At 45.4% G+C, this 71699-nt stretch overlaps 1 protein-coding gene across 4 annotated transcripts; it reads left to right on the top strand.

Moving 5' to 3' along the window:
• The first annotated feature begins 32733 nt into the window (after nucleotides 1-32733).
• Nucleotides 32734-63368, top strand: ATP1A1 (ATPase Na+/K+ transporting subunit alpha 1). Of its 4 annotated transcripts, XM_065587032.1 has the most exons (24): nucleotides 32767-32961; nucleotides 39284-39499; nucleotides 41333-41446; nucleotides 42388-42447; nucleotides 43972-44175; nucleotides 44568-44681; nucleotides 45274-45408; nucleotides 45626-45743; nucleotides 46990-47258; nucleotides 47863-48061; nucleotides 49727-49836; nucleotides 50938-51072; nucleotides 51601-51793; nucleotides 52348-52523; nucleotides 53396-53532; nucleotides 56256-56406; nucleotides 57143-57311; nucleotides 58270-58424; nucleotides 58809-58932; nucleotides 59783-59928; nucleotides 60065-60195; nucleotides 60671-60772; nucleotides 61962-62053; nucleotides 63043-63368. In XM_065587032.1, the coding sequence occupies exons 2-24, from the start codon at nucleotides 39497-39499 to the stop codon at nucleotides 63069-63071; spliced, it is 3066 nt and encodes a 1021-aa protein (XP_065443104.1). In that variant the 5' UTR covers nucleotides 32767-32961; nucleotides 39284-39496; the 3' UTR covers nucleotides 63072-63368. The 4 variants fall into 4 exon arrangements, with proteins under 4 accessions (XP_005292736.1, XP_065443104.1, XP_065443108.1 ...); XM_005292679.4 differs by lacking the exon at nucleotides 39284-39499 and having other exon boundaries at nucleotides 32734-32961; XM_065587036.1 differs by lacking the exon at nucleotides 32767-32961 and having other exon boundaries at nucleotides 39284-39679.
• Nucleotides 63369-71699: the final 8331 nt, after the last annotated feature.

Raw genomic sequence — 71699 nt, 5'->3', positions numbered from 1 at the left:
ACAAGGCCAGCTTATTCTCTGCATAGCAACATGCTAGACAGAGACAGCTGCAGAGCAGAGAATGCATTATCTTCCGTATGGTCAGTACTGAGCATGGGCAGATTAGTGGTGAGCCAGAGCGTGACCAATGTCCTCCCATCTCAGTGTCCACTGTGTATGGCCAATGCAGATGATGGGATGTATTATCACAGTCATTGTTGTTGGAGGGGAACTTCAAATAGCTCCTGTCCCCTTTGTTCCTTCACCTTCTCCCTCTCCCATTATCTGACAGTCAATGGAATTTACAGCCTAGCTCCCAGACAGCTACAGGGCTGATCTATTTTATCTCACATGCTTTGAACAGGATCCTAGCTGCATCAGCTGCCCATCCCTGCCCCAGCTGTGTTAGCAAAGCTGTCCCTCCATGTCCCTGTGAAGGACGATCCAGCGGGCCCTTTCCTCCTGCATGTGACTGACCCTTCTCCACCCTCTCCCCACCAAGTGGACTGTTGCCTCGTGCTGGCGTCGTGGGACTGTGCTTCCGGCTGCCATGTAGCGAGAGGCCAGAGTTTGTCAGACAAGCAAAGGTCAGACATTGTGATGGGCCTTGTCTCATGAGCCTTGTCTAGACTAGGAGAAGAAATGTTTTTTTAACCAAGTTAGCTACCAGGATTTGAAATACCCACTTAGCACCTAGTGTGAATATAGGTTAACACTTTTTAAATTGTGCCAGCTGGTTGTGGTTTAACAGAGTGGGCAAAAATGGAGCTTGATGCACATTACAAGCACTCATGTTAATAATACCCCAGGGAGGTACATGGTATCATTTTCCACATTTTACATCGGGGGAACCAAGACACAAGTAGATTAAAGGTACAGCTACACTGCAATAATAAACGCACAGCACCGAGTCTCAGAGCCTGGGTCAATTGACTTGGGCTCGCAGGACTCGGGCTGTGGGGCTAAAAATTGCAGTGTAGAAGTTCAGGCTCAGGCTGGAGCCCAGGGTCTCACCCTCCCCTCTTGCAGGGTCCCAGAGCCCAGGCTCCAGTCCGAGCCCAAATATCTACACTGCAATTTTGAACCCTGCAGCCTGAGACCCGCGAGCCTGAGTCAGCTAACCTGGGCCAGCCGTGGCCATGCTGTGGGTGTTTTATTGCAGTGTAGATGTATCCAATGTGTGTTGCCTGAGGTTGCACAGAAAATCTGTGGCAGAGCCAGGATCCACCCCACATCTCTTGATTTTCAGTCCCAGGTTTAACCACCAACCTCTCCTTAGAAGGATACTGCGTCTGAACCATTTCCCCCCAACACTGCTCACTATCTCCTGTAGAAAGGGCCCCACTGACTTGACACTACTTCCTTCAACAGCTCAGTTCCCCTAGGAGGTCTCCCACTGGGGCTAAACAGTACCAGTGCAAGTGATTTTTTACCCTGGTATATTGTGTCTACACTAGGGGTTTGCACCAGTGCATCTATGGTGGAGAAACAACAGTGGAGCAAAATTCCTCCGCAGTGTAGGCACGGCCTATGTAGACTCTTGTGACCTTTGGTCTTCTCTAGGCATGATGCAATGCAAGCCCTCCCCTCCCTTCTTCTCTTGCCTGGCATAAGCTGTGATTGTCTTCCCCCCCCCCCCCTTACTCTTTCCCACCAATTGTTGCCTCGGGGATGTTATTTTTCAGCAGAGTTAAAATCTAACATTCCAAGAAGCAATGACAGAGGGGAACACAGATCAGGGGAGCAGTGTCCGAGTGTTCAGGTATAGTGTGTCCCAGTCCAAAGTGCTTTGTTTCTTCAATGACATTGCTCAGTGCAGCACACAGGTGTCTGCCAAGCACATGTCTCACCATCAGCCATGAGTGATTTCCCTACCACCATCCCCACACCTCCAGTGCGGCTTTTTCTGATTCAATAGTCTTTAGTAGGGCTGTTAAACGATTAAATAAATGTATCGCAATTAATCGTGCGATTAAAAAATTTAATAGTGATTAATCGTGCGATTAATTGCACTGTTCAACAATAATAGAATACCATTTATTTAAATATTTTTGGATGTTTTCTACATTTTCAAATATATTGATTTCAATTACAACACAGAATACAAAGCGTACAGTGCTCACTTTATATTTATTTTTTATTACAAATATTTGCACTGTAAAAACAAAAGAAATAGTATTTTTCAATTCACCTAATACAAGTACTGTAGTGCAATCTCTTTATCATGAAAGTTGAAATTACAAATGTAGAATTATGTACAAAAAATAACTGTATTCAAAAATAAAACAATGTAAAACTTCAGAGCCTACAAGTCCACTCAGTCCTATTTCTTGTTCAACCAATCACTCAGACAAATAAGTTTGTTTACATTTGAAGGAGATAATGCTGCCTGCTTCTTATTCACAATTTCACCTGAAAGTGAGAACAGGCGTTCACATGGCACTATTGTAGCCGGCGTCGCAAGATATTTACGTGCCAGATGCACTAAAGATTCACATGTCTCTTCATGCTTCATCCACCATTCCAGAGGACATGCGTCCAGGCTGATGACAGGTTCTGCTCTATAACAATCCAAAGCAGAGCAGACCGATGCATGTTCATTTTCAGCATCTGAGTCAGATGCCACGAGCAGAAGGTTGATTTTTTTTTTTGGTGGTTCGAGTTCTGTAGTTTCTGCATCAGAGTGTTGCTCTTTTAAGACTTCTGAAAGCATGCTCCACACCTCATCGCTCGCAGATTTTGGAAAGCACTTCAGTTTCTTAAATCTTGGGTCGAGTTCTCTAGCTATTTTTAGAAAGCACACATTGGTACCTTCTTTGCGTTTTGTCAAATTTGCAGAGAAAGTGTTCTTAAAATGAACAACATGTGCTGAGTCATCAGCCGAGACTGCTATAACATGAAATATATGGCAGAATGCGGGTAAAACAGAGCAGAGGACATACAATTATCTCCCAAGGAGTTCAGTCACAAATTTAATTAACGAATTATTTTTTTAATGGGCATCATCATCATGGAAGCATGTGCTCTGAAATGGTGGCTGAAGCATGAAGGAGCATACAAATGTTTAGCATATCTGGCACATAAATACCTTGCAACGCTGGCTACAAAAGTGCCATGTGACCGACTGTTCTCACTTTCTGGTGACAGGTAAATAAGAAGTGGGCAGCATTATCTCCCGTAAATGTAAACAAACTTGTTTGTCTTAGCGATTGGCTGAAGAAGTAATAGGACTGAGTGGAGTTGTAAGCTCTAAAGTTTTACATTGTTTTGTTTTTGAGTGCAAATATGAGCTTTCCCACAGTTGTTCTCATCCAGGATTTTAGGTTGGCTCATTATAGAGGCAGAGTTCAGCCATGGAGTTTGGATCTAGATCTGAATGCTAAAGTTCAGGGTTGTTTGGATCCACTTGTTTTGTTCAGCCCGCATCTCTAGTGGTGTGGAGTACCTAATGGGAAGGGACTGAATCAAAGTTGAGTAAAGGAAAATATGTGGGATTCTGTTGGGAAATTCAATCTTGAGCCAGGTCTACAGCCTTGCAATGTTGGTTAGGGGCTAAGTTCACTGTAAGCTGCATGGCCGCGCAGCTGCCTATTAAGCGCCGCGTCGGCGCTCAGGGATGCCTCAGGGAGAAATGCCTCTCCTCAAGCCCCGGACCTGTCACAATGCCCCTCCTCTGATCCAGACCAGCCTCAGACCTGCTGCGGCTGGGGGACAGGCGCTCCAGCTCCAGCCCTGACCCAGCCCAGCCCGGACCTGCCGCAGTCGGGGGACAGGCGCCTGTCTGCCCCAGCCCAGGTGCTGCTGCGGGGAGAGAGAGCTGTCACACATCACCTCCATATTGGTGCACATAACAAAATTCATTCCGCACATGGGTGGGAAACATTAGAGGGAACACTGCGTAGGGGTGTGATTTTTTGCAACATTTCTGCACTGGGAAGAGCGCTAGTGTAAGACACAGTTATACAGGCATAAAAACTGTTTATGGCAGTATAGATTATTTCACTCATCAAACCTGTGCAAGGTATACTGGAAAAAGGATTTTTTATTTTATTTTATTTATTTATTTATTGCCAGTACAAGCTGCACCTACAAGAGCTTTTGTCGGTATGGCTATACCAGAATAGTTATACTAGCAAACTTTCTCTAGCATAGGCCTGGCCTGAGTCAGAAATGTTTGCAAAGAATTAGTGAAAAGATTATTGGGATAATAGTCCTAAACTGCTCTCTCTCATTCTTTCTCTTGCTTGCTCTGCTCCACACAGAGATATGATGAATCTTTGATCCCGACATGAGTGGTGCCAGCCATCTCTCTGGTGTTTGCACTCAGACAACCAGAAGACCAAAGAAAGGCAGGAATAATAAATAATGGTATTGTCTTCACTCTTTTTACAATGCAGTTTTTTGTTATTTTTGTTATTTTTACAGTTCAGAAACCTCTCCCAGGCACAGCTAAATTCAAACCTGTCTCCCCCAGGGATGTTCAGAATAGCAAAAGTGTTTCAAATCCTCTCCCCCATACATCTCTGAGGCCTGGTCTACACTACATGGTTAGGTCGAAGCAAGACAGCATAAATCAACCTAGCTCTGGAAGTATCTTCCCTTAAATTTGGCTCCTGCCGATGTAAGTGCCGCTCTACGCCTGTTTAGTAACACTACCTCCCCAAATGGCACTGAGTCATGGTTGATGTAGTTAGGTCCATGCAATGTCAGTGTAGACTCTTCATTGCTTACATTGCCTGTTGCTGGCTTTCAGGAGCCATCCCACAATGTCCCACACTGACAATACAAGCTATACAAGCGCTTCTGGTGAGTATGGACACCGCCAACCCAAGGAGCCAAGTGAGCACACACCCAAGCAATTTAATAATTGTGGTGGCCGTACGCCAACATAAGTTGACATAATTTTGTAGTGTAGACATGGCCTGACCTAGGCTGCAGGCTGCCATAAACCAGGACAACATTAAAGTCAGTGGGTCATCACTGCCTAGGCACTGTATAAACACATAAAAGACATTCCCCTCATCTGAAGAGCTTATGGTCAAGATAGATGAGACAAACAAAGGGTGAGGGGGAAACAGAAATCAGAGAGGTGAACTGGCTTGCCCAAGGTCACAGAACAAGTCAATGGCTGAGCCAGGAATAGAATCCAGGTCTCCTGAGTCTAGTCCTCTTTTACTTTGCTTTACTTCCTCGAGGTTGACCCTATGGTGGGGGAGAAAACAAGACTACAACAGAAGAGTGCTTCTGTTGACATAGCTAATGTTTGTGAAGATGGCTTAGCTTTGCTGGCAGAACTCCTGCTTCTCTTGACATATGCTACACGAGGGGACTATGTCGGCAGAACTGGCATAGGCTCTGTAGTGTAGACATGGCCTAAGGGTTACAAAGCTGGACATGCTGTGGAGCTGTTGCTGCCACGTCTTTCCTTTCTCCCCAAGTTACATGATTTTTCTTCCTAGCTTCACAGCTTGAGGAGCCACTTTTCTCCTGGTTCTTTGTATTTTGCACAGGATCTTGCAGTTTCACTTGTGTACTGTAGTCATGTAAACTCAAATACTGCTGCCTAGCGGGCCCCAGTGCAAGCTGAGAGCAGTAAGTTGGATGCTGACATTTCCAAAACAAGAGTGCACCAGGAGAAAGAATATACATTATGTCTTTCCAGTGAGCTGAGGCACAGAACGCAGAAGGCTCTGCAAATTTACTCAGTCAGATAAATCCTGGGGGAGCCAAGAGAGATGCCCCTACTGAGCCAGAGCACTGAATGTGAAAGCAATAAATTGAGGTGACTGTTAAGGGAGAAAAACCTATGAAGTCACTAACAATGTCTAAACCAGTTCAAAGGGAGGGGGCAGTATTTATTGTTGTAAATGGAGATAGTATCAATAAGAGGTTTGTATGTGTTTTGGGAGCTACAGAATGCACAGGGTTCTATGTCCAGTCCAGTTGAGAAATGGCTTTCGGCATGGCCTGGGTAGATGGCTGTCTACAGTACCACATTCATGAGGGCGCTGAGGCTCCGTGAGGAGTTCTACTGCAGGAAAGCTACATCTGGCTAGGAGACTGTGTGCTATGGGACCCCATCCCCAGATCCCCAGGGGGAGGGGAAGAGGGGAGGGGAAAAGAGAGAGAAAGAGAGAGGGAGAGTAGACAAGGTGGCCAGAAGGCACTTTCTTGGTTGAGAGGGAGAAAGGAATGGGGGAGTTTAAGGGGAAGAGAGAGAAGGAAAACCAGGAAAAGATAAGAAATGGGGAGCCTGCTTTACTGAATTCAGAAGTGTTCTGAAAACGTCATTTGCCTAGTCACCAACATACCTAGGGCCAGCCCTGCACAGCTGCCAGATTTTCCAGGATCACCCCAACAAAATAGGGTTTATCCTACAACCAGCAGTGACTGTCACGCTTGTCTGGAGCGGCTTATGACTGAGAGAGCCAACCGCAGGGCAGACTGTCAAAAGCAGGGCAAACACCCCAAACTGGTGGTATGTTCTATAATTAGGGTGGCCATGGCCAAGTTTCTAATTTGTGAAAACCGGACACTGAGCACCAGAACCTCCCCCGCCCCCTGCTCCACCTTTTCCCCCCAAGGCCCTGCCCCTGCTCTGCCTCTTCCCTTGAGGCTCTACCCCTACGCCTCTCCCCCTGCCTCCATTACTCCCTGCTCTCTCCACCTCCTTTCCCCTGTCAGCTGAGCAGAGCTAAAGGGGTGGTGAGGGGTGACTGGAGCAGGACGGGGGAGGGAGAGTCGCACTCCGGGGGGTGAGGGGTGACTGGGGCAGGATGGGGAGGGAGAGCTGTGCTCCCGTGGGGTGAGGGCTGACTGGGGCAGGAGGGGGGAGGAAGAGCTGTGCTCCCAGGAGGTGAGGGGCAAATGGGACAGGACAGGAGAGGGAGAGCTATGCTCCAGAGGTGGAGGGGTGACTGGGGCAGGACGGAGCCCCTCCACCAGCCCAGCCCAGCCCTGCCAGAGCTGCCACCGAGGGACGGGGAGAGGAGCCCCTCCCCCGGCCTGGCCTGGCCCGGCCCAGCCCAGCCCAGCCCCACCGGAACTGCCACAGCTGGGGAAAGGTGCCTTTCACCCAGTCCCGAGCTGCTGCGGTGAGAGAGGGCTGGAGAGAGTCCTCTCTCCCTGCCGTAGCCCTGGGGCAGCATGCACCCCAAACCCGTCATCCCCCGCCCCACCCCAGAGCCTGCATCCCCTCCACCTCTGCCCCAGCCCTGAGCTCCCTCCTGCACCCCAATCCCTTCATCCTGGGCCCCATCCCAGAGCCCTCACCCCCCACACACACCCCAACCCTTTGCTAGGGTTACCATACGTCCTCTTTTTCCCGGACATGTCCGGCTTTTCGGCAGTCAACCCCCCGTCCGGGGGGAATTGCCAAAAAGCCGAACATGTCCGGGAAAATGGCGGCTCTGCTCCTCCCCGACTCTTCGGCTCTGTTTAAGAGCCGGGCTGCCCGAGCGCTACCGGCTTCGGGCAGCCCCGTGCCTCCACACCCTGCGCCGCTGGAGCCCGGGAGGGGAAGTGCCCGGCTGGGGGCGCAGGGTCTGGAGGCATGGGGGCTGCCCGAAGCCGGTAACGCTCGGGCAGCCCGGCTCTTAAACAGAGCCGAAGAGTCGGGGAGGAGCAGAGCCGCCGCGGCTGGAGGCTCTGCTCCTCTTCGGCTCTGTTTAAGAGCCGGGCTGTCCGAGAGCTACCGGCTTCGGGCAGCCCCCGTGCCTCCAGACCCTGCGCCGCCGGAGCCTGGGAGGGGAAGTGCCCGGCTGGGGGCGCAGGGTCCGGAGGCATAGGGGCTGCCCAAAGCCCGAGCGCTACCGGCTTCACGGTTTGCTGGGCAGCCTCCAGACCCTGCGCCCCCGGCTGGGCGCTTCCCCTCCCGGGCTCCAGCTGCGCTGGGGAAGTGCCGGCTGGGGGTGCAGGGTCTGGGGGCTGCCCGGCAAACCCTGAAGCCGGTAGCACTGGGGCAGCCCTTTCCCCCTGGCTGGGAGTGGAAGGGAGGAGGGGGCGGAGTTAGGATGGGGAAGGGGTGGAGTTGGGGCGGGGCTAGGGTGGGGGAATGGGCGGGGCCAGGGCCCGTGGAGGGTCCTCTTTTTTTATTTATGAGATATGGTAACCCTACCTTTGCCCCAGGCCTAAGCTCCCTCCCACACCCCAAACCCCTCATCCCCACCCCCACCACACATCATATGGTGCACATATGGTGCATATAACAAAATTCATTCTGCACATGGATGTAAAAAATTAGAGGAAACACTGGTCACACATCAAAAATCACAAACTGTTCCGGTTGCTTCCAATGCCAAGAGACCTCACTAGTCACTTACCCCGGATCCATTTGTACTTTAGATCTCACACCAAAGACAATGCTGCTAGCCAATCCTATAGCAAGCTAATTAAGGTTTTATTTACTAAGAAAAAGAAATGAGAAATTTATTTACAGGTTAAAGCAGGTAACATATACATACTAATAAGTTCAGTCAGTGGTTCCAAAAGTTAACAGAAATGTAGTAATCTGTCAGCATTGAATGTCTTTTCAGGTCTAACCCAGGTTGAGCCTGGGAGTCTATGCTTTTGTTTCTTAGCTCCAGCCCTTGCAAGAGTCCAAACAGCAAAGAGCTGACATAAAGATTTTCCATCTGTCTTTATTTCCCTTTTCCAGCATTCAAACAGATGGGAGGAGGCCTTCTGCATGTTTTACTCCATGGGTGAATAGGTAATCAACACAGCTTTTTTCCTACAACTGCCCACTTAATTTTGATAGCCCTCTTGGATGGGTGGGGAGAGCAAGTTCAGAGCAGACATTTTTACAATTATAAAACAAACATATTTTATCTTGTAGCATGGAATACAGACGTTACATGTAAGATTAACACGCACAGCAACTTACAAGCATTTTATAGTCTAAACACTAAACACATCCTTATCAGTCTAACACCTATCTTAAACACTAATAACATATAGGTGAGCTGGTCTGGTTTCCAGCAATGAATTTAGTGGTGCTCAACTGATGCCTACAGATTTGGCAAGAGCTGGCACCAGGTTTACCAGCACCACAGTGACATCAGTGGATCCTGAAATCACTTTCTGGGCTCAGAAAAAGTAATCACAAGGGGACAACTTGATGTTTTGACCCGAGAGATGGGAATCCATGTGTGGTATCAGAAGGTAGCTAGCACAGCACCATGGTAGACTGGAAAGAGGGCAGTCCTCATCCCCTGTGGCCAGATCTCCATGACTGCAGGGGGACCCAGACATAGCTGGCACTGCCTCGTGTACCTTTCACTAGCCTTTCTTTTTTCTTCTGTTCCATTGCATGTGAGAAACCTCATTTTCCTGTTCTGCATTAGTTCAGCCCTTGCCCCAGGACACAAAAGGCCAGTTATAAATCCATGGCCACTACTAGCAAGTGTATTGTTCAGAGGGCTGTGGCAGAAAATGAAGTGTGTGTACTTAGCTGCAGTTTAAATGGATTGCTGTGACCAGACAGCGCTCAGATCTCTGCTGAATCAGGATCCTTCTGGTTTTATGTGGTTATAGCAAGTAAGCCAAGTCCCCTACTGCCAATCTACCCAAGGAGTGACAGGTTTCGGAGTGAGTTAATCAGCACGCACTACTATCAGATCTCTGTAAAAAAAGGAACGCCTTGAAGGGAAATAGAAGTGTAATAGCAAAGGTAATCTAACCAACCACCACATCCTTGGTGTACTCACTACATGGAAGAAGGCAAGGATGTGGGATATGTGTTTTAACCAGGCTGCAACTAGTCAAATTACATCCCAGGTTCTCGTTGGGGGGCACCCCAGCACAGTGACTCACACTCCATTGATCCTTTGCCAATTCTTGGTGGGCTCCCACCTCAAGGGGAGCCAGCCATCATATTAGAAAGGTCTATGGGCCCTTCCACTCACCCACAAGCATCCCTTCCCCCTTCTGGGGGTTGAGGCGAGAGGGGATCCCGACCCCCAGACAGCACCACCATCAAGAGCATTGGCGGACCGGTCCCCTGGGTAGTTCCTAAGGAGATGCCCTCAGGATGCCCACTATTTTACCTTTTTGGATCGGGATCCTAAATCAGCGAGTTCCTGACCTAGGCACCTGCCACAAGAAGGCACCAGCATCAGCTTGGCTGCCTCCACCCCACCCCATCCTACATGGGCTACCTAGAAGTTCGGCCAACCCACTACCAAGACCATCCAGGAACAAATCAGTGCCTATATCAGAGAGGCGCACTCCATCCTCTCTATAAAGCTCAGCTGCACTGTGGGCTATACAGCAATGTCTGATAACTCCAAATCAGTTTGAGGCTGGAGCACATTCTAAGGTCATCCTCCTCTAGGTAGATAACAATGATGCCCAGTGCGATCTCCTGGGGCACCAGCCCATGCAAGAGGGGAATGAGATGGTCCCAGCACATGCCCGCTCTGTCCTGCCAAGACAAAGTCACGTCCCTCTCAAGGCCAGCTGCAAGCCTCCCACCAAATCACATGCTCTTTTGTAAGCCCAGTGCACAATGCTGTGCCTGCAAAATGCAAGTCCATATCCTCAGCCCTGGGCGTGCTACAATACATTCTGTGTGATCGACAAGGGGAAGGAAACAGACATGGTTAGAACTTGTGGTCCTTACAGCCCACCCCCTGCACTGGCTTCCCCTCAGGCAGCCGCATATAGGACTCATAAGCCCTGGATCGCCAACATCCTATAGCCTAGATCTCTGATACACTCACACCCAACCGGGCATCTACTGCTGCGGCCCCTATATGGAATGAGTGGGAGCCATACTTTCCTGGTGGCAAGCCCAAGAATGACAACCCCCTGTAAATACTCCCACAAACTGATCTCAGTTACAGTGGTGTGAGTCCAGAGTCACTCAAGCAAAGTCAATGGAGCTCACTATGGATTTACACTGGTATAACTGAGAGGGCAGAAATTGCACTAAGTCAATAAAGAAAGAGTTAAAATCAGAGCTGAGCCAAGGATTGTGATTCAGAGTCTACTTAACCTGCAGTTTGGGTCTGGGGTGGAAGGGTTTGGGTATGTAGACTTGATAGCACCCAACTCATCCTCTCTTTCCATAGGATTTTAGTGCAAAACAGTGTGGCAGAAATCAGCTGAATTCATGAGATATCTGCCATCTTGAATGGCAAAAGTTCCATGAGAACCATTTCAGAACCGCGGGCTGAAATTCCATGAGAAGTGTCCAGGGCTGGTGCAAGGATATTTTGCGCCCCCCACAACCCCGCACATCGGTTCATTGAGGGGCAAATCCCAACAAGCCTTTATAGACCCCAGGGGCCAGCCTGCCCAGGGGCTGCTCCCCAGACCAGGTTCCCACCTCCCCGCCCCCTGAACTCCCCCATGTGAGCCGCCGCCGGGGCGCAGGCCCTGAGCCTGCTCCGGGAGGGGCAGCGGTGGTTCACACGCCCGGGAGCCACAGAACCCGAGCGCGATGAGGGGTAAGCCTGGGGGTGCACCTGCCCTGGCTGCAACACACCTGGCACCCCCCTGGGGGCTCCTGCAGTGGATGCATGTGGGCGGCAGCCCCCGTGTGCCTCCCAGCTCCCCCCTGCCACGCTTGGGGGGAGTGTGAGCCACCAATGCCGCTGCCCCTCCCAGAGTAGGCTCAGGGCCCTGCGCCCCGGTAGCTCACATGCCTGGGAGCCACAGAGCCCGAGCATGGCGAGGAGGGAGCCGGGGGGTGCACGGGGGCCGCCGACCACATGCAACTGCTGCAGCCTGCAGGAGCCCCCGGGGGGGGGGGGGCGCACCGGGCCACAGCCTGGGCAGAAGGTGCGGCTGCTCCCTGCTAGTGATGCCGCCGCCTTTGCAGAGCTGCTGTCCCCCTGTGCCACACTGGCTCCTCCATGGCTGGGGCTCGCCACCCCCGCAAGCCGGTGCTCTGGCTCTCTGGTGCCTCCGGAAGGCGGCTCCTCCCTGCCAAGCCAGGGCACCACTTTTTTAGGGTTACCATATTTCAACAATCAAAAAAGAGGACGGGGGGAGAGTCCCACTCACATCCACTCCCTCCCATTTCCCACCCCCCTCAGAATGTCCAACTCCCCCCTCCCCGCTCCTTGTCCCCTGGCTGCCCCCTCCTGGGGCCCCTGCCCCTACCTGCCCCCCAGGACCTCACCCCCTACCTAAGCCTCCCTACTCCTTGTCCCCTGACTGCCCCCTCCTGAGGACCCCCCCCACCCTATCTGCCCCCTTAGAACCCTACCCCCTACCTGTCCCCTGGCTGCCCCAACCCTTATCCACACCCCCCACCCCCAGACAGACCCCCAGGACTCCCACGCCCCATCCAACCACTCCCCGTCCCCTGAGAGACCCCCCCAGAACTGCCGATCCATCCAACCGTCCCCCTGCTCCCTGTCCCCTGACTGCTCAGATCCCTTTCCACACACCCGCGCCCTGACAGCCCCCCCCCAAACTCCCAACCCATCCAACCCTCCCCCCGCCCCCTGACAGCCCCCCCAGGACTCCCCTTACCACCATGCCGCTCCAGCCGCTGGCTGCACGTGGAGCCAAAACAAACAGGCTGCGGAGCCCACAGCCCCTCCCCAGCAGCGTGCTGGAGACGTAATGCTGGGACAAGGGGAGGGGGGAAGCGGGGGAGGGATTCTGCCTGCTGGAGGCCAATGGGAGCAGCTAAATCAGGCCCAGGCGCCCAATCAGCCGCGCCACACTCTGTGTGAGGGGAATGGAGGGGAGGGAGGAAAAATCTCGGACGCCCCCAACCACTTGGCGCCCTAGGCGACCGCCTAGTTCACCTAGTGGTTGCACTGGCCCTGGAAGTGTCTCTCATGGGATTTCAGCTTCATCCTGACTGGAAAATAGGTTCCTTCAGGTTATCGATCTAACCCAGAATCAACTCAATAGTGGCTGGATTCCAATCCAGGGATTCAAACCTGGAATTCAAAGGGATTTGGATTGGAGGTCTTTGTCCAGGGGACATGGCTGGTGAAATGGGGCATGGCCATGACACCTCTAGACTTCAGCTTTTCCTAGCTGCCAGAATGACCCTTGTGGCCATGCAGAGCCCAACATAAATTAGAGCGACCTTTGGACTACTCTGAGGGCTGGTCTACACTAGAAAATTAGATTCATCCAGCTACATCGCTTAGGGGTGTAAAAAATCAACACCCATGCATGATGTAGTTAAGACAACCTAAGTTCCCGTGTAACAGTGCTAGTTTGATGGAAGAATTCTTCTGTCAGTCTAGCTACCGACTCTTGGGGAGTTGGATTATCTGCACCAATGGGATAACCCCTCCCGTTGGCATAGGTAGTGTCGACCCTGAAGCGCTACTGCTGCACTGCTGTAGCATTTCAAGTGTAGACAAGCCCTCACTTTCAGTGGGAGTCAGCTCCCCAGAGGCCCCAGAATCTGGTGGTCACAAAAGTGGCATACAGCCATGTGTAGCTTGGGCACCACTCAGAATCCACGTCCTTGTTACGAGCCTGAACCAAAATCCCTGGGTCCAATTTGCCACCAACACAAACAAATTCCAGGGACATCAAGCGGAGCAATTTACATGTTGCAGGGAGACCATCAGTCGTCTGGATCTGAAAATCCCCAGACTTGGGGGAAGTTTGTATCTGAATCCCAGCTTCCTGGCTCACTGTAATGAGCTGTAACCCTGCTTCTGAACAATCCCAAACTTAGGATAAGCTCCAGTCTGAACTTGATGTCTCAGGCTCATGCACCTCCTATAACCACCGATAGACCCACAGAAAGAGCTGTATGAAACATTAATAAAGTGTGGTATTAGAGACCTGAAAGACTCATATCAGATTCGCTGAAACATTTGTGAACCTGGACTGGGTTGCAAGCAATATTGCTAAGAGGGGAGAAACCTTGTAATACAACTCCTTCAGAGATGGAATTCCTTCTCTCTCCCTCCAGAAAGATGAGCTAGGGAGGGCACAGCATTGGTAGTGATTTTGGTTTCAATGCCTTTACCTGCGTAACTAGAGGAGCCATAGCATGTAAAGTTGGAAGGTGGGCAGAAACTGATCTGGCCCGTACCTGGCCCATCTGCTTATCCTGTTGCAGATCCTGCTATGAGGATGTCAGTGCAGCAGTATCAGAGATTATTACAGAATGGGTCTTGACTCTATTATGTGTTATTAATTTTAAAAAATCCCATGGGCTGGTGTATCCCTGTTTCGGGTGCCCAGAATTTGAGTGCTTAAGTTAGCTCTGTAACAGAAAGGGAGAATGGGGGTGGGGTCATGAAAGGGAGAGTAAGAGATCTGAATCTCAGGGTTATCAGCTTGAGCTATGAAATTCAGTCTCCAGGAAAGTGCAATAGCTGGACTGTTAAATGATATATGGGATGGTGCTACTCTTGGCAGATACACAGGGCTTGGCTTGGTTCTCCATTGCGCCCCACCTCTGCATTGTGTGGCTGGATTTGTGTTCCATCCACAGCAAGGAGAGGAAGGAGTTAATAAGATTCCTGAGGGAGGAAAATTACCTGCCACAGCCTGAAGGCACAGTACCAGGTGTCAGTCCTGAAGGGAGGGGCTGACAAATGAATCTCAGTAAGAAACAGGCCAATAAAAGGAAGGTTTTGAAATGATGTGTGGGAGAGATCTTTGCTCCCGGAGTAGAGCATACTGGCCTGGATCCCAGGTCTCAGAGGAGCTAATCTGCAGAGCTTAGTACTGAACAACCAAGAGGGTGAGAGATTCTATGTCATATCCCCTCTCTAGAGAGGAGCCTCTGGGGGGGTAGAATGTGCTGTGATGTATTTTGTGCTCAGCACTTATGCACAACAATAATGAGGTGAGAAACCAATACAAGGAAACTCCCAGCTGCCCTAACTAACCTGCATTATGTAGGGGCTGTTAAGGGAATTATTCCTGCAGTGGACAAGGGAAGGTCTGAGCTGTTTTCCATTGCTGTCCCCACTTGATGCTCTTCCTAGGCAAATGCTTTACTCACCCTCTTTAAATGCCAAGTCTGAATATTCCCTTTGACAGTGGGGAGAGAGTTAGCTCACATAGGGGACCTTGCCTTTTCCAGCTGATGCTGACTAGATAACCAACTGAGTGGGGGCAGGGAGGAAAGATGATTCTGTGGTGAAAGCTTGAGGCAGGTAGAATCTGTATGCCTGGTTCTGTCATGGATTTGCTCTGTGACAGTGGGCAACTTGTTCTGTGTCTGTGCCTCTGTCTTCCCTATCTGTGAAACAGAGATAATCTTCCCAAGGCTGTTGTGGGGCTTAGATTGTGAAAGCCCCTGGAGGCTTTTAGAGAAAGGTGAGGTTGTAACTGATGGCATTTCTCTGGTTGAAATACAACAGCCCCTTCATCTGCCTGGGAGCTGAGCTGTACCCACCAACTCAGACACTGGGAGGGGAAAAGGATGAAGGAGCAAAGGGGGCTGCAGCCATTTAATGAGCCCCTTCCCCCTCAAGGTCAACTCTGCATTGGCCATACAGAGAGGATATGGGATGGATGCTGTTAGCCGCTATCCAGCCTGCTTTTGAATTGCCCATACTCAGTACTGACCATCCCAGTAAAATAACTGGATCACTGCTGTCTCTCTTTGGGGCACATATCAAAGTTGTTACAGGTACAAGCAACTGTGTCCAACAGTCTAACAAACCCCCTGAGCAGTGCCATCTGCAGATGGTGTAACTGGTATGTGGTGCCCCTTATGTCACAATAAGCAGCCATCTGTGGCATATGCTCAAAACACATAAAAGTGAAGTACACTCACACAACTTTACTGTAAAATGTTATGGGTTATCCTGGATTTATAGGATAGAGTTTGGGGAGGGGTTACTCTGCACTTTCATCTATCTAACAAAGAATAGACTGTATCCCTAAAAGTTGGATTTAAGTATAGAAAATACACTTACCATATTTTCAGGGTCTTTTATACAATAAATAAATAGGTAAATCAAACCTTTCTTTTAAGGGTCTGCAGCTATGTCACCTTTAGCTGTCATCTGAACTCCACTTGCACTTAGAATTGAATATGAGTGTCTTTTTCACTCCCCTTTCTTACCTGTTGGGTAATATTGTTGAGTCCTGTTCATCAGGTGCTGTGTTCTAGACCAGAAATGAGTGTATTTTCAGTGGAGAGTGAAGTGATCACTGTACACTTAAAGTTCTTTGGGTTGAAAGATGGTGTATAAATAAAATTATCATTGAACCTAAACCTCATCCTAAAACCCCTTCATAAATTAGGATTCAGATGTTTGAGAACAGGTCTACTACTGGTAGAGAAATTTGTTAGGATTGATTTGGCCCATTCTGGGATGTGTGCATTGCGAGAACACACAATATTTTCTAGGCTATAGTTTCTCCATTGGATACACTTCATCAGCAAAAGGTATGTTTATTATGCAGTGTTTTAGTGGGATAATCCACAGCTCAAAACTATGATGACAGGAATGTATTCAGAATATGAAATCAAACTCCTTATACCCATAGCTGTCTCATTTTATTCCCCTGTGTTTCTAGTACTTTTTATGGGAAGTGTATTTGTTAATGAGGCTTATTTTTTGTACATTCAGTTTTGGGGAGTGGAGGATTCTGTTGTGCTGTTTTTCTTTATTTTAATAGCATTTTAATTGTCATGTTTTCTATTAGTTCAGCTAAAAATAGCACCGTACAAAAATAAAACGTGCATGCACTGAAATCGGTTTCTTCATCATCACTATCATTCTTTCCATTACAGAAGCATCTGAAGGCCTCAGTCCTGACTGGGTCCCAATTGTGCAAGTCTCTGTACATACACATAGTGAGAGACTATGCCTCAATCTAGGGCAATGTCATCCATGCCAAAAAAACAAACAACTTTGGCATAGCTAACTCAATGGAAAATCCCAGTGAAGACAAGGTACTATAATGTTCTCTTCAGCGTAGCTATTTGAGATCAACTCCAAGTGGAATGTATAGGGTTGACCTTGACTAGCTGTAGCAAAGTTAAAAAATGACCGTGCCTTGTCTCCACATAAATCCTCACTGCAAAATTAACTTGGATTAACTTGGCGTGTGAGCAGCCACAGTGCAAAGCCCAACCTGAGTTACTGGGTCCTCACTGATGCTGCATTTACCCGTGTGTGTCACTAGGACTTCTGGGGGAAATCTGTGCTGCAGTGAGCTATGATGCTCTGTGAGTTCTCTCACAGTGAATTGTGGGAGATCTTGTCTGTGCACACAGGGGGGGAAAGGCACTGGAATACTATCTGCACCTGTGTGATTTAGCCTACATTTTCCCTGCAAAGTAGGTGGGTTACCAGCCTGTGTGAAAGTGTACTTCAGCCTATTAGCCCAGGCAAGCCAGCTAGCCCCAACTGAAAGCGCTGCTAAACTTGGTCGGTGATTTTTGTGTGTGTTTGTGGACGGGAGTGGGACTAAGAGCAACACCTGAGTTAGAACTTGGGTTGTCTCTGCCGTGAAGACACATCCTAGCATTTTATATCAAGAAAGCTATCTAGAGTTAGGCCTGATCTAGACTAGAAAATTAGGTCAGTCTAACTGCGTCAGTCAGGGGTGTGATAATCCACACCCCCGAGCAGCGCTGTTAAGATGGCCTAAGTCCCCGCTTAGACAGCACTGTCAACAGAAGAATTCTTCCATTGACCGAGCTACTGCCTCTTGGGGAGGTAATTACCTGTCAGCGTAGGAAGTGTTTATACTGAAGTGCTATGGCAGCACAGCTATGCCACTGTAGCATTTTAAGTGTAGATAAGCCCTTAACTATCTTGATGCAAAACCCCAACGACTTTATGCAGTGAAGCCATAACTTCCAAGACCAGTCAGACCAGGTGTGGGAGGGAAAATAGAGAAGTTAAGCAAATCATTTAAGGTCATGCAGTAGGTCAGTGGCAGAACAGGGAATAGAACCCAATTTTTACCTTTCCCATCCAAGGATCTCAAGACACTTTACATACAGCAGTTTAGAGATGAATCCCTCCTGTAAAGAAGGGGAAAAGTATTAATCCCTGAGGCACAGAGTGCTGAAGTGAGTTGTCCAGGTCACACAGTAAATTACTGTTAGAGAGGAATAAGGGTCTGAAAATTAGATTGCCCATCCTGGGACTTAGGCAATCTATATTCACTTTCCTGCTCTGCCAAAGATGTCTTTGTGATCTTAGGCTAGTCATTTAGTGTCTCAGTTCCCTGTCTATTAAAAGGAGATAATGGCACTGCCCTACCTCAGAGGGATGTTGTGAGGATAAATACATTACAATTGTGAAGCGCTCAGATACTGCGGCAATGGGGACTGTGACGGGTTAGATCACAGAACCCCCTCCTTGGGAGCTGCCACCTGATGTGCCAAGACTACTTCTACCCCTGCCTTCCCTGCCAGCTCGGGGCCCCAGCACCCTGTCTTGCTGAGCCAGACACTCCTGTCTGCTCCAACAAAGACCCAGGGTCTGAATTACTTGCCCCAAAGCTGCAGATTTACCTGAAAGCAGCTAACAGAAGTGTTCTTGTCTTTAACACTCAGATGCCCAACTTCCAATAGTGTCTAAACCCAAATAAATCAGTTTACCCTGCATAAGCTTTATACAGGGTAAAACTCATGAATTGTTGACCCTCTATAACACTGATAGAGAGAGATGAACAGCTGTTTGCTTCCCCAGGTATTAATACATACTCTGAGTTAATTAATAAGTAAAAAGTGATTTTATTAAATATAGAAAGTAGGATTTGTGGTTCCAGGTAGTAACCGAGAGAACAAAGTAAGTCACCAAACAAAATAAAATAAAACCCGCAAATCTCTGTCTAATCCAACTGAATACAGAAAATCTCACCCTCAGAGGTGCTTCAGTAAGTGGTTTTTTCCTCTCTCTCTCTCTCCCCTCAGACTGGACACCTTCCAGACCTGGACACAATTCTTTCCCCTGGTACAGCTCTTGTTCCAGCTCAGGTGGTAGCTAGGGGATTCTTCATGATGGCTCTCCCTGCTTTGTTCTGTTCCACCCATTTACATAATCTTTTGCATAAGGCGGGAATCCTTTGTCCCTTTCTGGGTTCCCACCAACAACCACCTTCTCAATGGAAAGACACAAGGTTAAAGATGGATTCCAGTTCAAGTGACATGATCACATGTCACTGCAAGACTTCATTACCCACTTGCCAGCATACAGGTAAAAACAGCCATCTGCAGTCAATTGTCCTGGTTAATGGGAGTCATCAAGATTCCAAACCACCATTAATGGCCCACACTTTGCATAATTACAATAGGCCCTCAGAGTTATATTTAATATTTCTAGTTTCAGATACAAGAGTGGTACATTTATACAAATAGGATGATCACACTCAGTAGTTTATAAGCTTTGTAATGATACCTTACATGAAGCATATTCCAGTTACATTATATTCACTCATTAGCATATTTTTATAAAATAGACTGCAACATCACAGGGACCATATAAGTACCATAGAAAGTTACTGGCAGGGCTCGGGAGCCAGAAACAAGAATTCTGCTTCCCAGACTCCTTCTATATCCATTAAACTACATTGCCTACTTCTCATTCATAAAACTTTTCATGCGCTTAAGTGATTTCCTCTCTTGTTTTAGTTTCTAGCTTACGATGTTGCTTTATGGGCAATTAAAATAGAGCAAATACAGTGTCAGATTTATATCTGTAGCACTTCCACAAAACTGGCATTGTTGTTTTGGTGTCACTTTGCAATAATCCACTTCTCTCAACGTGAAAATCTGCACGGGAACTGGATTATCCCAAAGTGAAATAGCACAACTGTGTCCTTATCGCTTTTGCTATGCAGTACTTTCAACACTCACTTGATAAAGCTTGGATGCCGAGAATGGAAAAACCTTCCACAAGTCTATTTTGTAAAGCACCCAGAAAATAATTCAGTGCAGCCACAACAGCCTCAGTCAAAACTGAGCTCGGGCACCAGAGCTCAGACACTAACACTACAAACTGGTAATGTATCTTGATACAGTAGATAGGGCCCAGGCCTGGGCATTGAGAGTTTTGAGTTCTGATCCTTAAAGAATCCTTCTTTCTATATGGTCTACTAATGTGGGCACTGACTGTGCAAAAGTGCCCACGCAATGATGCAGGGCTATAGCGTAGTCCCAGCCTCTTTGAGTGACATGCTTGATTGATGAGTCCCTGATTCAGCAAAGTGCTTAAGAGCTTTGCTGAATCAGGGCCAGAATGCACATCTTGTGCAGGACATGGCTGTCTAGCAAATAGTTTCAAATATTTTATTGATGTCTTTAAATCTAAATGATTAAAAAGATGGTCATCCAAGGCTTTAGGTGCCCAAACACACCATTAATACAATAAAACTCTTACAGCATTGATCATTTCAGCAGGAACTCAGCCAGCCACCTACATAGACTCCTTTCTACCCTTTCATCGTTCTGGAAAGCATACTCTCAGCCTTTTCCAAACACCCTATCGAAGAGATGATGCTGGCATTGAGCTAGGAAGGCTACCCAATTCAGGCTATTTCAGACCAAGGAGGGGAAGTCCGTTCCAGAGTCCTAGGGAACCCTCGGAGAACACTCTGTTGACAGGCCCCTTCTCTTTTATAACAAGGGGATCCAGTTTGAACCCCCTGCCGACTGGAGCTGTAAGAGTATGGTGTGGGGGGAGAGGGGCAATTCCCCTCATAGGCCAATTCAGCCCATTTAGGACTTTATAGGTCATAATTGACACTTTAAGCTTCGTCCAGAGACCAACAGGCAGACTGGTAGTATGTGCTCCCAGCAAGATGCCCTGCTCAGTAAGTGAGGTGCACCAGCTTCACCTGAAAGGATTTAAGGTGTATTGCATACAGCACAATAATCGCGTCTCTATCTTACTGGTTTTCTTTTTAAAAGGTGTAGGCAATACTATTTAAATAAAAGGACATTCCAAGAACATCAAGCTTGCAAAATGAAGAATTCAAAAAATCAGTGAATGTCAAAGCTCTGTGAGCAATCGTAACTATAACTCTGCTTCCGTGTGCAGATGCTTTGCAATGTAGGACCAAATTCTCTGCTGGTGTACATGGGTGGCTCCACTGGAGTCACTAAACTAGTACTCATTTACACCCACAGCAGATCTGGCGCAGAGTCTTTATTTACAGGCTCACATGAGGTTATTCCTGCCGAAACACTGCCTTATGCAGTACAGAGGCTGTCTGGTGCTTAGTGAATGAGACCGGTTTTCCAGATCTGTGCTTGTCTTTGGTCAAATTCTATTTGTACTGACCATTATGTAAATCTGGAGTAAAACCAAATGCACACAGGTGTAACTGAGAACATATTTCTACCCTCAGACTGAGTACAGTGAATGAGGCAGGGGTTCGTTTACTGAACGAGGATAAATATTGAACATCTCCCAGCCTCATTCACTGGGCACCATTCAGACTGAAGGAAGCAGGTGTTCTATGCCAATATTTGGAAATGAAGACTATAGCATAATGCATATGCACAAAGGGAAGAGTTAAGGTTGCACTTTGCCACTTTGACATCTTCACTTTGCAAGTTTAATGTTCTTTTAATGTAGCTATTTTATATGGAATACTCTTATAAATGTAAGATTATTTTATTGTAGATACCAAGCTATTCTACAAACTATACATTACTGGTAGCTAGAAAAAACATTTAATGGGGAAAAATGCAAACATTTCAACCAGCTCTAATATAATGAACCACTCATACATGATCAAAATGCAATCACCATAGTCATGTTAAGAACATGTAGAAGACATATTTTTGGCTGAGGATGATGGGGTCAACCCCTACACTTACAAAGGGTGCTTTGGGGCTGTTAATGTACACAGAGGACCATGGGTGTAGGGTCTGGTTCAAAAGAAGCATGTACACAGTATAAACTACATGGTATTCAGCTTATCTCTCTTGGAATGTTGATGGGCTCAGACAACCCTGGAGCAATTTGAAGCTGTGGTTCCAGGGAGTCTAGGGATTTCCAAGCTGCTTATCTTCCAGATAACTTAATTGGCAAAGAGAGAGGCATCAGAGTCTGTCTACAGCTAGAGAATGGGATCCTATAGTACAGGTTTTCCAAATGTCACAAACATAGCTGTGGAGAGTGTGTCTAGTGGTTAGATCAGGGACTGCGAGTCAGGACTCCTGGGTTCCAGTCTTAGCTCTGATTTGTTGTGCGTCCCTTAAGTCACTCCGGACACTTTTTAAAATTTGTTTTGGAGTGCCTCCGTTTTTGAGACCTTAGTTTGAGACACCTTGAACTTGATATTCAGAAGTGCTGGGCAATTGCCGCTCCCATGTCCTTCAGTTGGAGGTGCAGTTTGCTTAAGCCCCAAGACTGAGACACCTCAAAACCACTGGCCACTTTTGAAGAGTTTGCCTCTCACCTTTTGTGCCTCAGGTGCCCCAACTTGAAAGTAAAAATACTTACATGCACTGCAAGAGGGAGGAACAGCGAGGAGGGAGTGGCACACGGCTTCATTGTTAATGTTTTGAAGAGGATTTGAAGGCCTTAGATGAAAGGCACTAGAAAAATGCAAAGTATTATCAACAATGCAAAATGTTTAGATTCCTCACCCAGAGGGGGGAAAAAGCACATGAAGAAAATTAGCAAAGAATGGCCAGCGTTTGTATGTTTATCTTTGGTATCCTTGATGCTTACGTGTGCTAAATGGCCTGGGTTAGTTTTCTGTTAATGGAATCAGGACCTTATCTTCTAAAATGATCTCATTAAAACTATAAGACAAGCCAGTAGGGGGTGCAAGAGCTGTAATTACAGCCCGGGAGGTCGATGGAAATGCAGTTACGAACAATCACCTTGTGTTCTGTGTCCTCGGTAAGTGAATTACCCTTTAAAAAACACAAATCCCTTTTGCTTGCCTTTTTAACCTCATTCATAGAGAGTGCTACTCTCTATGGTCAAACATCTCATTTTATCTCTTCTGCTGCCTGGTTTGTGGGCTATAAGTAATACCATTCTTTGAAGACTTCAGAGATAAGGGGAGGGCTGGATGGGGAGAAAAGAGAAACTGCTTCTTAATGGGAGCTGCAGGTTCTCGGCTATTCTGATGTGAAGGTCATTCTACTGTCTAAAGGCCAAAGATTACCCCTACATATGTATGTGCAACAACTCCAACTGAAGTCAAGAGGAGCTGTTTATATATACTTGAGGGCCCCTATTGCAACACCCCACACAATGCTTGTAGGTGTATTGGTCCCACAATAAGAAAGGATCAGGCAGGTAATGGGACATTCGTATACTCTTTAACTCTCTCACGCGCACACACACCCAGCTTCTGAGCCAGCATGGTCCTGAGTTTAGGCTCGGTCAGATGAATAAAAAGCTTGGCTTCCCTGTTATGCCAATATATGGTACATTGTAAAAGTAGGTATATGTATGTGTGGAAGGCAGCATGTCTAGCAGTAAGAACAGGAGACTGGGGGTCAGGGCTCCTGGGTTCTTATCCTGACTAAGAGTATATGAGTGTCCCATTACCTGCCTGATCCTTTTTTATAGACATGCTGCATGGCCTTGGGCAAGTCTGCCCTCTCTGTTCCTCAATTTAATAAAATTCACCTTTAAGTACTATGACAAAAAGTGCTATGTAGCTATTAAATGTTATGCACATGTTAATAACTAATACATACTTGCATTTATATAATGTGCTGAGTCTCAAAGTGATTTACCTTGTACACTCCATCTGAGGTTCACTTCATCTGCCATTGAAATGTATCCACTTATAGGGTGGAACTTGGCAGCTGAAATGTGGTTATGACGTTGGAGTCCCTGAGAAGTTGCCAGATAGAAAGAACTTTCAGCCCAATAAACCAGGGCTAAATTTAATCCACTAATCTAGAGGTGAAAGTCTCCCTATACCATTACTGATCCTCTGAGCCACCCAGTTCCACTACCCAATGTGCTTTTTTTTTAACTTGCACAGCTAGATGCTGAAATCAGACTTACTGATTCCGTTATACTGCTATACTACTTTCCACACAAAGCATAGGCAGAGGGTATTTCTATTTTTGCCCTTAGCAACTAAACTATGGTGACCAGATAGCAAGTGTGAAAAATCGGGAAAGGGAGTGGGGGGTAATAGGAGCCTATATAGGAAAAAGCCCCAAATATCGGGACTGTCCCTATAAAATCGGGACATCTGGTCACCCTAAACTAAACACTCGTACACAGAAGTAACTCCATTGACTGCTCTGGGGTTACTCCTAATCTACACCAGCAGAAGTAGAATTAGCCTGTTGTTTTCACCCAAGACATTTTAGTGGTTAATTTGCAGTGTTGTACACTACAGTTTAGTTGCATTTGCAATCACAACATGTGAGGAGTATGCCCCAATGGATTAAGTGTATAAAGTGTCCCAAAGTGGCAGAACTGCTACACTGCATGGGGCTGAATGGCTCTGGAGTTTGGAAAAAGGGTATGGCATTTTTCATCTCCAAGTTGTAACTGAAAGTTGATATTGTTGACAGCTGGTTAGTTATAAGTGGAAAAAGTGTGTAGTTTCCATCCAATTCCTAGGAGGCAGGTCTCCGCATCAGATCACCACCACAACAATCAAGAACTATCCCTTTTGCAGGCAGGTTAGCAGAGAGGTCAAGGATGAGTCAAACTCATGAAGATTTTGTTTTCCTTAGATGAGATGCTTCTGTCCAGGTCAGGGGTAAAGTACCTGGGCAGCACAACCTGAGAGAACCTGCTGCCCAGGCAGTATCTGTTTTCTGGATTGATCAAGGACTGCAGTCTCAAGGACTGTTGATCCAGTCCCTTTCATCGGCACTTATAAAGAAAAGAATGGACATACTGAGTTTTGAGGGCCCTCCTCCACATGTAAAGCTAAAGTAAATGCTAGTAACACACCCTTGCCCTGAAAACAATTCAGTTTATGGTTCTATAAATTGCATCTTAACAGTGTCCAGCATTGAGAGCCTTTGCTGCGAAAGGCACTACAGCACAGTGCTTTACTGTGTTATATCGGGTCGCGTTATATCAGGGCAGAGCTGTAAATCCATTGAAATTTAAATAATGTTCTTACATTTCAGTGTATAGCAGGGGTTCCCAAACTTTAGCAACCTGTGAACCCCTTTCACTAAAATGTCAAGTCTCAAGAACCCCCTCCAAAAATGAATATATCCAGGGATTTTCTCCTTTACCTGAGTATAAATTATAAAAGTAGTGATCTTGGAAATATAAAATTTGTTTTTATGACATGCTTATTACACACTATTTATTATTATTATTATTCATTACAGTATTTTATTACATTATGAAAACAGCAACACTCTTCCAAGAGATCCCTTTCCTTTTGTGGCTTGTATCACTTTGAATAAGCCTGTTATAAGACAAGGCTCCTATGTTTCATCAAGGAGTATCAGATTTGAAACAGCATGAAGGTATTTAAGAAGACAACTTGAAGAGTTCCTCCTACACAAGCATTCAGGTCTTGAGCAGTCCAGGCAAACAACGCATGTTACAACAAAGCTTAAACTTATTGTTTTTAAGATTATTATGAAGAACACTAGCTGCCTATTTAATTTTAAAAACAGCAAAAAATATCCACTTCCCTTTCCATTTCTTATAAGGAGTCTTGAAGTTTAAATCTCAGTGTGATAGATATGCTTGCTTTGATCTGCTTAGCTCTTGGAAGTCCAGGGGCTCTGGGCTGCTGGCCCTATGGGGTCCCTAGGAACAGCTCTGTCTGCCATTAAGGATTTTTTTCCCGAGAACCCCACAGGGGTTCATGAACCCCAGTTTGGGAACCACTGGTGTATAGTATATAAAGTAATATAAACAAGTCATTGTATGAAACTTTAGTTTGTACTGACTTTCACTAGTGCCTTTTAAGTAGCCTGTTGTAAAACTGGGCAAATATCTAGATGATTTGATGTACTCCCTGGAAAACCTCTGTACCTCAGGGGTACATGTACCCCTGGTTGAGAACCACTGGTCTAGACTAGGATTTAAGATATAATGTTAGCATATGTTAGCTAACTTTTTTTTTTTTTTTTTTTAAATCTAGCATAGGCATGACACTCAGCCTTTAGTGCATGTTAACCTGGTTGAGCTGACACTTAGAGCTGACACTTAGAGGGGAAGATGGGCTTTAATGGGACCAGCGTAGAACATGTACAGGTATGCACTGCCGTGTCTACACTAGACTTTTAATACGTGTTACTTAGCTTGTATTAGCGAACATCACCCCTTTTAAATCCTAGGCTGGGACAGAGTGCTGCTTACTGAATCATCAACACCTGGGTTTGCCTTGGAGCTCTCCTGTCCTAGTTCAGCAGAACCCTTTTTCATTCAGATCGAATTGGAACCAGGGAATGTATTCTGACCAATAAAATGTTGAATTGTGCTTTTCATTGTCAAGGCACCTCACAAATCGGGGAGTCTTTCATGCAAGTGATGTAAAGTGAGTAACATAACTGAAACAAGTATGGGAAGAGGGAGGAGAGGGGCCAATAAGAGGAGTTTCATTGTACCGGCTTGGCACGACCTGACTTATGTAGTTGTTTGGAGTTTTGTAGCTGTGTTGGTCCAAGGATGTTAGAGAGACAAGGTGGGTGACATAATAGCTTTAGTTGGCCCAACGTCCTTTGGTTGGAAAGGACAAGCTTGCGACTGCGAGCTTTGCAGAGCTGTAGAAGAGCTCTGTGAAGTTCAGAAGCTTGTCCCTTCCACCAACAGGAGTTGATCCAATAAAACATCGCCTCACCTACCTTGTCTCTCCTAGTTATATAGTGAAAGATCAGAATGACAGCTGCAGGTCAGTTTCTTAACAGGGGACTCAAATGGATTTAGGAAGGATAAGAGTGTGATGCAAGGACATTTGTGTTTAAGGTCTAGGACTGGGAGTCAGGAGAGCTGACCTCCATTCCCAGTTCCACCCCATTTTCTGCATGATGTTGGGCAGTCACTGCCCCTCTCTGGGCTGGCTTCCCCACTTGTAAAATGAGATCATGATACTTGCCTAGCACATGGGGGGGAGCGGGGGGTTGTGTGGAGCTAAAATAATGTCTGTAAATTGCTTTGAGATCTCTGGCAGTATGGTGACTAACAAGTACAAAGCGTTCGGAACAGCATAAACAATGCTTGCTTAACAATAGAGTTGGTTCCCCCACCCCCATCCCCCTGGATGAAGTGGCTAAAATGGAATGTTTATTTAATAGATTATGCCATTAAAACCTGGGTTAGCATGGTAACACCCTGTTAAAGAGAGATTCAATGATTATATTACTGTATAATGTTTCTCTAAATAAAAGCTCACTGCTGTAGAGACTATTGTATTGTCTCTGATATTCATATAGCTAGGGTTTGTAAACCTGTTAACTTCCTAAATAAGACCTAGTTTAAAAAAAATGGGTTAGCATAGATATTGTATTTCCCACAACACAGAAACCTTCTTTAAAATTGATAGATCAATCAATCATTTGTTATAAAATAAACATACCCATCTTAACAGTAATAATAAAATTAAGAACTCACATAGTGCTTTCCATCTTCAAAGCACTTTACAAACACGAATTAATTAATTTAGGTCCTACACATAAACAAAGGGGTGTAACCAAATAAACTGGAGTAATAAAAATATTTTAGCTTTATTTCTGTTAGGAGGTCCGAGGACATGTTTGCACTTAAGGACACTGCAGCTGTGCCGCTGTAGCGCCTGTAGTGCAGGCCCTTCCTACATGAGTGGAAGCGTTTTTCCATCAAAGTAGATAATCCACCTTCCCAAGCGGTGGTAGAGAAGTTGATGGAAGCATTTTTTTCATTGACCCAGCTGCATCTACACCCAGGGGTTAGGTTGGTTTAACAATGGTACTCGGGATGTGAATTTTTCTCACACCTTAGCAATGTAGCTAGGTCGATCTAAATTTTAACTGCAATAAGAGACATTTCTTTTCTTTGACTACCTTGATTTGGCAAAAATCAGTTTTCAAAACAGCCTTGTCCAGGCAGATCCCCTCATAGAAAACATTGACATTTTAAATCATTCTATTTAGAAACTCTCTTGCCTCAGAAATGACAGGCATTCTCTTATACTTCATCTGCACCAGCCTTGTTCAGGAAATCTCCCACCATGGCAGCTACACTGGTAGTTTTAGTGTAGATTGGCTGCAGGCATTTCAACCACCATCTTTTCTAACCCTGCTCAGAGATCAGGATCAGACCCGGAATCCTTATTTCTTTAAATTTCACATGCTGCTAATTAATTCCCCTATCTAAAGCCAGAATGCTCTGTCTACAACATCACAGTTTGATGCTGTGGAAATGATTTTAATAAAAATAACAGTGATGCTTCCTACCTATACTGCATCTTTCATTCATGGCTTGCAAAATGCTTTACAATTATTTGAATAGGGTTGATCCCTGTTTTACAGAGAGGGAATGTGAGCTGGAAGCAGTTTAACTGCACAGGACGATAAAGTGATAGAATCTTGCATGCTCCCATTTTCCCCTTTTTAATGATCTCTAGTCTATTCTGGTTTGGGGAATTTAAAGCCTCCTCATTAAAGGACTGGATATCCTTCCTCAATAAAATGAAGGTCCATCCACTTTGACTGCTACACCAAATCCAGGAGGAACTCTAGCTCTTCCACTCCATTGAAAACAAGACTTCATTCTCTCTTTGGCTAGCACCGTTTCCTGCAATTGAGCTATTTAAGGATCCACATTTCTGTAATATTACCAAGCTTACTTCTTGAAGAAAAGCTACCTCTGTACAGGCCGGTCTCCCTTAAATATCAAGATACCTTTCATTATGGCTCAGCTCTGAAATGTGACTAGAGAGGCAGAATAGTGGGTCTTTCTGTGTGTCCCTAACTCTCACTGCCAGGGCTGAATGGGGTCTACTGGGTTAATTAATTTATTTGATTGGCTAAAATAGGATTTGTAAGCAAAGGGAGCAAACCTGCTGAGTAAGGAGAATTTTTATAGTCACTTTTCATAGCTTTTTTTTTTAAGACCACAAGGGATCCCTGTGATCTGACTTCCTGCCTAGCACAAGCCATGGAATCTTCCACAATAATGTTTGTTTCAAGCTCAGTGTTGTCAACTCCTGTGATTTTTGTCATGAGTCTGTTTTCCTTAAAGCCCCAGCTCCTGGAGCCAAGTGGATATGTGATGATTTGAGTCTTCATTCTTAAAGACAAAGTAAGTTTCTAGCCCCCCTGGCTGCAGGGCCGGTGCAAGGATGTTTCGCGCCCTAGGCAAAACTTCCACCTCACGCCCCCCCCAGCCCTGCGGCAGCTCCCCGCCCTGAGGTGCCCCTCCCCCGCGGTAGCTCTCCCCCCCCCCCCCCCCCCAGGGAGCTGTGCGGCAGCTCCCCACCCCAGCTCACCTCTGCTCTGCCTCCTCCCCGAGCACGCCGCCCCCGCCAGCAATGACAATAATTGCATGGAGCGGCCGCTGTGCTGGGAGAGGGCGTCTGAGCCGCACGTGTCAGTGTGCCGCCGGCAGCCCAGCCCAGGAACACTTAAAAAAAAATGGGAAAAATGGGGGCACTGCTTTTTGGTGCCCCCAAATCTTGGCGCCCTAGGCTACCGCCTAGTTTGCCTTAATGGTAGCATTGGCCCTGCCTGGCTGCAGAGACAGCTTCAAAATGTGACCTCAGTGCACCCTAAAGCAGAGGTTCTTGCAACAAAATTTTTGGTGGCCTCAGAGTGTAACCACCAACTCTTGCTGGTGGCCACTCTCTCGATTTCCCCCCCCCCCCAAAATACTTAATTAACTTTAGGAAAAACATAGAGAGGGGCAGGGCCCAACCACTACTGATGGCCCTGGAGGAGGGGCCGATGCTTTGCATGCTCCTCCCTCCCTCCCCCCCATCACTGCCCAGGAGGCTGTGGCTGCAAGAAAAGCCCCTGGTGGTCACATGTGGCCACAGTGGCAGTACACCTCTACCCCGATATACCGCGACCCGATATAACATGAATTCGACTATAATGCGGTAAAGCAGCACTCGGGGGGGCAGGGCTGCATACTCCAGCAGATCAAAGCAAGTTTGATATAACACGATTTCACCTATAACGCGGTAAGATTTTTTTGGCTCCCGAGGACAGCGTTGTATCGGGGTAGAGGTGTATTTGAGAAACACTGCCCTAAAGGCTCAAAAAGCAGAAGGCAAATAAAAAGCACACTAAATCTATTATTTTTACATAAACTCATGATTTTAAAGCCAATCTCATGATTTTTTGGTGAGCCTGACTCATGATTTTGGAACAGTTGGGGTTGGCAATACTGCACTAGTCACAATTTTCTGGTCATAACTATGCTTGAAAGCACTGAAGTTGGCACAGTAAAATCTAGTGCAGTCTCTCATCTGATTGTTATTCAGAAGCTATTTTTTGTGGCAAAAAATAATCTCTATATATTTACTAGCCTTGAGAACAGGCTGTATCAAGGCTTTAATCCTGGGATAGCAGGGCCACTGGCATTTCAAGTACCATGTCATCCAACCCTGCTCAGAGTGGGTCTAATCAACATGGTGCCTAAAATGGTGTCAGCAGCTAGTGGCCCATCTCTAGTAGAGAGTCCAGTATTGCAAACACCAGTGAAGCTGAAGTAATGCGAGTGCTGACCAGGCTTGGGTGTAGAATGGTAATGGTTACAATCTTTAAAAACTGTCACTGCTTAACAGGGAACACCAACATAGCCAGGGACTTTTCTTTGCTGAGGACAGCGACATTTCCAGTTGTGTTCTCATAGGGTGCTCTTTGGTCTACATTTACTTGGATTGTCTTAATGGCAAGCAAAAGAAATGATAGTGTGAACAGGCTTGACTCCTAAATGTGAGGAGCTGATACCTATATCTGCAAAGGTATGGTTTGACTCAATATTTATTTATGCAATGTAGCTGATATGGTACAGATGGGTCCCATTGTGCTCTTGAAGACTGTTGCCACAGACCAGTTTGAATGAATGCAAATAATGATTGCTAGTGATTGTGCAAGTCCGGCACAGCTTCAGATCCTAAAGTCTTGAAACAGCGAGCAGCGGTAAGGAGGAAAAGGTACACTTCTATTTACAAATGGTTACAGCTCCTGGAAATTATTTGATTATAGACCATGTTTCAGTCGTATCACTCTCTCGGGAGAATAATTAGGCTTACCATACGTCCGGATTTTCCCGGACATGTCCGGCTTTTTGGGACTCAAATCCCCGTCCAGGGGGAAATCCCCAAAAGCCGAACATGTCCGGGAAAATCCGGCGCCGCTGGGCTGGGGGCTGGCCCGGGGCCGGCGGTGCTGGGCGGCCGGGGGGTGCGCCGGGCCGCCGGGGGGTGCACCGGGGGGTGCGCCGGGGGCCGCCGGGGACCGGCGGTGCGCGGGGCCGGCGGTGCCGGGCGGCGCCTGTGGGGTGCGCCGGGCCGGCGGTGCCGGGGGGTGCGCCGGGCCGCCGGGGGGTGTGCTGGGCTGCCGGGGGACCGGGGGTGCTGGGCGGGCCGGGGGTGGTCGGCCGGGGGCCGGCACCCCAGGGCCCGAGCCGACCCAGGCTGGAGCTGCCGGGGGGCCAGCCTGGGCCGCGCCTCCTCCCCCCACACTCCCCTTACCTGCTTCAGGCTTCCCGCGAATCAAATGTTCGCGGGAAGCAGGGGAGGGGGCGGAGACTTTGGGGAAGGGGCGGAGTTGGGGCGTGGGCGGGGCTGGGGCCCCGTGGAGTGTCCTCCATTTGGAAGTACAAAATATGGTAACCCTAGAATAATGCTTTTAAAAAAAACACTAGAGTCCATAGTCAGCTTGGACACTTAGAGACAACGTGGTAGGTCAAAAAGCTTGAAAAGATTCAACATAGATATAATAGCAACAAGAAGATTTTGTGTGTTAAAGAATGAGGAGGTCTTGACATGCATGGAATGTGGGATGTATGTCCATGCACATCCATGGTAGCTACCCAATCAAAAATTCTTCACTTATGCCATTCATTAGAAGTGTTTTACACTCACTTTGCACAAGTATAAATGATGGCACATGGTGTAAGACTGTAGGCATAGACCAGATGTAGGCAACCTATGGCACGTGTGCTGAAGGCGGCACGCAAGCTGATTTTTCAGTGGCACTCTCACTGCCTGGATCCTGGCCACTGGTCCGGGGGGCTCTGCATTTTAATTTAATTTTAAATGAAGCTTTTAAAACATTTTAAAAACCTTATTTATTTTACATACAACAATAGTTTAGTTATATATTATAGACTTAGAAAGAGACCTTCTAAAAATGTTAAAATGTATTACTGGCATGCAAAACCTTAAATTAGAGTGAATAAATGAAGACTCAGCACACCACTTCTGAAAGGTTGCTGACCCCTGGTATAGACTGACCTCCTTAAACCTTTCTTGCATGAAATCATCGTTACCATTATATGTATTTTGTGCATATATTTTGAAAGGGTGGGGGTGGATGGGTCAGGGTGTGTCATATCAGTCACTTCTTCCTAACATTACAGTCACTAGAAAGGAGCATTGGGTGTCTGTGTCACTTCTTCTTAATACACTCCCACCCCCTCAGTACCGTCTGACTTCTTCCTCATACCACCAAGTGTTCCCTGAGACACGTTTACGTAAGTGTCTGTTAAGTGTAGACCCTGTGGATATATGCAGTTTTTGCCTCTTCCTGAAGCACGTGGGTATTGCCCACTCCCCCAGCCAGGAGCCTAGCGCGACCAGCCTACAGGTCTGGGCCGATGGGGGCAGGCGCACGACAGGTGCTGGGGCAGGCTGCAGGCGGGGGCTCCATGCCCGGGGGCGCGCTGGGCACAGGCGCTGCCGCACTCGCGCACCAGGCCCTAGCGCGCGCTCACTCACACGCGAAGCCGGCGGGGCGGGGCCTCGCTGCCTTCTTTAGGCGGCGGGAAGCGGCGCCCGCAGTCGCAGCTCGGCGGGGGCAGCAGCAGCAGCAGCGGGCCGGGGAAGCCCCGGAGTCCCAGCAGCAGCAGGAGTCACCGCAGCCGGCAGCGGCGCAGGACACGTGGCAGCCCCGCACGCCCCGGCCCCGAGCGAGACGCGAACCCCGGCACCGCCACCATGGGCAAGGGGGTGAGTGCGGGCAGCCCGGCGGGTCGGGGCGGGGCGGGCCTGTGGCGCGCTGGCCCCGGCCGGCTCCAGGCGGGTGTGGCCCGGGGGGCCCTTCCCGGCCGATGCACCGGGGGCGGGGGGAGCCGCGAGGCTTTGTCTCGGCCCAGCGGCGGGACGGGCTCCCTGCCCGGCGGGGCCGCGGGGGTCCCTGCCCAACGGGCCGCGCTCCAGATTCCGGGGCTGTGCAGCGACTCGCCGGGGCGCGAGCAGTGACGGGGCCGTTTGCACGGGGGGGGTCAGCGCGAGCTCGCGGGTTAGTCCTGGGAGCTGATCCCAGGGGGTGGGCGGGAGGCCGGGACTAGGTTGTATTTGGTTCCCGAAGGTCTGAGAGACCGACCCCAGCCAGGCAATGAATAGCTGCTGCCTGGCGTTTCAGTGGTGTCCACGCAAGGGATCAGTGTTGATGCCGAGTATGCGATGAGTAAACCACTAGGGGGTGATGTGATGTGTCTCTCACACTCACACATATACACACACACCAGGAGAGCTGTTCTTTACAACTCTACAATTTATTTATTTGAAAGGCATCAGATCATCATAGAAATAGAGGAGGAGGTTTCAGTTTTTGAAACTGATTTTAGTTTAAGTCATAATACTTAAAAGAATTAAATTTGCTCTAACATGAGTAAAAGCTGCATAGGGGAAAATGGGAGGGGGGGACTTTAATCTAATGACAGCCGTGTTAGTCTGTATCCGCAAAAAGAACAGGAGTAATTGTGGCACCTTAGAGACTAACAAATTTATTCGAGCATAAGCTTTTGTGGGCTACAGCCCACTTCATCGGATGCATGGAATGGAACATATAGTGTGGAGATATATATACATACAGAGAACATGATGAAGTGGGCTGTAGCCCACGAAAGCTTATGCTCAAATCAATTTCTTAGTCTCTAAGGTGCCACAAGTATTCCTGTTCTTTTAATCTAATGTTTAGGCTATTGTAGAAACCTGGTGAGCAGATCAGTCTGTTTAAAATGGAGAGTGCCTCATCTGACCAGGTTCTGTGTATCATTTCTGATCTTTAATTTTTTTTCTTTTCCCCTCCATTGGCTCTGTGGCTAACAAATTGGCTAAATTTTTCAGGTTATAAAGGGCTTTTGCCTGTGGATGGTGTGGGTGAACGCATGTTCCAGGTTGAAGGTTATACTAACAGTCCCCAGGTCAGGATGGAAAAGAAATCTTGGTTGTATGGTAACATTATCAGATGCCCTTCTGAAGCTAAACTTGAAACTGTGGCCATTTAAATATCTTCTGGCTATTATAAAAGTACTTTACGCTCCTTAAAGTACAAGGCCTGGAGGGGAAAGTTTGCATGATAATAGGTACTGCTTGTTTAGCAATAGCCAGAGCCAGTGATAAAAGGGGGAGGGAAGGAAGGTGTTCAGGATTGAGAAATTCATTGCATCACACCAAACCTGTTAACTGCTGGCATGGTATAATCTAACATAATGCTTTGTGTAGTTCTCCCCTCTTGGGTAAGGGGCTGTATCAGCATTTTTGATTCCTTTCAGCTTGCCAGGTTGTAACTGACAATGAAAAGAGCTTCTTATGGCTGATTTATTCATAATAATAAAAAACCCTTAGTAAAATAAAAATGTAAGGTTGAGTGAAGCCAAGAAAGCAAAAGCCAAGATTTTTGGAGCAGACAGAGAAGAACTGTGTGTCCTAAAGCCAGCATAAAGAAAAAAAATCCTCCCTAGTTGACCACTTAGACTCAGTTTTAAAAATAAAAAGCAGTGTCTGTTTTTAATCTGAATATTTTAGATGGTGAACAGGTGACTATGTGGAGTGGAGGGATACTTTTTCTATTAAGGTTCTTAAAACATTTCCTGGAAGGTTTTAAAATGACTCTGCTTATTTAGTAATAATATTTAGCAGTTACAGTGATCTGTTTCCAAAGTGTTATACAAACATTGACTGACCTAACATTGGATTGATCAGTGCCATTTAGCAGTCACAATGTTGACATAAATACATGAATGGTAGGAGAGCCATGAGAACACAAGACTGTGCAGACACTAATTAAGACAATTGTCTTCAGAAAAGTCCTTCTGATATTTAGTAGCCCAGAAAAACATTGGAGAGTATAACCTATCTCAGTCTGTTAGGTTGTTTAATTATTTACAGTGGTCCAAAAGGGTAATTGGCACTACAAACCTCATGTGGCCATTGTAACTAGGTACAGTTAATCTACTGTATTATGTAAATTGGTTTTGTAAAGCTCCTGACTCAAACACATTATCAGAACATCCTGTAGAAACTGTTCATTGCAGTTATAGCCCAAAGGCCAGAGTGGTGGTGGGGGGTGGATTAAGATGTTTTGAGTGGTGGGAGTTGTTTTTATTGACATGGGAGACTGTTGTTTGTTTTAATGTCCTGATATTTTTAAGTGCTTACATATAATACAAGTGACGCAGGTTATGCATATTAAAAGACTGTTTGACCTAGTATGGAATCTTAAAACAAAGAAGCGGGAGGGGTACTAATGGAAAATTTGCGACAGAGTAGTTTGTGTGTATGTATGTGTGTGTACTTAGTCAGAATGTGTGTACTATCTTGTGACTTTGCAACACTGTTCTAGTGAATGTGTCAAATCAGAGCCTGTTAAAGGAAGGGATGTGAAATGGAACTGAGTGAGGAAAGACTGTATGGTTTAACCACTTGAGTATTGTTTGCCCATCTTTGCTTGGTTTGTCCAAACAGGAAAAGCTTTTTTTCAATCCAAGTGTCAGCTCATGGGAAGAGAGAACTGTGCTCCTTGTAACTGCTATATATGGGGAAGGGAGGGGGTATGAAAAGAAGCTGATGGAAACAGCTACTCTACTTACTTGGTAGTGGGGGAGGGGGGATCTGATGACTGGCTGCTTAGCTGGGTTTTCAGCTCAAATAGTACAGCTGTCAGGAGCTCAGTTCCTGTCCCTGCAAGACCCACAGGATTGTGAGGAACAGGTAGCCAGGAGACAGTCTCATTCTCTATATTATCCCTACCTGCTTTTTATATCATCTTGCCTGAAAATTGCCTGAGGAGGAGCAGCAGCTTACTCTGTTACTTCTCCCCTCCACTTCCTTTTTTTAAACTGGTTGTAGGATATACTCACTGAAGGGTATAGGTTCACCTCTGGAAGTGTGACTCAAAATTGAAGCCTGCTTAACCCTGGATAGTCGTCTTTTCTTGCCAGGAACTAGCAAAGTTTGGGGTGAACAGAGCAGCTGAGAAAGGGGATCTTTCAAAAGCAGTTACTGATTTGTGGGTTCCCAAACTGACCCTTAAAAAGGCTCTGACTTTCAGAAGGTGCTCTGTACTTACAGAAAATCAGGCCCCTGTGAAGTGTTGTTAGGCAGCTAAAATCACTTAGCACTTTTGAAAAAGTTGGCCAACATGATGTTCTCCCTTTTGCTGTATCTGTTTGATGCTACAGGGCTAGTAGTGTGCTCTATATTGTCTTGAATATTGGAGCCTATTGTCTTGAATATTGGAGCCTATTCGTGCTGTCATACAGCAAGAGGAAATCATGCTTCACATTAGGACAGCCCCACAAATCAGGAAGGACTGCTCAGTCATGAGTTTTCTGGGTTTCAGAAGCCAGCTCTTCTTATGTTCTGATGAAAATAGCTCCATGGAACACAGAGGGTTATCTAGCATTTGTTGTCTTTTTATTCCATGAATGGGCCAGCTTTTGAACACAGCTGGTTTTAAGTGCGGCTTGCACACACTTCTTTTCATAAAGGGGGAGGGAGAAGTTGAGTATAGGACTGAAACTAGCAAGTCTGCTCATTGTGTCCAACTGGGGTGTAATGAGGTCTCCCTAGCCATTCAGTAAAACTTCTGTGGCTGTGTGCTAATCATTCAAAGCAGTGGCTCTCAACCTTTCCAGACTACTTTACTCCTTTCAGGAGGAGCCTGATCTGTCTTGAGTACCCCCAAGTTTCACCTCACTTAAAGACTACTTGCTTACAAAATCAGACATAAGTGTCACAGCACACCATTATGAAAAATAGCTTATTTTCTCATTTTTACCATATAATTATAAAATCAATTGGAATATAAATGTTGTATTTACATGTCAGTGTATGGTATATTGAGCAGTATAAACAAGTCATTTTGTATGAAATTGTAGTTTGTACTGACTTCGCTAGTGCTTTTTATGTAGCCTGTTTGTAAAACTAGGCAAATATCTAGATGAGTTGATATACCCCCTGGAAGACCTCTGAGTACCGCCAGGGGTACAGGTACCCCTGGTTGTGTTGAGAGCCACTGATTCAGCGTAACCGTGTTGTTCTGTAAAATCAGAAGCAGGAAGCTGAACATTCAAACTTGGCTTTTTTTGAGGGGGCAGAAGGGGAAAGGCTAGCTATAGCATTTCCTAAATTTGATGAGGGGCCGTTTTGCTGTGTATCACTAGGAAAGTGGTCCTTGCCCATGACTCATCTGGAGAATATAATTACTGGAAACTGTTTTTGAGGCAGCAGGGCAGTAACACATTGTGCCTTGTGCCATACTGTTCATAATGTAAATATCAAAAGCAGGTCTCTCTCCAGCAATTCTTTTTATTTATTTATTTATTTATTTACTCTGGCTATCATCATGCATCACTTCAGTCAGCATAAATTGAGACATTATAGAATGGTACATCTGAATGCTTCTCCGCTGCCTTTCTCCCATGCCAAGAATCATTGCTTTTGTTATTTAAAGTGTCTACCATAACCTGCTCTGTTAGGCTTCCTGCTCTCTTTTATTTGGGATCCAACATAGTCACAGATCTGGGCTGTGTAAAGCCTATAAAGCTTTGGCTAAGATGCTCTGACTGGACCAATGGAAAGCAGGGACATTTCCCAACCTCTTGCAGGGATAGTTTTCTGTTGTAGCTCTTTGTGGATCACTGTCATTTGGCGAAATCAGGGTTAGTCAATAATTTTTTTTTGTCAAGGTCCAAATTTCTTGGTCAAGGTATAGTCAAGGTCCAGACTCCAGAGAAATATTTTTCACACCTCAATAACAAAAAGTAGATAAGATTTCACGGTCTAGTCAAAAGCGACTGGCAGTCTGGATTTGGCCCGCAGTCTGCCTGTTGGCTACCCCTGGGCTAAATGAAACGCCTGAAGTGTGGGTGTTCTTTGCAACCATAAGGGCTTGGAACTTTTCACTTTTGAAAAATGAAAACCTAAGTTCCTGCAATTCTCACTGAATTTTCTAGGAATCATGGGTGTTCAAGCACAAATTAGGCCAACTTCAGTGCAGTCTTAACTTGTACAGAAACTACTGGCTTAGGTTTCAGAGTAGTTGTGGCACCTTAGAGACTTGTAGCCCACAAAAGCTTATGCTCGAATAAATTTGTTAGTCTCTAAGGTGCCACAAGTACTCCTGTTCTTTTTACTGGCTTAGGTGTCTTCTTCCCTCCCCTCCGCACCCTGGCTAGGGGTAAATCCATTTTCAATCCCTAACCAGATTATCACACTCAAATATAACTGCATTTAAGACCACTTGCAGAAACTGCCTAGCTGCTGTAGCTTTAGGTTCAGGGTGAGAGCAGAATAGTATCCATGTTTAGACTGAAAATCTCAGTACTGAAACAAAACAAACATTCAATGGACATTCAATAAATGGTAGAGTAGAAATGAGAAATGTGAGTCAGAGCCGTATGAACTCTGAATTATGCTTTCAGTTTAGACTGCTAGATTGAATTGGCTTTTTGATGTGTAGGCCTTGCAAGGACCACTCAGTATACTTTACTCATTCAAACAGGATTCTGGGCAGTGTCATTGGGTCAGAGTGCCCTCAGCATGTGACTTGGATTGGGGTGGAGGGTGGAATAAAAGGCTGAAATGAGCAAGGTAACCTCTAGCTACTTTCTGAACAGGCAGAATTACAAAAGTATTGGGGAGAGTAATGTGAAGCAGACAGATTTTACACAGTACTGTGCGTTCTGCCCTGTATGTACATTTGGAAATCACACTTGCTTTTTAAGCTTCAGGAAGATCATGAAATGTTTACCCTCTGCTGTACACAGTGTACGTCTAGTATCCATTCATAATTTAAAGTCAAATAATTTGTGTTAGACTGGAGGATGTGGATTGAAATTATGGCAACTTTCTGTACTCTGAAAATATCTTTCAAATTGCCTTGTAGCAGATTCTTGTGATCTTGGAATGTCAGTATTTAAAAGTTCAGTGCTGTCCTAAGCATGTAACACTGCTTTCACCTTTTTAAAAAAATGTGGTTTTAGTATGGTGAAGACAATGTCAAGAATGCTGACAATCTTTAGCTGTACTTCATTCTTTACAGATAAAAGAGGAGGTAAAGGACAAGTTCCACTCCATTCATTAAAAATAGCCTGCAGTGTTCTTTTGCCTGTTGCACAGCTCTCCTGTGGCTGCATGCAGAAGTATGAAGAACATAAATGCTCACCTCCAGTGAAGAAGGGAATATGGTGCTTTATGGAATCTTTTGTCAGCTTGGGCAATGAAAATAGACTGCTTGGATTCACTTGTTTAGTTTATGGTCAGTTTCACTTTCAGATGTACAGTGTAACTTAATGGTTTTCAACCTTTTTTTTTTCTTTTTTTTTTTCATTTGCGGACTCATAAAAAAATTTCAGATGGAGGTGCAGATCCCTTTGGAAATATTAGACATAGTCTGCAGACCCCCAGGGTCTACGGGCCATAGTTTGAAACCACTGGGGTAATTAAATATTTCTTTTTATCTTAATTTTGTGAAAGGTCATTCTTAATACTTGAATATTGGACCCTGTTAACAGGTTCTTGGCATGCATTACTCTAACTTACCAGTAATCCAGTTTCTGATCAGAGGTGCATGCACAACATAGAGGTTATTGTATTAGTTTTATTATCATCCATTTCTCATATTAGCCATTACAGTTTAAGGTTTTATCACAGCCTGTCATTTGAACTGTGGTGGAAAATGTGCCAAGGGAAAATGTTAGTAATTGTTAGATGTTGCGCAAAATGGGAGGGGGGAAGAGCTGTGTCACTAGAGGTTTGTGCAAGTATGGAAATCTACCTTTGAGGTGGGTGGAGCGGGAGATTGTATTTGCATTTCATGGTCCCACTGCAATAGGCAGGGACACAAAGTGCCTAGGGCTACTAGTGCCTCATAGGGAAACTCCAATTGTTTTTTTGATTTAGAAATGTTTCTGCTTCTTAATTGTCCTGTACTTCTCTCTTCCCTTGTCTCTTGATTGCCACAGACATTTGTATGAAAACAATCTCTATTGTTTAGGTGCTTGTCTGTTGCTGCTTATTACCCTCCACAACCTGAACTAAGCATCAAAGACCACAATTTCATGCAAATGTCCTATGTAATTAAGGAGAATAAGAGATGTCTGAAAATAGACTTATGTAAGCATAATCAATTTGTTCCATGAGGCATATGCAGCTCTACGTGGGTGGATTTTTTGTTATTTTTTGTGATAACACACATCCTGCTTATATGCCAAAATATTTATAGGGGGATCTGCTCTATAAAATAAAACCAGTCTTCAAAAATAATTTGCACTGTTTGTTTGGGAGACTGTCAAAGAGCAATTATGAAAGTGTCTTGAAATGAACTCTTGCCAAGTTTTGGGGATGCATGAAATGTCAAATCTGTTTTCAGATTGATTAAACTATTGAATCTCTTCTCTTTCTGCTCCATCATCCCCACACTCGCCCCCTTAGATTCAGGGCTTTGGAGCGGAGCCCTGCTCCGGAGCAGTGGAGCTGCAGGTTTTTGCCTGGAGCTGGAGCGGAGCCAGAGCACAGCTCCAAAGCCCTGCTTAGATTAACTTGAGAAAACAGCAAAGAGTCCTGTGGCACCTTATAGACTAACAGACGTATTGGAGCATGAGCTTACCCACTTCCATTGCATCCAAGCTCATGCTCCAATATGTCTGTTAGTCTATAAGGTGCCACAGGACACTCTGCTGCTTTTACAGATCCAGACTAGCACGGCTACCCCTCTGATACATGAGAAAACAAAGTTAATACACATCTGAAGGAATTTTGTATGTAGTCTGGAGCTGGATTCTTGTGATGTGGATCACTTCTGGTTGGACTGAGGCTCAGACCTCAAAACTGATCTGTGAATAGTGTGCAGCTTACTGTTCGTCTAGTAACTTCAGCCAGCATTTATGCAATCCCTGGCAGTAATCCGTGCAGCATTGGGATGTTATTGAGCAGACTAGTCTTTTTACCAGCTTGTTTATAAGAAAGTAGCATAATTTAAATGTAAATAGTTGACTGACATGAAATTCTGTGCATGGGGAATATAGAAACCATTCACACTACTGAAGTAGTTAAACATCAGCCATTTCTCAAAACACCTTATTTTTCTCAGACTGGACGTGACAAGTATGAGCCTACTGCTACATCAGAACATGGTGCCGGTAAGAAAAAGGGGAAGAAGGAGAAAAAGAAGGATATGGATGAACTGAAAAAGGAAGTCTCAATGGTAAGAAAGCGAGGAAGGGGAAGAATTGGTGGCTCTTCAACAACATGCACTTCCTTGAAAACACTCTGTCTTTAGGTGCCTACCTTTAAAAATCTGACATTGCTACAGAGACTAAAGGCATCTAGTAAGTTTTCAGTGCAGCCGTAGTATAAATGTATACCCCAGAGTAAGTGCAGCTCGGGTAGCGGAAGTGCAGTCTTCTCCACATTGTCCTGCCAGCGTGACTCTGGTCTGCTGTGGAGCAACTGCCTTTTTAGCTAGTGAGTTCAGTCTCTATGGCTAGACTTAAACATTGGCCCCTGCAGAGACTGTGAGCAGTAGTGTGCGTTACTGCTAATCCATTTTAGTGCTGTGGACATCTGTTCACAATGAGTGAATTGTGCATCGCATTTGGCTAGTATCTAAATTTCACCAGATTCTACTTTAGATCGTGTTTCCTTGCTGTGATGCACAATGTGGAAACAAAAGTGTATAAGCTCTTAACCAGTTGCAAGCTTGCTGTGCATGTTAGGAGGGGGGGGTGGATTGCTTAGCAAGTCTTCTGTATGCCTCTTCCCTTCCATTTAAAAAAAAAACAAAACAAAACACACACACACCCAAAAAACCTCCTGGGATGCAGACCACTTTCAGGCTACTCTACATCATTAGAAATGCAACCAGCTCTTGGATGGAGCATGACATCTTTCTAACAACACTCAGCAATGCTGCCTAGAATAAATCTATTCTGAATAGTGATAAGTAGGGTGAGAGGAATTAAATGGTGGTTCCAACTTTGGAACCGTCTCAGTTTTAACTCTCTTCCTTGCCATGAAAACCTCCATCTTATGAAGCTATTATTGGCAAGGGAATGGAGAGTAGAAAGCCAGTAAGTAGCCTCTGCTCACTGTTATGCATGGACTGTTATTACACATTCCCACTCCAATCTCTTCTCTTTCCTCCAGGATGATCATAAACTCAGCCTTGATGAACTTCATCGTAAATACGGAACAGACTTGAGTCGGGTAGGTAGATTTTTTTGCATGTCCCATTTGTCAACTTTTAAAAAAGAACAGCTTCACCAATATGATAAGCCTGCTGTGAAGGGAGATCTGGGTGCTGTCAAATTTGTTTAGCACCACTCTTCCAGTTAATCTTCCAGCTGCTGAGGGAGTCTGTGCATTAACAGTTTTAGCATTAGAGTTCACAAATATTTCACCTCTTACTCCCTTTATACTGATTGGCTCAAATATTTTAGTGACCGTTCGTTAACGAAGTTGGGATTTATTCATCTGCCTCTTAAGTATTCCAAGGTCAGGTTGATTCTTAGGTTTTGCATTGAGTGTTCTTGCTTGTGTTCTCTTGCACATGTATTTGTCTGGTAATCCTCTGCTGTAAACCAGGACATGGCCACAAACGTAACACTGACCATCAGTTGTTAAAATCGACAGAGTCCTGTGGCACCTTATAGACTAACAGAAGTATTGGAGCATAAGCTTTCGTGGGTGAATACTCACTTAGTCAGACGCATGTAGTTAAAATGTTACTTTTATAACAAAGGGCGCTGGAAACAGAGACAAGAAGCAAACCCCCACTGAGTTATTGTACTTGATAACTAAAGGGATAGAGCATTTTGAAATAGTCCTGTTTAAAGAGCAACTTAATGTCCTGATTGTTTAATACAGGTATATTTCTACTCTCCTAAAAGGGGCCTCTAAATTCTACATCACTTATCTCCCACTTGACTGTTTTTTCTGAGACTTGTAGAAACGTGTAAAATGTGCTAGTTTACTAAGATTAATATCACATAAATGAATTGGTCAGCACTTTGAGCAGGGTACAATGCTGGTTTCACACCTTGGTTGGTACTGTTTTGTTGACAGCTGTTTCCTACAAGGTTTGATGCAGCAAGATAACTTTTATTTTGGGTCTTATAGCACAGTAGGGCGAAAAACTTAATTCTCATACAAGTCAAGCTTTTTGAAAACTTGAGAGAGACTTTTTCGGGAAGACTAAAATCAAAATAGCCACATAAAAGGCCATTTTGATTTTTGCTTGTACCATAACTTCCGAGCCTCTGACAGTCTGCTGTGGACCGTTCTCGTGGTGGGGGTAGGGGGTCATAACTTCCACAATTGTGGTCCCGTCACACCTTTGACGTTGAAGGCCCATCATCATTGTGAACTCCTGTACCATTCCTTTCACCTGGCCAGCTTGTACTTTCATCTGCGAGCTGGAAATAGAAGTTACTTGTGAGGTTATTTTATTGTGCAGATTTGTAGTACAAATAGTTACCTGGAGACACTAAAAGGCTACATAAGCTCCCATTGTCTTTGCTCTTTTATTGAAAGGAAAGTGTTCTCTCCTTTAGTTTGCAGGAGCAGAGGGGGAAGCAAAGCAGAGGCAGGCCTTTGCTTTCATTCTTGCAATGAGCTCAGCATGGCTTGCTCAATCACATTTGACCACAGTGCCTCAAACTGAGGAATAGCCTGGTGGTGTGACCTTACTGCAGTGCTATAACTAGACTACCTTCCCAACCTGCGTTCTAGGGTTTGACAACTGCTCGTGCTGCTGAGATTTTGGCTCGGGATGGCCCAAACGCCCTCACACCTCCCCCTACCACTCCTGAATGGGTAAAGTTCTGCCGGCAGCTGTTTGGAGGATTCTCCCTTCTATTGTGGATTGGAGCTGTTCTTTGTTTTCTGGCTTATGGCATCCAGGCTGCAATGGAGGAGGAGCCAAATAATGATAATGTGAGTACTTATGTACTAGGCTCATTTGCATTGAGCTAGACATGTTGTTTGTCTTGCATCTAAAACTTCAGTCCAGGAACTCTTCCTAAGGTTTTTAGTGAATGGTAGTATTTTCATAACTATGGTCTCACTCTAGTTTAATTTCTGTGCTTCTACATATATGGTCTTCAATTCATGCCTTCAGCAGCTGAATTCCAGCTTACATCCGATCTCATTAACGGAAGTTTCAGCTGTTTCCTGGAACATAAAATTGACTGTAGCTCTTGATTAACTTGTGCACAGACATTATGCAAAGACTGCAAGTAGCTGTCCAATTTAGTGTAAGCATTAGAAATTGATAACTAAACCCTTCAGTCAGAATCTGCTCTCAGTTGACTTTTTGTTCATTGCAGTTGTATCTGGGTGTTGTGTTGGCTGCTGTTGTTATCATAACTGGCTGCTTCTCGTACTACCAAGAAGCAAAGAGTTCTAAGATCATGGAATCCTTCAAGAACATGGTGCCTCAGGTATGTAATGTCTAATCACCCCGCGGTCGATCAGGCTTTAGCTAGCTCAGGATTGTTAACCAGATTAGAATGTTGCTGTCACTGCAAAAGATGTGACTGGATTTAGGGAGTATTTTACTAGTTTTTAGCAGATTTGACTTCTTTCATGCCAACCTGTCAGTATGGGTCTCCATCTGTTAAAAGTGGAAGTTTCATATTTCTCTTGGTATTAGCAAAGTTATTTAGTGCACAATAACAAACGCTAGCTATACTCCTCGCTGGATGAGTATCACCAGTTATTGGTGTCCAGTAAAGCACTTGACTGCAGCTTCTTACTATATTGGACTTCTGTTGGCCTGATTATAAAGCACGTAAAGAAATTTAGCTCTGATTTGGATTAAATAGCCCATGTCGCACATAACTGCCATAGGCCCTCTTCACCATGGCAAGAAGGAGCTTTTAATGACAGGAAAACTAAACCCATCCATTTTCTTCAACCACATTCCCATATGAGGTAAATAAGTTGACTTACCACCATGAGAGGAAAGACCCCTGGCCCCTTGAAGCCTTTTCTGAATTATATTTAAAGTAGTGTATTCCTTGACTCTTATAGCAAGCCCTTGTGATCAGAAATGGTGAGAAGCTGAGCATAAATGCTGAAGGTGTTGTAGTTGGAGATCTAGTGGAGGTGAAAGGAGGAGACAGAATTCCAGCTGATCTTCGTATCATAAGTGCTCATGGCTGTAAGGTGGGTACATTTTCAAATGTCTCTGAAAACCCTATTCCATACTAAGGGAGTCACTTTTCTAACTAGCTAAATTCAATGCTGAATTTATGGGATGTTAGTTTTTTTGATGATAATATAGAAGTGCCCTAGAATTCCAGTGTGTTCCCCTTAAATTTCTTTTCCTGCCTGTGTATTTGTCCGCTTGTGCAAGAAACAGTGTGATCTATCTTCCATGCAGGTGGATAACTCCTCACTCACTGGTGAGTCAGAGCCTCAGACCAGGTCTCCAGATTTCACGAACGAGAACCCACTGGAGACCAGGAACATTGCTTTCTTTTCCACCAACTGTGTAGAAGGTAAGTGGCTTTAATACTCCATAAAATGTGCACTAATGTAACACGGGGGGTTAAAACATTAAATCAAGAAACTGCTATGGCAGTATAAATGTTTAATGTGTAACTTTAAGTAGTTGGAAGCACATGGACTCCACTTCCAACTCCCATGCAAACAACCAGGGTATAGCCCCTGAGAGAGGCTGTTTCTGATAGGAAATTGACAGTGTGTAGTTAGACAGTAAGCTTCTGCAGCAATGTTAGCTTTGAGTTTCTGGTTTCCTCCAAGATGTTGCTTTACTCGACTTCTATTAATTAAACTATTTCAAATCTTTAAAAAGGAAAAGGAACATGGGTTTGTACAGCTCCCCTGGCATTGTTCTCACCCAAAGGCCAAATTGAGGTCTGGGGCACTGTAATATAATATTCAGACACCGGTGTTGTGTTTGAAAATAACGCAGCTGCTTTAGAGAATTTAGAATTCCAGTGCCCCTCAAACAGAACTAGTATTCCTCCTGCAGAATTCTTCAGCAGACTCCGTGGCTATTGTATAAATTAGCCCCTCCCTTTGTCATTTGAGTGACAGACATGTCCCGATGTAACCAGATAAAGTGCAATGAGGATTTACAAATAAAAAGTAGTGTCGTTTTTGGTAAACATGTGGGGCTCAGTTCTGCCCTCAGATATGCATGTATATACCTTTATGGCAACATGCATAATATGCCTAGATCACTCTGTCAGTACAGTGTTGGAGCAGAAATGTTGTACTTCGTAGCTGGTTGACACTTGTTATGTTGTACCAGAGGGACAGGCCCCAAAATAGGGACTGGCATTTGGAAGAGATTCCCTTCTTCTGCCGTAATAAGCAAGCAAGTCTGTGCCTGCTTATGTCATCTTGTGCCTGGCTTTCGTCATCCCTTTGTCGGAAAGCTATCTGCCCTCTTAAAAACCCTGTGGGTGCACTGCCATGCAGCGGGTCCTTGTTCCCTAATTGGAATCCAAGGGAGGAGGTGTGCAGGAAGGCTGCATGGCAGTGGTGGTTTTATTTACACAAGAATTCCTGCTCTGGGGCTGGGTTAGAGATTCCTCCTCAAGTGGGCTTGATGTGGATGAGGGCGTAAAGGCTATTGTGGTGTGAACAAACACGGTTGTTTTAAATAAATGTATGGAGATCTGATTAAGCACCTCCAAACTCAAACCAGAGCGAAGTAGCTTTCTGTGTTTGGCATCAGTGAGTACTCTGTTAAAGCCTGTTATCTCTCACTTCCAGGCACTGCCCGTGGTGTTGTCGTTAACATTGGCGATAATACTGTGATGGGCCGTATTGCCACTCTCGCATCTGGACTGGAAGGGGGGAAAACTCCCATTGCAACTGAGATCGAGCACTTTATCCACATCATCACTGGAGTGGCTGTGTTCCTGGGAGTCAGTTTCTTCATCCTCTCATTGATCCTTGAGTACACCTGGCTGGAGGCAGTCATCTTCCTCATTGGAATCATTGTTGCCAACGTTCCTGAGGGTCTGCTTGCTACTGTCACGGTGAGCTGGTGGGGAATATCAAGATGGTTTGAAATCAGTTGCGCTTAATCTTTCTCAGATTGTACTTGAAGGCAAACCGTAGCATAGCAAAGGGTATTCTCATTGCTGAACAGTCTTCTTGGTCTGTGTGGGTGGGGCCAACCTGTGATAGTGATTAATTTAGTCTGAGAAACAATCCCATGTTTCTGCCTAGTACCAACTCATCCAAACTACATTTGAACCCTTTGCAAAATTAACCACATTTTTGAAACTCTTCAGCTAGTGTAGATGGGGCCCCAAATTACTAAATCATAAAATAAGTTTCATATTGCAAGACTATTAACAACTCTCTTTAGTCAAAAGGTCAGGACTGTAAATGCAGTTCCCTTTCTGATACAGTGATAAGCAGGAGACTATCCAATGTGGTGACATTTAACCTCTTTACTTCAAAATAGTGTGTGTGGTGCGGGGGGTTGTGTTTAAGTAAAACTCTTGTGAGGGAGTGGTAACTGCAGCTTCTAAACGCAAAATTACTGCACTCTAGTGCCAGTTATGGGCTATGTAGAACTAAATTAGTGTACAAGCACCTGTCTGATTCTTCCATCTTTCTCACTTCCTCTCCCAGGTGTGTTTGACACTAACGGCCAAGCGTATGGCTCGTAAGAATTGTCTGGTGAAGAACTTGGAAGCCGTGGAAACCCTGGGCTCCACATCCACCATCTGCTCCGACAAAACTGGCACCCTGACTCAGAACCGCATGACAGTTGCCCACATGTGGTTTGACAATCAGATTCATGAGGCTGACACCACAGAGAACCAGAGCGGTAAGAAAAGTTCTCTCAATTGAAGTTTCTAATTAGCATGTTGTGCTAGAGGTGTCTTAGTTTACAGATAGTGTAAAAAGACTTCGGTGTCTGGAGTGCAGAGTTGGAAGGATTTAGAACTTGTCTGCTACAGTTCCTGGTTAGTCAATATAAATTATTGATATATGGCCCCATGCTAACTTCCGCTTTTATCCTGAATGTATATCTCATTGAACCGATAACTCCTAGACAGTGAGCATTGGAAAGATCACTTCCCCTAGTTCCAAATCAGGTTTTGGATTTGATCTAGGATCTTGATGTTATCGTTTGGCAAGATATCAAAGTCTTATCACCACTCAAAGTAGAATCTTACAAGCCTATTATGTAAAGTGCCTGTAAATCATGAGTTTCAGTCCTAGCTCTGCCACTGTCTAATTTTTTCTAAACTAGAAAATGTTGTTTTAGTTATCAGGTGCACTTGCACTGGTGAGGAAGACTTGATTTTTCCCTAGGTCTGATCGTGCTGGTCTGATCCAGTTTTGAAAGTGGCTGTGTCTAGTCTACACTAGTACTTCAACCATCTTTAATACAGTGCAAAGTATCAAGCTATATAAATACAAAGCATTATTGGAAGCACACAAAGTGCAGTATAAACATTTGGGCTGACGATAGTAGGAATAAACCAGTGTTTATTCAATGAAGAAAAATCTTTGAGGCTTAATAGTCGTGTCCCTCCCAACTAGCAAATGACTTTTTAAAAGGCTTTTGCCTGGTTTACTCTTTCCAGGGAAACCATGTTCAATTCTTGTCATTTGAAGCTCCTCAACAATAAACATGGGGTAAATGGAGTGGATGAGGCCTTTAAGTTCTATCACAGGGTTGACCATTAAATTAATTTTGCAGACTGGGCACAGTGAGGCCAGGACTTCCCTAACAATGAGTGGGAGAGCGGGAGTGGAACCCAGGAATTCTGATTCCTAGGGTCCCGATCTATGAAAGGAAGTCAGTCTGACCCTTGCTACTACTGAAAACTTAACTTAGTAGTCTATAGAATCTAGACTACAGAAGCCTATTCTTAAAATATTTAGCTACTCTGTTAATCCCCAGGCCTTTCCCTACTCACCACCTGCTCCCCAGAGTAACGAGTGACTAAAATTTAGGGGAAAAGAAGCAGATGCAAAACACCCAGTAGGACAAATATGAGCTTTCTTATAGTCTGAGGTAGAAAAGACTGAGACTTTACACCAGGCCTGCACAACTCGTAAAGCAGCAAGGGCCATATTACTACAAAGAAAACAGCTGAGGGCCGAAACCTCCCGGCCCTGCTGGAAACCCCTCCCTCCCCCACCCCCCCAGCACCGCGCAGCCCCCCAAAACACAACACCCCCTGCCCCACAGAAACAACCCCCCAGCGCCGCTGAAACACTCCCCCAAATGCCACCAAGCCCCCCTGAAACAACCCCTCCCCCCAGCGCCGCCTGCCCTACAGAAACAAACCCTCCTTCTGCTGCGGGCCACACAGTGAGCCCACCTACTCACCCCCCGCGGGCTGCACAATGAGCCCACGCGGGCCGCATGCGGCCCCCAGGCCTCATGTTGTGCAGGCCTGCTTTACGCTGAGCTGAATGAAGCCTTTTCCCATATCTATTTGGCACCATAACATTTCCCTTCTTCCCCTGCTTCCAGGTGCCTCCTTTGACAAGAGTTCTCTTACCTGGGTTGCTCTGTCCAGAGTTGCAGGTCTCTGCAATCGTGCTGTGTTCCAGGCTAATCAAGAAAATGTACCTATTCTCAAGGTGAGTTCAGTTAAAGGCATTCTAAACTATCCTGACAACCGTTTTTGCTCTGATTTGTCTAGACTGGTGAAGGCAGTGCAGTAACATATGCCCTGTCTGTCACATGCCTGCCAGTCCCGGGATTGCAGTGGACATGTAGGGAGGGAAGGCCAGCTGGCATTCCTGGCTTTTCCTGTGAACAGACCCATAGAGGAAAGCTGGAGAAACAATTTCCCTTTCTGTGCTTCTGGCAGGAGTGGGAGGTGGTTCTGAGATGTATGGCTCCTGCAGCATGATCTTTGCCTTCGGCTGACCCCTCACGTCTGCAGGTTAAGGGAGTAGAACACGTCGGGCTGGGAATGTGCCAGAGCAAGGTTTCCTACACAGCTTGGTGCATTTTTTTTCTCTCCTCTTTTGGTTATTCCCGCATAGTACGTGGGGAGTGGGTTCCATAAAAGTATACTTCGCTTTAAAGAAACTGGCAGTGGTGGGCATAGGAGCAGAATGAGCAGGTGTCATAGGATCTTTCATTAACTTCACAGTACACTTGTGCCTAATCTTATCTGACCTTCTGACATAACTGTAGGTAACTAAAGCAAATGCCACATGGCGATAATTGTGGAGGAGAAATGCTAAGATCCAGCCTAGTCTAATGTCTGCACAAGTAAACGCTGGATACAAAAGCAGTGCTTCGACATGTTAATTATGTCACTTAATGCATTACTGGAAGGTGCTTAGATACTATGCTTGATAACAGTGTAGAAGAAGCCATGTAGGACAGAATAACTGTCTTGACTATTCAGCAATACTGGTTCTGTGACTATAAATCCTCTATCTGTTTTTAATATCAATCAGCTACCATGCAATCTTATACCTATTGTAATCCTGATTCTTGCATCTCTTCGTTCATGACTTGAAGCCGTTAAAAAGTAATTTCTTATTACTGTAATACCTGCCTGCCACAACTCTTCTTAGATTGTCCTGTTGGTTACATAACTTTCTCCACACTCTAGAGGTCTGCTTGACTTTGGCTTCAGCCTTGTTTGAGATGCTTTGTCTCTTCACTGAAAGAGTGAACGCATGCAAGTTTACAATGTGTGAAACTTTTTTTTATTTTAACAGAGGGCAGTTGCAGGTGATGCGTCTGAATCTGCACTTCTAAAATGTATTGAAGTGTGCTGTGGTTCTGTCAAAGAGATGAGAGAAAGGAATGCCAAAGTAGTGGAAATACCATTCAACTCTACCAACAAATACCAGGTAAAAGGGAGCAAGACCCTCCTGAGGAAGAAGGGTTCCCAGCCCCTATATGTTAGTTTATACAAAGTGCCTCAGGGGCTAGATCATCCCTGTATAACATGCAGCACTGTCTGCAATGGGATTGCATTGGCTGCAAATAGGGTTTTATTTTTTTGTTTTGTTATGTATCTCAGTGTTGTGATGGGAGACTAGGAGAGGTTCAGTCTGGGGAACTAACCAAATTGCAAATGTGATCTTTTAAAATAAATGAAACACACTAGAGAGTTCTCGACACCCACATATAACCAAGGTTGTGGGAGAGGACTTGCCAGAATTCCTGTGTTTCCAGAGTACTTTAAAGGGATCTTCCTTAATTCTCCAATTCACTATTGAATACTTGGAATGAGTGTTAAGCACTTTCTGCCTATGCAACTCTTCCAAATCACTGTAGAAACTAACCATTCTGTGTGGCATTTTTAATGGGAGCAATCCCATTAATCTCATGCTGTACATATATAAAGCTGTAAAAGCTCTTCTCTTACAACCTAGCTGTCTATCCATATGAATGCCAATCCATCAGAGTCTCGCTACCTGCTGGTGATGAAGGGAGCCCCGGAGAGAATCCTGGACCGCTGCAGCTCCATTTTGATCCATGGAAAAGAACAGCCGCTGGATGAGGAGGCAAAAGATGCTTTTCAAAATGCCTACCTTGAATTGGGCGGCCTTGGGGAGAGAGTACTAGGTAAGGAAATGCAGTCATAGTGCACTACCAGTGGCTTGGGCTCCACACATAATGCCACAGAAGCATGGATTAAGTACAGGGCGTTGTGTTCTGTTCTGGCAGTGCAACGGTCTCTAACTTACAGGGCACTTCAGCATTTATCTGAAAAGAATCTCTCCCTTGGGAGGGTTATGCACTTGTTCTAATATTGGGTGCAGCCTACATGGACGTTTTGGGGTCCCATCATACTGGGTATCTGGACTGCTTGGATCAAAATGAATCAATGCATGCCGGAACCTATCATTTCCATGGGCTGCATTATATTAAAAATTGCTCCATTTCATGTAAACTAAGTAGTGCTTGGTCACCTGGCATTGGCAACTAGCCACTAGTCTAGGAAAACTTTTAAGCCAGCAGGAGTGATGCTTACTTTGAATAACATTGACTGGGCTCCTGAGCAGAAGACCTGGCACTAACTTAGAGCTCCTCACCACTGTTATTCACAATAAGTGAATTCACCACTAAACTTGCCTGCTTAGGGGCACAAACTAATCATCGTTATTGACTTGCTGCAGGCTTTTGCCACTTGGCTCTGCCAGATGATAAGTTCCCAGAAGGCTTCCAGTTTGACACAGATGACATCAACTTTCCTGTAGAAAACCTCTGCTTTGTTGGGTTGATTTCTATGATTGACCCTCCTCGTGCTGCTGTGCCAGATGCTGTTGGGAAATGCAGAAGTGCTGGAATCAAGGTATCTCTCTTTTTAAGTGTGTGTGATGGCATAAGCTAAAATACAAATGAAATGAGTGAGCCCAGTATTCAGCCCTGGAAGAAACTAGGTTCTCCTTCGAGTGCTGATCCTTGTGTGTTCCAAATGTGGGTACACGTGTACTGCATGTGCCTGAGACTGGAGATTTGTAGCTAGTAGTGAATACTTCCCTGGGCCCAGTTCGCTCTGATGCCATTCTTAAAGGCTAAGACACTTAATGCTTTGGAAGTTTGCCATTTAACCTAACGGAGTAATGCAGGGTCCATGCTAATCAAATAGCGGACTGAAAAAAAATTTTTTGATGGAGAGTCCAAATTCCTCGTACCAATGGCTGAACTGGTCTGAGTCAGACAAAAGTGGGCCTAATATTCTGTTGGTTCTCTCCTGTCTCTTAACCCGAGCTGGTCTAAAAGTATTGCTGACAGCCCCATAGATGGAAGTCTTCTTCCTGACCAGGAATTGCAAGCTTCCCCACACTGGTCTCTCTTTCCTTCCTCGGGGGAACCACCTGGGGATGGGGAGCTCTATTTCTATGTCCTGTTCATATCTTGTTGGCCTCCTGAGATCCCCAGCAAATGGGCCAGTTGTAATGCAATGGCTATTAAATATCTGGCTGAGCTCACATTTGCTTCACGGACGTCACCTTGTTGACTCTCTCGCAGTCTGAATTGACATGGCGGGGTTCAACAAGAACAGAGCAACTCTGGAAATAAGACTTAATCTTTACCACAATTTAGTTGGGACAACAAAAGGAAATGTTAACACTCCTTCAGTACGCACTCTGTCTCTCTTTCACAGAGCGCTGCTTGACAGGATGGGTTAGGCTTTCACAATGTCTGATATTTGCATTGCAGGTTATCATGGTTACAGGAGACCATCCAATCACAGCCAAAGCTATTGCCAAGGGTGTCGGCATCATCTCTGAGGGCAATGAAACAGTAGAGGATATTGCTGCTCGTCTGAATATCCCAGTCAGCCAGGTCAACCCCAGGTACTGAACAGAAAAAACATTGTAGATAGAAAGAAAAAGGCTGTCTTAAAATAAAGACTGCCTCTCATGTCTCCCCTGCACAATCCCTTCTTCGCTTTATTTTATCTGAGACTAGAAGTTAACATGTCTAACGCTGCACATGGTGTTTCCTTGGCACTTGTCACATGCCCAGTGAAATGTTCACTTGACTCCAAAATGTTCTAGTAACTACTAGATTTTTACATAAGGGCAAATAGCTTTGACGCAAAACCTGAAAAGCTTGTTTGGATTACGTTAGTGAGCATAAACCAAAAGCAGGACACACCTTCCTGATTTCATAGCTGCCAGCACTGGTAACTGTGTCCTGAGTGGAGATTGTGGAATTATTAACTGGGAATTTAGCAGATGAACAACTGACCAAATCGCCATTGAAGATTGATTAATCTTAACATTAAATACATGTTTCAGTGGCTTGAGTACTTAAAGGTGTGCTTTAAATAAGTTTTGGGTGAAAACTGGACTAAACTTCTTTATAATATAACAATATTGTTAGGCTTGGAAGGATTAGATTGTTTTATTGGTAAATACCAGAAAACGTTATCACTGTACATGCACAAACTGATGAAAAAAAATCCATCAGTAATTGAAATTTTGAGATAAGCAAAGTAAGAAAAGCACTGCTTGAGAACTAAGTTTGTTTTAACAGTATTTTGTAAATTTTTATATCTGATGTTTGTGTCTTACTGATTATAGTTTTAACTTTTTGAATGTCAACGCCTACTGTCATTAAATTGTCGGATCCTTCCCCATAATTTCCCATAACTGTGAAAATTTAAGTAGATATAAAGATTTTTTTATGTATAAAAAAAATCAGTCACCAGTTGAAATTATAAAAATAATTGAATCCTGCCAAGCGTCATTAAAGAAAAGCTTAATTATAAATAAGTTACATGTCAAAACTGGACTAAAAGCCCCCTTTGAGGCCCAAGACACTGAAACATTGATTAAAGGTTCATGGAAGAACTCAAATGAAAAGTGAAAATGACTAGGCTGTTTTAACTATCTAAGCTGAGTGGCCTGCAAAAATTCAAACAGGATAAATAGTTATTCTGAGTGTAAGGTTCCTTACTTGTAATGTAAGGAAACGTAACTGGAACTCTCTCTTAAAATTTGACCTCTCGTTCAACTCCAAAGATAAATATTTTAAATTTAAAATCAAACCAGGTGGTTAAGATTCTCAGAAGGCAAAACAATACCCTGTTCCCTCAAGAGTTCCAAATCTGAATTTTTTGGGTGGGCAGAGGAACTGAGGAGCTCTGGGGATAGCATTCAAAACTGATCTTAAGGTCCATAGCACCAAAGTAGGGTAGATAGATTTCCAAAATGAGAACAGTCCTATGGACAGATTACTTAGGTTCTCTTCAGGACTTCACTTCCCCTCACTGGTTAATACATGGCGCCCTCACTACCTGAGAGCCCAACATTTGAAATATTTATCAGGCAAATTCACCTATTCATTAGCTGGCTGCTTATAGGGTTACTGGGCTGCCTGCATTGTTTAGCCTGACCAAGCCTTTGTTTTGCTTGGAGAATCTCCACAGAGCACTTGTGAACTGTGAATAGATGGCCCGTGGAATGAATTGCTGAGGAAGATGAAATATTGTGGTTAGATTTTTGAGAGGGTAACTTCATAACACTCGTTATGTGCTCATACAGGCTAAGTAGAATAACTGGACCACATGTTTGGGGGTCTTTGTGGCTGGCAGTGAGGTCAGAAAGTAATTTCCCCTTATGTACAATGTAGCATCATTAGCTACTTGTATTATCCATTTGGCTGGTAATGGGTGGGATGCTGGACTACATAAGAGCTGGTGGTCTAATGTAGTCTGGCATGAATATACACCTTACGTGGGTAAGAAAATCTAAAATATTAGAACATAACATGAGCTGTGTTTGTTAGACTATTTTGTAATGGTAGGCTAGGTTTCCTGTAAGCTGTGCAGCTGCCTTCTTAGTGCCACACAGGTGCTCAGGGAACCCACCCAGGGACCTGCTGGGGTAGGGGTGCCCCTCCCCCAGCATCAACCTAGCCCAGCTCTGTCATGGTCGGAGTGCCCCTACCCCGCGGGGCCTGGACCTGCCGGGAGAGGGGTGCCTTTCCTGCAGCCCCAGCCCCAGAGCTGCCGTAGCAGGGAGAGGCGCCGCTTCCTCCCCCCCCCCCCCCCCCCCCCAGCCAGGTGCTGCTGTGGGGGGAGAGTCCTCTCTCTCCCTCTCCCTGCCGTAGCCCTGGAGCACCCTCCTGCACCCCAAACTCCTCATCCCCGGCCCCACCCCAGAGCCCGCACCCCCAGTTGGCGCCCTCACACCCCTGCACCCCAACTCTCTGTCCCAGCCCACACTCCAAACCCCTCGGCCCCACCCCCACCACATTAATTTTATGTGCACCAATATGAAAATGATGTGTCACCTCCATATTGGTGCACATAACAAAATACATTCTGCACATGGGTGGGAAAAATTAGAGGGAACGCTGACCGTAGAAGAACACAGGAACAGTCTTTCTTCCCTCTCCTACGGTAAGAGTTGGTCAGACAAGATAGGACGCCCCAAACATTATAAAATTTGGAATCTCCTCCTTGAAGGCAGTACTTTTAAGTATATTAAAAGCTGCAACTTCCCTTTTGTAGTGTGTATAAGAGTTGTGGGTTAATGGAAGGTGTGTGAGTGTTTTTGTTAAATCCTAGGGATGCCAAGGCCTGTGTTGTCCATGGCACAGATCTGAAGGACATGACCAGTGAACAGCTAGATGACATTCTGACTCATCATACGGAAATTGTGTTTGCCAGGACATCTCCTCAGCAGAAGCTTATAATTGTGGAAGGTTGCCAGCGACAGGTAATGAGAGAGTGCTAAGCTATTTGATCATCCATAAAAGTATTCGCTTTAAGCTACCAGCTCAAGTATGCAGCATGTTCAAGAGCAACAGCATGGCCTAGACATCTCTCACCACTCTGGGGTATGTCTGCCCAGTTGTTCAAGGTTTTCTTTATAGTAACGGCAATGGCTGCAAAAGCATCTTGTGATGCTGGTCTGAGCCACAGCTAGGTAGTCAGTATAGACTTTATATGTGAATATGGACACTATGAGGAAAGGTGTACGATATATATTTTCAAATATGAGGCCTGCAGTGATGCATGGCCCTGAAGATCTGCAAGGGGAAAAGTAGTTGCTGAAGTTAGGTTTAAGGTCTAAACACTTTGGAGGGGGGAGACTTTACAACCACACCACCCTAAGACCAAATGTGTTCTCCAGAGAAAGCAGCAAGTCCAGATATGAAATTCCTGACTGACTGCAGAGAGGCATACCAGCTTTCTGTACTTCAAAGAAGACACAGGCTGTCTTTTCAAAGATCCTTCACTGGTCACCTACAACCTTGATCGGGTCCCAAACATAGCACTAAAAGAGCTGTTTCCAGCTACGTCGTCCCGTTCAGAAAAATAGCTGATCAGGGTTGGGGAAGGGTTAACGGTAATACCTGTGGAAGATTGGGACACTCTCAAGGGAATGTTACAAGTTTGAACGTTCCTATTGTAGGAACCGAAATCTTCCCTTTCTCTTTCTCTGTGCATAGGGAGCCATTGTAGCTGTTACTGGTGATGGTGTGAATGACTCCCCAGCTCTGAAGAAAGCAGACATTGGTGTTGCCATGGGTATTGCTGGCTCTGACGTCTCTAAACAGGCAGCTGACATGATTCTCCTGGATGACAACTTTGCCTCCATTGTAACTGGTGTAGAGGAAGGTGAGTTTCCAAGCCCCTGTTGAACTTCAATTAGCACACTAAGTGTAGCCACTTACTTGGCGATACCCTGTGGGATAAACTAGATCTCTGAAAGACTTCCCTTTACTGTGAAAGTGAATTCTAAACCCAAGTTAAGTCTTACAAAACCTACCCAAGCAGGAAATTCTACCCCCGCAAAAAGTCATTAGGATCTGTACTTAATCTGGGTTAAGGGCTCCCTTGGCTACTAAGTGAAGGGATTCCAAGGCTAGGGTTAGGCCTGAAGCCTGTTGTAAGGTAGGGCTTTCTGAGCTACAGTTAGGGTTACTAAGGGTATGGCCTACGCAGCAAAGAAAAAACTGTGGCTTGCTTGTGCCAGCTAGCTCGGGCTTGCGGGACTCAGGACCTCTTTATTGCAGTGTAGACTTCCGGGCCTTGTCTGAAGTTAGTTAACTTATTATCCCACTTTTGTTCTCTAATATGTGTTGGTAGCTGTGGAAGTAAGGATCCTAATTTTGATCTGGCTGTTCACCTCCAGCAGAAGTGAAATGGAAGGTAGCCCAACCATAGAGCTTCCCTCTCCCCATGCCTGCTGTTGAATCCCCAGCCACAGCTGCTTGCGATGACTGAAAGGTGTTGGGTTTTGAGAGGGCATTGGCAGTTGGAAGTGGGAACTCACAGGAACAGTTATGTCTGAACTCCCCCAGTGAACTTGAAAATAAGATGGTTCCACTGAATATGGAGAAAGGAAACCTGCTGGTGGTGAGCTGAGATAGTGATACTGCCTTCGTGATGACTTGAATAGAATACCCGAACTTCCACTGCACTGCAGTTCTGCTTGTGATAGAAGCTCTGCATAGAAGGAAAACTAGTGTGTTTAGGCTTTCAAGCACCAGTGTGTTAGCTTTAGGAATAAAGCTTTCTGTAAGCCGCCTGGCTGCCATGTGGTAGTAAAGAATCTGTATTTGTTCCTTCCTAGGTCGTCTGATCTTTGATAATCTGAAGAAGTCCATTGCTTACACCTTGACCAGTAACATCCCCGAGATCACACCTTTCCTAATCTTCATCATCGCTAACATCCCCCTGCCCCTGGGAACAGTCACTATTCTCTGCATTGACTTGGGCACTGACATGGTAAGTACCTTAGAATACCAGGGGCACATATGGGTTCGACATAGCCCTAAAGAACTTCAGATTCAAGAGAATATGGAACCAGCTTGTTTCTTAGCCCTGTAACAAAGCTGGTCAGTAGATACTCTTTCCATAGCCCAGTTTACCTGTCTCCTGAGAATCAAAGCTTGATGGCTTAGAGTGTTTTGCTCCTCTCTCAGGGCCAATATAAGGGCAAGGTACTACATATAGGCCCTCAGTCTAACTTCATTATTTGGCAACAGGCCTGTACGTTTCTTAGTCACTATAATGGGACAGAGGGGAAGCCGCCCACTCCTTTTTGAAAATAGAAAAGCATGTTGTTTTCAAAGCTCCCAAGTATGCCAACTCTTGTCCTCCACCCCAAAGGTTCCTGCTATCTCCTTGGCATATGAGCAAGCTGAGAGCGATATCATGAAGAGACAGCCCAGAAACCCCAAAACGGACAAGCTAGTGAACGAGAGACTGATCAGTATGGCCTACGGGCAGATTGGTAAGCTGCTGCTTCGCTTCATCCTTTGGGACTGTGCTTGGCACTGATGGGGGGGCTGGCTTGGCCTCAAGGGGGATTGTGCAATCAGTCTAGGGCAGTAGCTGCTATCAGGTTTCTGTAGGGTACAGGCTTTTGGCCCCATAGGCCATATTGTATTTGGGAAGCCAGAAATTCAGGCTTTTAAGAGAACTTCAGGCAACTGCACATAGTGGTGGCTTGGGCAGCTTACTTCATCCACTGAATCACTTTCACAGTAATTTTATTTAATTACACAGCACTGCAAAGTAGCTGGCGGCCAACTAGTTCTCCTTGGGTTCAGACTTGTTTGGAGGAACATAGATCCCATTGTTAGTTTAATTAGAAGTAAAAGATTCTCTCCAGTATAGCCCTGTACACACATCATCATTAGAGGCTTGATGAAAGGAAGTACAAAAATATGCCACAGTTCACAGGGTGGTTAATTGCAGCAGACCTTGAAGCTTCATTAATGTAGCTGTTTGTGGGGAACATGGAATGAAGCTTAAAATGAGTGTTTTCATCCTGTGTCCCTGATCCAGAGTTTCAGGCCTTTACAGTAAAGTATGGAACATGGGTAACTGTACAAAATTGGGGAAATTTTCCTTTGGGAGGGGGAAAGAACAGATGTTGGATGGTGGTCAAAGGAACAGAATGTTATAGCTGCAGAAATGCAAATTTCCTGTAGTTAGGGGTCCAGTAAATGAGAAAAGAGGGACTTAATGTGCCTGGAGCTTCCGTGTAAGAAACAACTCCTGTCTAGCAAATCACTTGTCTGTGATGACCATGTTTCACAGATTGCATAGCTTTATCTGTCACTTTCTAATCCAATCAGGTATGATCCAGGCCCTCGGAGGCTTCTTCACGTACTTTGTAATCCTAGCAGAGAATGGGTTCTTGCCCTCCTCCTTGATAGGGATCAGAGTGAAATGGGATGACCGGTGGGTGAATGATGTGGAGGACAGCTATGGGCAGCAGTGGGTAAGTTTGAGCACAGCGTGAGGGCTACAAGCCAGATTACTAATGTGCATATCCTGCATTGGGATACAAGTAGATCTGCACTTGGAATGGAGAAGGTGAATGTATGAGAACTAACACTCTTCCTCCTCATTTCCAGACCTACGAACAGAGGAAAATTGTGGAGTTCACTTGCCACACAGCCTTCTTTGTCAGCATTGTGGTGGTGCAGTGGGCAGACTTGGTCATCTGTAAGACCAGAAGGAATTCAGTCTTCCAGCAAGGGATGAAGTAAGTGGTGTGGGATGGAAAGGTTTTAAGGAGGAGTCCATATGCTGCTGCAGCTGGCAGGCAGTGGCAATAGTCTTCACTGTCTCTTCAGTATAATGTTGGGCCTATCTCAGCAAGCGCAAAACAATTAAATAAGGTGCATTAATAGTGGCATAGTGCTGATTAGGTGCATTAATGGGTCAAGTAGAGAGGCTTATGGCTTCTGAGCAATCCACTGTTCTCTGTGATCAGACAGAATATGACTAGGTGGACAACTGACTGTCTCTGATCCTTGGCTGTAAGAACATCTGAAGATAACTCATTCTCAAATATTGACTGCGTTGTGAAGGCCATGCGAAGATAAGGGTGAAATAAAGAGGGTTTAATTCCATAACTGTTTTGTACAAAGAATATCCTAGCGAATCAGATTCCCCAGTGAAAATCTGCGTGTTTGATGAGGAAGATGCCTTGGCACTAATTTTTCTGTCTTTCCTAGGAACAAGATCTTAATATTTGGTCTCTTTGAGGAGACTGCCCTGGCTGCCTTCCTCTCTTATTGTCCTGGCATGGATGTTGCCTTAAGGATGTATCCACTGAAGTAAGTCATGTCTTGATATTTCAGCTCAGTTACTCCCCAACAGTTGCAACAGAACAAACATTGCTAAGATGTGATTGCATAAATTGACTCTCCAAGAGTTTGAGTAGCTTATAAAATGTAGCTTTGGAACTCTTCACTGAATCGAGCCTGGAGAATGACCTCTTAAGTCACCCACTGGTAGTCTCTGCTTAGCTTACATTGCCCACCAGAAATCCATCCATCTCTCTCTCTCTCTCTCTCTCTCCTCTCCCCCACCCCCCTCACCTTGGCAGGTGACTATGATGATGAAATCTCTTCAAAGCACAGGGCTTGTCTAAACATAAGTTGTACCACTTCACCTATGCCAGTGTAGTTAAGCAGCACAACTCCCTAGGGTGCCTGCAGTTACACTAATAGAGCTTATTTATGTGCAGGAAGGGGAATAGTGCCTTGAGATCCTCAGATGAAAGATACTATAGGTGACTTGTCAGTCTGTAGGCCTCCCTTCCCCAGTTGCTGAAGTGCAGTCCTCTGCTGCAGTGGGTTGTGGCATCTGTTTAATATTGCACAACAACTCTTCAAGGCAGGAAGTGGAAAATATCCTGATTGAAACCAGAATGGGGAATTTAGCAGCAGAATGAAGTTGAATTTATCCAAAACTAAACAACCACTTACAATTACCCCATGTAGTCTCAATGAGAAAATTACTGGGACTTTTAAATCTACAAAAGCTGGCATTCCCAGCTGTACAGTGTCACCCAGTGTGATGCTGAGGCACCAGTGCCACTTCTGCAGCTCCTAGATATGATAGTCTCCTGTGTGAGTGGCTTGTGCTGTGATAGTTTGGATTCAGAAGGTTCAAAGGTTACCTGTGCTTGGAAGGAAATCTTCCTAGATCAGAGTGCTGGGGGTGGGAGGAGCTAATACTAAACGGGACAAAGGTGCAGTGGCACGCCTTTGTTGGAATCTTTATCTGGAATCAGATTAGTTTCCTGTGGGAAAACTCAGTGGTGATTCTTGGCCCTGGTGATTCTTGGTTCAGCAGAGCCCCTTGCAGAAGTTACTGTATTGGCAGGTCTGGACTTGCCTCCATTCAGTGATCTACACAATTCGTAGCATAAATGCGAAGATCTGCTGCCAAATGCCAGTTAATGAATCTTTCTGCAATGTACTGTCTGTATTCTTACTCATGTCTGTTTCCCCGAAACAGACCAAGCTGGTGGTTCTGTGCCTTCCCATACTCTCTCCTTATCTTCGTGTATGATGAGGTCCGAAAACTAATCATCAGACGGAGCCCTGGAGGTAAGAATATATGGTTCCAGTGTACTGAGCACTGTTACATATGCAGTAAAAATCTCAGCCCTGTTGAGCAGTGTGTTCTTAGTCTCTGGGCATCAGGGCACAACATTGCAATGCTGGAGAGGAGGAGAGGGAATCCCCAGTTGCCATTTCACATATATCCCATTGCTTATAGGGGTTGACATTTTGGAGTTGCACTGTCACTTCATTTCTTTAAAATGAGATTGTAGTAATTATAAAATGTGATTTAAACTCAAATTAGGGACAATACCAATTGAATAGTGATACTTGGTCTTTAAGCCCAGTTCTTCCTGTGTGTGAACGTGCCATAGGAATGGGCAAAGTTAATCTAAATTTGCCCCTTATCACTGTTCTGGTGTCATCACTAACAAATAAGGTTCTGATTCGGTATTTTGTTCCCCCTCTTGCCACTGCCCCCCCCCCCCCAAATCCTGTTCTAGCTGAACAGCACGAAGGGCAGTAATCTGCAAGGCGGGGGAGGGAAGAACTACCCTGAAGATTTGCTACTGTGGCCTTAATCTCTCTAACATCTGAGTTCTTAATATGCTCAGATTACGAAATACTTCCTCCCCAATCTCTTTCCTTTCCCTGGAAGTATTTACACACTGTACTAGAAAATAATGGTTCATGTTTGTCTAGCTCAGGGAAGTCAGAGCAGTTTGAAAATTGCAAGTCATCAAGTATTTTGAAAGACTTTCCATTACAGCAAGGTCACTTAATCTTGCATTGACATTCATTTGTGCTACTCCACCTAAGAGTTCAGACGTTTAATGGACAAGCTAAGCTACGGCGACCAGACAGCAAATGTAAAAAATCGGGACAGGGGAGCGGGAGGGTGTAATAGGAGCCCATATAAGAAAAAGACCCAAAAATCGGGACTGTCCCTATAAAATCAGGACATCTGGTCACCCTATGTATAAACGGCTTCATGAGATTGACTTAGTTTGTTCTTTCTTTCTCTCTTTTTGTAGGTTGGGTGGAAAAGGAAACATACTACTAAAATTCAACTGCAAAACCACAGTCCGTGCACAGCACAGCCCTCCACCTCCCCTGTGTATGTGTACTTTCAGCATTTGAATGCAGAATTGTGCCCTGAAAAGAACGAAATGAAGAATGAAGTGAACCCGAAGAAACGTGGACTGGCGGAGAAAGGGGGAAGGGAGTTTCTTTGACATATCAGTCTACGGCGATGAAAGATGGGAGTAGTTTTTTATGTGCCTTTTTGTTTTTTAAAAGGAGAGAAATGTTAAGATTTTAATATTTGGATTTTTACAAATAAAGATGGATTATAACAGGATGCTTCTTGTGTGTATTGTACATATGCTGTATCAAATAGTGCTTGTATCAGAGCAATGTATGGATAAGAGTGTTCAAAACCCATGGAGGTGCAGACACTAGCTCCTGATACGTTGTGCTTCACGATGATCCAAGCAACTCAACTTCTCTACTGGATCAGTTCTATGCTGGCACCTGTTGCCACCACATTTTAAATTCTGCTCTATAAGTGTTAGGTTTGTTATGTGGTTCATGAAACTCTTTGGGGATCCCCTAGATCAAAAATGCACATTACATCTTCCTTCTTTCCCTCTCCCAATCTAATTGGAGCAGCTTTCATGGTTGCTTTTTCTCATTGAGACTATGAATGAAGCCTTTTGTCTCCTCCCTGTTCAAGCTTAGTGACAGCAGAGACATCACCCTGCCAAGCCACCACATCTTGTGGAAGGGACTGGGGAAGGACTGCAGAGATTTTCTGCATTTTTATACCATTCTAAACCCCTCTTTACTGCAGCCAGGAACATTGGCATCTTGTTTTGATTCACCAGCTGATGCTGGCTGACCTTGGTAATGAATTCATCCCTAGGACTCTTCCTGTAATGATGTGTTAATGCACAAGCCTTGGTACTTAAGAGTGGAAGTTGTGGATTTATGGCGCATGGAGAAGGTTCATTAAGAGAAATGGGGAAACCTACAGTTCATGCACATGAACCTGCATTTCAGCCCTATCACAATGGAATATAGTTCCTTAAGCTTGACAAGCACTGAGCAATTTGTATGAAACCGTGATGGAGATAAAGCTGCATGTGTAATGTCCCTATGGGGCAGCCACTTTCTTCTCCTCTTCCCCCTCCCCCCCATCCTCCCAACCCCAAAACAAAATCCCTAAGGGGAATTGTTCCTCTTGACTTCTTCCTTCCTGGTTTGTTTCTGCTAATTGCCCAATGTGCTCCCCACTCTCCTCGCTAGAATTCAAACAGCCTTATCCAGTCACTGCAAGCTGCTGCTTCCAGACTGTCAGCCTCTTGAGAGCCTCCTTAGAAGTCCAGAAAAATGCTTCATGGGGCAGGGGAGGGTCTGCTGAAGGTCAGTGCTCATGACTGAGGAGTTCAACATGGACCTCTGTACAGTGCACTAAGAACTGGAAGGAAAACTGCCCATGGAGGAGAGGAGGGATCTGGGTTCTAGGCATGACTTGCTGTGTAACCATTTCACTGCCTACTGCTCATCTTTAAAAAAGGGACAAACCCTTCAAATGAAAGGTGGCAGAGAATTGCAAAGTATCTTACCAAGGTAACTTCCTAGAGCCTTATCTCTGCATCTGAGGGAATGAGGGGAGATCATACCCAGCCACATCAGCGTTAAATGACCTAAACGGGGCTTCCTCCTTCCTTTGTGGAGGGAAGGAACTACTTCAGGATCTTGGATCCCAGGATTTTTCCTGTTCAGCTTTTTAATGGCCCCTGTACTGAAATTTCCTGGTATTTATAAACAATGCTGAGCTGCTAGCTACACCCGAGACAGAGTCCATATTTAAAGAGAAAACAATTCTGAAGTTGAATCTGAAGTAGAAATAACCAATATTTAATGTACTTGATTCAGTTGGAGTGAACTGGTGAAGGTAGCCATGGCTTTGCATGTATGGAGGAGTGGTGGGTTGTTTGGTTGGGGGGGAATGGGGCTGGGAGTTGTAGAGAGCAGGGGTTAAAGAATGTGGGGGAGGGGAAGCTAAGCAGAGTAGGAAAGAAGCCCCCCAGGGAAGAGTAGCATCAAGGACTTCTGGGGTGGCTTTGCAAATGCCTCAGAATTCCAGTCTGAACAATGCTTAAACTTTTAATGCTAATCCTTAAATGAAGTGAATGCTGAGTGCACATGGCACTGAAATTTAAGAATGGTGTGTGTGGATTATTATTTTTTAATGAAACTCATACAAACCCCCTTCCCCCCAGTGTTGGAAAGACTGAAGATTGAAAGTGTGGAAGTGCATTGTTAGCTTTAACTCTGATCTCATCTCTGGGAATAACCAGAAGCTTAGAAAATACTAACAAGCAAGTTCACTGTATCAGTGTCCCTTCCCAAAATGAAGAGCACATCCTAGTAAACTCGCTTCTGCTTAGTAGTTAGAAATACCATGGTATGCACTCACTATTCCACTTGCATTTACATTGCTAACTCCCATGATACCTGCAGGGCATATGTGCTTAGCCACTTGTGAATCCAAAATATCTATAGTGGAGACAACAGGTAGATCTTCATTGTTCTGATCAGATACGTATGTGCCTCCAAACATGGATGGTGCAGATCTGTGCCCAGACTGCTGTATTACAGGACTCGCAAGATGAGAGTACAAGGCAATGTGATGGCAAAAAAATTATACTCCTTGGGGATGTCTGTAAATCTGGTGTGCTATGCTAACACTGGACAGCACCTGCAATCTGTGTAAATCTTTTGTGTGTTTAGGTCAGGGTATCCAGTGTGTGGATTCTTCAAGCTCCTACAGAAATAACAAAATGTGTGTAAGCAAAATCTTTACTTCAATAACACTATCTTACAAAGGTGAGGAGTGATAGCACATGAGAAGTTGGCAGTGGTGGTAAGGCAGAGGTCAGGTTATTTTAGATATGTCCTTGCTTTCCAGTGTCTAGATTTTAATTAAAACTTAAACTTTGGATTTCCCGGCTGGCTGAAGCTTGAGTTTTCTAAACATGTTGTTTCTGTGTCTGCTGCATTGTCATTCAGGCTTTGAAATCCACAATGTAGGGCCCAATCACCCAGCTCCAGCAAGCTCCACTGCTAGGATGGAGCCACATCTTTCTCCATCTAAACACAGGCTAACAGGCAAAGAATCTCTGATTTGACTGTGGCTTAGGCTGTTTAGAGCTTTGTGTTTAGTAACCCCATGTCTTGAGTTTACCCTGAAAGTTAATTGGCAGCCAGTGCATGGTGCCAAGGATTATTGTACTAGCACTTGTGTGGTCACAGTCTCACTAGCCAACTACTTGAAGCTTGACTCCAGGCAGAGCACATTGCAATGACAACCTTGTAGAAAAGGTTGCAAAAGTGGGGGAGTGATGAGCACTGCATCAGTGAGGAAAGGATGTGATCTCTCCCCCACCTGACGATTAAAAGAGCTTCTGGTTGTCAGAGTTCAGGGCAGCTGCACCTGTATTCCCCCTCAGTGGTTCAGCAAGGGCACCCACCCTCCACTTCCAGCTCCCCACCTATTGCGTTTCTTGGTGACGATGCACATCTTTCTCTTCTGACCAAGGTATTTCTGGTCTGCACGGTTCCCTGCCTTCCTGGTGTATTTCCAGCAGCCGTTCTGCCTAAACGGCCCTGCTGGCTTTCTCTTCAGAGACGGGTTTCAGAGTAGCAGCTGTGTCAGTCTATCCGCAAAAAGAACAGGAGTACTTGTGGCACCTTAGAGACTAACAAATTTATTTGAGCATAAGCTTTTCGGATCCGATGAAGTGGGCTGTAGCCCACGAAAGCTTATGCTCAAATAAATTTGTTAGTCTCTAAGGTGCCACGAGTACTCCTGTTCTTTCTTCAGAGATGGATACCACAGTGATTTACAATACAGCACTTCCTATATAAATCTGCTTTAGTCTTAAGATGGTAAGCATTATGGAGAAAAATGTATTAAAACAATAAGAGACCCTGCATGAGTACTAATAAGCTTACCAGAGATCATACTACCCTAGGGGTTTCTGAGTGGTCACAAGTCCATCACAGCTTCTGCCCAGAACAAGCACCCAGTCTTATGAGACCTCAGTAGATCAAGTCCTTCCAATAATCCCCCCCAGGATTGGGGCCCACTGTGGACCAGAGTGTCTAATCTGTTTGCTGGATCAGGAAAAAGGCCCTGAGTCACCTAAACTCAGGTGTTTTATGATCAAAAATACTTTTCTATGGCTGTTGGTCTCTGGAGAATCTCATTTGGAGAGCTAGGTGTATACTAGTTCAGAGGGCTTCAAAGGCTGATGATGGAGGAAGGTCATTAACATTCCCCTCCGCCCCACTGCTGGAGAAGGTACATAGATTGTAACCACACCACATACACAATGGCATTTTTAATACAATGTACCTGAACAGTATTAACTCGAATTCAAAAAGGCTTCAGTTAATTCCATAAACTTTATCTTAATTCCATAGCGTTTGTTCCGTATATTGTCACTCTACAGGGGCAGCCGGGGGCCATGGCCCCATCACTTTTAAAAGTGGGAGGGCTTCGCTGTCGCACTTTTTACCTGCCTTAAGGGCGAGTGAGGGGGGGAGAGGAGAAAGTGGGGGTGGGGCCTTGTGGGAAGAGGTAAAGTGGGGGTAGGGCCACAGTTCAGGTGCTGGCAGCTCCCTGACATCTAGGGAGCTTCTGGCGGGCCTGTCACTCTGTCACATTGATGAGTTGTTCTCTGAGAAGCCACACAGAGGAGAGGCCAATAAAATCCACTCCGATTGAGAGCCACTTTGACAAAGAGCAGTCAGTATACGTTCTCATTCTGAGGAATGGTTACATGCTCTGCCCGTTCCTCTTAGGGTCTGGCCAAACTGCAATCGGCGGTGTGCTGAAGCTCATGTAGACATACCTGCACTAGCTGCTAGCGCACTAACAACAGTGAAGAATATGCAATAGTGCAGGCAGGACATACCCACGCTGCCAGTTTGCACTGCTGTGTTTTCGCTGCTCTGTAAAGCCATGCTACCTGGATTAAAGCTAGCATGTGCATGTATAACTATGCTGCAATCACCCCTCCACCTGCAGTGCAGTCATAGGGATATGCCCTTCTACTCATCATCACTTTAGTCTTTCTTACCCCCATTCAGCCTAACTGGTTTTCATCCAGGTCCCTACTCCTGGCAGACATTGGGCCTCAAAGGAAACATCATCCTCTTGGTCCTGCAACAACACAGTGTAGCGCTGAACCAGACCTTAGTTCAGAATGTGTCTCAATCTCCCCCAGCAGCTTCACACAAATATTGATTAGGACAAGGCCTGAGCCGTGTAGACCTCCACACCAGAGACCTTGGGGAGGAGAAAGTCGCCCAACACCACTCTGAAATGTCTCCAAAAGCCAAGCAGGTCCCCACTTTAAAGTGAGTCTCGCCACTCCTGCCAGATCTGACGGTCATGTCACTTCATGCTCAACGGTATGGAAGGGCGTTGAAAGATCTAGTCACACAAGCAAAGATAGCTAGCTGAGCTTTGTCTAAGGGCCTGAGGGAACCACTGACCACCGAGACAGGGATAAACAATGGTACTAGCAGCTGCCCAGATCCAAAGTTACCTGATGCTAAAGCATTACGAGTTAGAAATCAAAAACAGCTCCTTCAACTTTCTTACATACAGTCCACATTGTCTCTTCCCTGCCAGCTACCCCACACAGCTGCCTTTCCAGCTCTGTGGTAGAGCTGGTGGGGAATTTTCTGACTCAATGATTTTTTTTTTTTTTTTTTTTTTTTTGAAAAACGCCAACTCATCAAAACTTGTTGAGGGAATGCATCAGTTTTGACAACACTTTCTCAGGTTCAGGATGGAATTTCTAGTCACACCCAGAAAGAGAGAGAGAGAGCCCAGACTAAAGGCTGCATCTCCCACCTCCCTGGTGAATGCCCTAACCACCGGAACTGAGGGCTGAGAAATTTGGCCCATGTGTCCATTAAATATACAAGGCTGATCATGTGGCTTTCAGGCTTTTCAGCTTGGCCATGTTGCATCCTGCATAAAGAGCAAATGTAAAGGTTGCCGCTGCAGGGTGCTTGACTCCGCCGGCCTTGTGTTTGGCAACTGTCCCGTTCCATGGACTCATTTTTGGGCTTGGTTTCTTGGATTCCCTTTTGCATGTTGCAGAAGATTATTTCAATGACAAAGGGGGCCTCAGGGGTGTTTGTGTGTGACTGTGCTGCTTCCTTTGTACAGACTGGAACCTCGTGAATTCCTAGGCTTTGTCTTAATCGATGAATAGACCCATTGTAATCTTCAAACCTTTAAAAACAAGAAGCTTTATTGGCAATATCTGTCTCATAGGAAGCACGGGACTGAATAGTGTCTTGTGAGAAAAGCAGATGCGACATTGGGCTTCGCTGGCACGCGGTTTTGTGGGAATGGCAGCAAGGTTGTATCTGTAGCAATTAATCAGACAAGACCTTGAGCATCTGGCTGCCAATCATACTGGAGTTGCTAACCCACAAGGTTTGTTTCTGGAGCACTCCCACTGTTCCCCCTGATAACGCTGCAGACAAGTAGCTCAAAAAGACCAATGTGTTTTTGTTCAGTCCCCTATTATCCAATTTATCCTCACTCAAAAAGGTTTTCTTGTTTCAAGCTGAGGGACTGGAAATGTGCCAGGACATGCCAGGAACTTACTGTTCCCAAAAGGGAGAGGTAATTTAAAAGAAGTGAGAGCTTTATTAGAAAATATTTTGAAATGCTTTATCACCGAGCCCTCCTTGTCATTACAAAAATGTTAGACCCAGTTAAAACAACCCTAGTCCTTCCCTTCTGGGTGAAAAGGTGTTGCACCAAATCTTTGCCTGGACAGCCTTGAGTTTGGAACGCCTGTACAACTCGTTGGGGGCCACACACAGCAGCCACCCCAGGCATTTCACAGAGACTGGTTTCCCCTATTGGTTGCAACCCCTGGGGAAAAGGTCTTTAGTTCAGGTCTAGCTGGACCAGTGGAGTTGATAACAGCTTCTCTTCAGTGAGGCGGGGAAGGCACAAGGGTTGATGCCGCACTGGTTCCACCAGTCTTCCTAACCCCCCACGCTGCTAGCTTCTTCTTTGAGTGATGGTCCTATTGTATTCCACTGAGGGTTGTATGCATGCTCCATGCGCCAGGAGCTGGAGAATTTGAAAGTAGTAGTGTCTGTTGGTCCGCAAGAGACCTAACAGTGGCATAGCTACACATACTGCATTCCTCCTCTGTGCTGCATGGGGACCTAGGCTTGGCATAGCAAGAGGAGGAGCAGGGCAGGGATGAGGTGTACTAGCAGAGCTGGGGCAGGACTGGAGTAGCAGAGATGTTGCAAGTCAGGATTTAAGAGATTTGATAGAATCGTATATATGGGAAGCTTGGCCAGTGCCTACTTGCCCTGTGCCTGGCTCGAATCAGTGCTTTTAATCCTTCGCTTTCATGAGCCCCAAATTAAAGAGAAGAAAGAAAGTAATCAGGCCCAGAGATCTGTTGCCAATGCATAATTCCTCAAGGGATAAAACATTTTTCGACACGATCTACAACTGCTTTTCTTCTGCTCTACATTATTCCTTTGACTGGCTCTGTTGCCTAAAAACCCCAAACAAACAAAAAAGCCCCTCCACTCTGTGAGGCTTCTGAAACAGATGATTAGCTAAATCAGGAAGAGGATTACTACCGATCAGGTGGAAATGTGTAAACAAACATACACTCAGCAAAATGAGGTGATTAGCTGAGTGACCGATTTGATGCAACCTGCTTGGTACATGCACCCTGGGAAGTTTGAGGCACACTAATACAGCCCAGTGCAGATGCTAAGGCCCATCCACACTAAAAACACAACTGTATTTTGTAACCAGGTTGTGACACACTCGCCAGAAAACACAGATGAGTTGTGTCTATGCTGTAGTTTGGTTCCTCCTCCCCCCAATACAACTAAGTCTGAGCATCCACCCCTACCACACTGCCTAAACATGCATCAGCGCATTCTGAACTATCTGGGTAGCACCTCCATAGCACCTCAGCAGGAGATATTGTGGCCCAAAGTGACACAAGCAACCCATGGACAATGTACTCTGGACTTGTTCTACCGCACAGAGACCTGGAGAAGGACTGGCCAAACTGTATTAGGCACAATGTCCCAGTAACTCACACCCATTCAGTGTGGCACTCTGTCCCCCTCTAGAAGTGGCTGGGCCACATATAGTGGTTAATGAGCCTGTTGCAGCCTTGGTTAACAGAAGGAGCTTCTAGATCTAGAGGCTCTCCATTCAATCCCTGTTGCCTGTGAGCCCTCCCAGAGTGTTACACCAGTCTAGGCCACTTGCCAGGGGTGAACCACTGATAGCTGCCATGGCTACTAATGAGTATTAACCACGTTATGTGGAGACACAAACCAGCATTTCCAGCACAGCTTTTCTGGTCTGTAGAATGGGCCAAACCAAAACCATAGAGCCAAACACACTCCGGCTTTGGAGGGCTGCAGAACCAATGCCAAATAATATACCAAAGGCGCCTCACAAATCTGCAGAATAAAAATAGCAAATAGGGATTATTTATTCTTTCTCGCTAACCGCCTGGGAAGGCTGGACCTAGGCTGTGACCTCCGATTACTTCCAGACTCTCCACACTAGTTTAAATTCATCATCTCCCCGTCTGCC

The sequence above is a fragment of the Chrysemys picta genome, chromosome 1, assembly GCF_011386835.1.
Source record: "Chrysemys picta bellii isolate R12L10 chromosome 1, ASM1138683v2, whole genome shotgun sequence".
Lineage (NCBI taxonomy): Eukaryota > Metazoa > Chordata > Testudines > Emydidae > Chrysemys > Chrysemys picta.
Note: the sequence above shows the minus strand (reverse complement) of the source record. Positions and strands in the feature narration are given on the sequence as shown.

Coding starts and splice junctions, on each gene's coding strand:
- ATP1A1 (XM_005292679.4), top strand. Junction 41,447..42,387: donor TGAAAAAGGAAGTCTCAATG/GTAAGAAAGCGA, acceptor TCTTTCCTCCAG/GATGATCATAAACTCAGCCT. Junction 53,533..56,255: donor GTCAGCCAGGTCAACCCCAG/GTACTGAACAGA, acceptor GTTAAATCCTAG/GGATGCCAAGGCCTGTGTTG.